This window comes from Cnephaeus nilssonii (assembly GCF_951640355.1).
Source record: "Cnephaeus nilssonii genome assembly, chromosome: 3".
NCBI lineage: Eukaryota > Metazoa > Chordata > Mammalia > Chiroptera > Vespertilionidae > Cnephaeus > Cnephaeus nilssonii.
The window spans coordinates 104,473,932-104,546,020 of NC_137074.1; the positions used below are offsets into that span (position 1 = coordinate 104,473,932).

General features: G+C 40.2%; 1 protein-coding gene across 2 annotated transcripts; it reads left to right on the forward strand.

Annotated features, from left to right (window-relative positions):
- Window positions 1–19,318: 19,318 nt before the first annotated feature.
- On the forward strand, window positions 19,319–55,519 carry TM4SF18 (transmembrane 4 L six family member 18). Of its 2 annotated transcripts, XM_079764217.1 has the most exons (6): window positions 19,319–19,456; window positions 19,545–19,738; window positions 22,864–22,953; window positions 51,174–51,316; window positions 54,188–54,368; window positions 55,329–55,519. In XM_079764217.1, the coding sequence occupies exons 2-6, from the start codon at window positions 19,562–19,564 to the stop codon at window positions 55,341–55,343; spliced, it is 606 nt and encodes a 201-aa protein (XP_079620343.1). In that variant the 5' UTR covers window positions 19,319–19,456; window positions 19,545–19,561; the 3' UTR covers window positions 55,344–55,519. The 2 variants fall into 2 exon arrangements, with proteins under 2 accessions (XP_079620343.1, XP_079620344.1); XM_079764218.1 differs by lacking the exon at window positions 22,864–22,953.
- Window positions 55,520–72,089: the final 16,570 nt, after the last annotated feature.

Below are 72,089 nucleotides of genomic sequence, written 5' to 3' on the forward strand. Positions count from 1 at the left end.
CACTAGGCAAATTATTGTGTAATTTCTGCCTCCTGAATGGGACCCTGGCAGATAGAACAGCTTCTTGTCATAATCTTCTGGAAATATTCTTTGCCTATAGGAGTGTGTGTATACACCTTTTTTGTTACATAAATAGTAATATTCTATACAGTGTTTTTTGAACTCAGCAATCAATTCATAATAGCACATATAGCTTTATTTTATTCCATATTATGTAGATATGTCATAATATATTTAATCAACTTCCTATTAATGGGGAATTAAATTATTTCCAGTCTTCTCTCTCCACAAATACTGTAATAGTATTCTTATTTGGTTGGCTCATATGCTCATGTGCAAGCATATCTTATCTGAAAAATCACATCCTGGAAAAGATCCTACCTTCTTAAATTCTCTCCAAACTATCTGCATGCCTAGTGCTGCCACCTTATTATAGGCATTCTTCATTTTTTTAAATGAAATATTTTTTATTAATTAGAATTAAGAAATCATTTTGCATATATTTTACTTCCTTAAAGAACATGTAAAATCAGTGAAAAACATATCCCAAGGAAGATTATCATCAGTTTATTTGAGACAGGCATGCCCATGCACATATACACACACAAAAACTTCCTCTATATGTCCCCAGAGTAAAATTTCTTTTTGAGAATCCATTATACACATTTAAAAGTTAATAACATGTTCCTCATATAGTGACAAACTGGGCACAAAAATAATACCATAAAAACAGGTGAAAATATCTGAGTGTATTCTGAACATTCAGAATACACTCAAATATCTGAGTTATTCTGGGAGTCCAGATATAACTTGATTCAGCATTTCATTCCCTCAGTTAAATGACTGTATCATGTGCTATCCCTTGCCATCGCCACTTTTTTTGGTATTCCTGTTACCCTTCCTTCCTTCCTTCCTTCCTTCCTTCCTTCCTTCCTTCCTTCCTTCCTTCCTCACTCTCGCTCTCTTGCTCTCTCTCATTCTTTCTTGCTTTCTTTGTCTTTCTTCCTCCTCACCTGAGGATATTTTTCCACTGACTTTTAGGGAGAGTGGAAGAGAGAGGGAAAGACAGAGAGAAACATCGATGTGAGAGAAACACATCGATTGGTAGCCTCCTGCATGAGACCTGACCAGGGTCCAGGCCGGGGAGGAGCCTGCAACCAAGGTACGTGCCCTTGACCAGAATCAAACACAGGGCCATTTGTCTGTAGGCCAAGACTCTATCCACTGAGTCAAACTGGCTAGGGCAGTATGCCTGTTTTCTTAATCATCAAAACATCTTTTACTTTTTCTCTCCCTATTCTCTATCCAGTAAGTTGTAAGTCCTATTATTCTTTTTCTTCCCTCTTTTATTAAAATTTTCAATTGCATTCAATATGATATTAGTTCCAGGTATACAACCTAGTGATCAGTCACTTATATAACTTATTAAGCCCCTGATAAGGCTAGCACCCATCTAATACCATACATAGTTACTGCAATATTATTGATTAAGTTCTCTATACTGTACTTTACTTGATTATTTTGAAGCTACCAGTTAGTACTTCTTAATCTCTTCATCTTCTCATCCAGCTCCCAACCCCCCTCTCACCTCCCCCTCCTTTTTTGAAGTGAGCTGTATTGAGATACATTTTCTGTACAGTGAAATTCACACTTTGAAGGTATAGCTTTGACAAATGTATACTGTTGTGTAATCACCACCACCAATAAAATACTGTATACAATATTTCTGCCACTCCAGAAAGTTCTTTGTGGCCTTTGTAGTCAACTCTCCCCCAACCCCAGCCCCTGGTAACCACTGATCCGATTTCTATACCAATAGCTCTGTCTTTTTCAGCACATCATAGCAATGAAATCATAGTATGCAGTCTGCCTTCTTTCACTAAACATAAGGCTTTCAATATTCACTCATGTTCTAATATCAATATTTCCTTCAGTTTTCATTACATAACATCCCATTTATAAATGTACAATTTATTTATCTATCAGTCGATACTTCCAATTTTTGGTGAATTTGAACATTTCTGTAAAGGTCTTTGTGTGGATTTATGTTTTCATTTTTCTTAAGTAAATAATTAGGAGTGGGATTGCTAGGTTGTATGGTGTCAGAGACAGAGCTAGAGCCCTGCACGAGCACTGCTGCTGAGTCCATGTATTCCTCTAAATTCTTCCTGACTACGTCAGGGCAGGTTCCTTCTCGTACCCTGCCCACTGTACTAACTGTTGGGAACTTAGTCCAAGTTTCTTTTTTATCTTCTGCTCACTAGTAACAGGTGTTGGGCCCGAGCACCCCTCCCTGGGGTTGGACCTTCTTGGACATCAGGTCTTAGATGGAGAAGCCATGAAATTGTGGGTATATAAGAATGAGTCTATATTGCAGAAGCCAATGGCCATATAGCCATCAGACAAAACATTTCTTTACATCAAAGTCCATACAGGCAGGTAGCCAGACACTGGCTGGTTAACGTACTTTTCCCACATAGTAGCATTAACCTCTGTATCTACAGTTATTATCTGAGCAGCCACATGCTGCCCCCTAGACTCACCGCCTCATATTGTAGCAGTACCTAAGCTCTCTGGCTCAGCAGCTTCTCCAGTCTCTCCTGCCCAGCACTCTGGTTAACATGGTGGCTATATCTGAGCTCTCTATAAGCTCTTAGCCTTACATTGTGGCAGTACCAGCTCTCAGCTCCGTCTGAGCTCTCCTCTTTCCTGCACACATAGGAGCTACATTCTCTGTCCTACCACCTCTGCTTCTCACACTAGCTAGTCAGCAATTCCAGAGACAAAGAAGGCTAGTTGCCAGCAGTGACATCAGTCATTTGTCTATAGAAGGACACAGCTTACTGTGAGATTGCTGTGGCATTGCAGCTGTGTATGGTATCGTAGCCTAGGTGCAGAGTGGCCTTGGACAGTCCGGTATATTGACAACAAGGCCTCTGTGCTTTAATTGGCCTTGACAATCAGGCGCCTCTGGCATGGTTCCCACATATGGTATGTGTATATTTAACTTTGTAAAAGGCTGCCAAACTGTTTTCCAAAGTGACTGGGCCATTTTCCATTCCCTCACCAGCAACAAATGAGGATTTCTGTTGTTCTGCATCCTCACCAGCACTCGGCCTTCTTTATATATAGTGGAATTACTACAATTGTCTCTGGAGTGATCTCTTAGTTACAGAACCTTTAAACTCTGATCCATCCTTCAAACTGAAAAAAGAATGAGCCTTAAAATTCTATCCACTCTTTTTTTCCTTTTTATTGAATGTATTGGGGTGACTCTGGTTTACAAAATTATACAGGTTTCAATGGCACAATGCCACAACACATCATTTGTACACAGTATTGTGTGTTCACCACCCCAAGTCAAGTCTTCTTCCATCACCATTTATCCCCCCATACCCTCCTCCACCTCCCCCAGCAATCACCACACTGTTGTCAGTATAAATAATTCTCTCTTTTCCACGTCCAGCACGGCTAGAGAGTGGTCCAGTTCCTGAGTAGGGGCAACGAAGATTGAGAAAATGAAAGAGACAGACACAAATATAGTAGAAAAAGCTGGGACTGGGTGGGACCACTGTCCTCTGATGGACAGTCAGGAATCCAGAGCCAATACAGCACTTTTATTTTATACAGCAAAAACCAGGAAGTTTTACTAAAGGTCAAGACAAAGAAGATTATGTGCATTCTTGGGTGGGCCCAAGTCATATTCATTCCTGGTGCTTGGCTGGATTTAGATAATGAAATCCACCTTCTGGCGCCTGAGCTGAAGGTCAGACTGACAACACTCCTGCCTCTGGCAAAGTATGTTTCCAGGACATGGCTCTGCCAATGCCACTGGATTCAGCTGACAATAATTAAAGAAATGCTCATGTGCCTTCCCAGGTGCTCTCTACATCTCCCCCTTCTTTTGTTTTTAAGCTACTATAATAAAAGTAAAACGTAAACATCAAGAACAAAGCTCTGATATTAAAACAATTGCAAATAATGTCAATGCAAAAACCAAACTACAGACATGTTATCATTTTAAAACTTGGACGTCAACAGCAAAACTCTGGCTAAAATAATAACAAAACAATGCCAATGCAACACAGCAATAAAGAGAGAAATCAAACTACAGACATGTTAACATTTTTAGCTACTAAATGAAAGTTTCTTTTGCTGCTGGTGTATATTTACTCAGAGACCTCAGACTTGGCTGTGCAAGACTTTGCAGAAGACTGGCAGCTAACCAATGCTAGCATAGCCAAAAACATGGTTGAGGGATTAGCTTCCACTTCTTGCTTTTCTACTATCAGCTGGGCTGCAGTTGTTGACTTCTTCAGCTGACCACATGTTGGCACCTCGGTCCCTTGCATAGTGTACGTATTCTTCTTCCACTTTGCTGTCATTGGGGCAACTCTCAATCTTTTAAACAAAGGGACAAGGTGCTTCTCTGGGTCCATTGTGGTGATGCACATAACGCTTTGGCACCCAAATTGGCTGCACTGCTCCTTCTGGAAAGATACAAAACAACCTCTTTCCCACATCATTACTGGATCTGGTAAAACTCTTGCCTGGTTTGTGCATCCTTCCACCAGGCTAACCCAGCAAAGACTATTGTATAGGAGGCCCAATGCCTTTCTGGCTGCTGTACAACCCTCTACATCACAATTCTAAAAATTTAAAGTATAAAGAGCATGACTGAGTTTGTTTTGAGGTAACACATAACATCTGTCTCCCCCTTTTTGTTTTAGTAATTGTATTTTAAGAGTATGGTTGGCTCTTTCCACTATTGCTTGACCTTGAAGATTGTAAGGGATACAAGTTTGTTTGGTGTTTTTTTTTACAGAGAGGAAGAGAGAGGGATAGAGAGTTAGAAACATCGATGAGAGAGAAACATCGATCAGCTGCCTCTTGCACACCCCCTACTGGCGATGTGCCCGCAACCAAGGTACATGCCCTTGACCGGAATCGAACCTGGGACCTTTCAGTCCTCAGGCCGACGCTCTATCCACTGAGCCAAACCGGTTTTAGCAAGGGATACAAGTTTTATGACAAATTTGATATTGCTGACAAAAATGCTGAAAAGCAGAACTAGCGTATATGGATCTATTGTCTGTTTTTAGCGCTAAGGGAGGTCCTATGACTGGAAAAGCCGCTAGGCAGTGGTTAATTTCATGCTTTGCACTTTCCCCTGTTTGGGGAGTGGTGAAAATGAAACATGAGATTGTATCTATGGAGACAAGGACCCACTGAAATCTGCCAAATTCAGGTATATGAGTGAAATCCATTTGCCAGATTTGATTAGGTTTAAGCCCTTGGGGATTTACCCCTAATGCTGTCACAGGGAGGTGTATAACACACTGAGGGCATTGCTTGACACTTGGCTAGCCTGTTCTTGGGAAATATGGAGTTTCTTGCACAAGGCAGAGGTAGGGCATGCGAGGCCTGTGCCATGGAAAATGGAGTGACATCCTCCACTGAGGCAACGAGGAGATCTACTTCCTCATTACCTGCAGCCAAGGGACCCGGAAGGCCAGAATGGGATCTAATATGGCCAATAAAACATGGAAATTGTCATTCTCAAACAACTTTTTGAAGGCTGAAAAATAAATGAAAGAGTTCCTCCGAATTAGTGTGCCCTATAGTAGCTGTTTCAATAATTTTGGCCATACTTACCACATAAGCACTATCACTATAGGTTGATGGGCTCTGTAGCAAAATTTGTCAAGGCATAAATAAGAGCTTGTATTTCTACCCATTGTGCTGAAATATAAGGGGTTTGAAAGACCTTTGCTTCCCTGCTTCAGTAGATCCAGCCTTTCCGGAACTGGATCCATCTGTAAAAATGGTGAATGCCTGAGGTACAACATCTCTTTTAATGCAGCAGCTAATACCATTCTCTGAACGTAGGCTTGTCCAATATCAGCACAAATACGGATAAAATGCTTCCATAATGAGTAATCTCCAGGTGACAGACAAGCCTTTACAATAATATTAAGTCTCTGGTAACCTTCCACTATTAATTCCCCTGAACTTTATTTGACCTAGGGTGTGGACAGTAAATGAAATTAATTGGATTTCTGCTATCAGTTTTTTTTTATTACTTTGGCATAAGCTATTTACCCTCTGTTTGGGAGGCAAAATGTAAATCACTGACTTTTAAGTGTCCTTGGTTTAGGGAAGACAGGGTTTACTAGATTGCCCCAAGCTGCTTGGCATTTATATATTTTTAGGTGGTTGCAAACTGTTGTTACATGTGAGTCACAAAATTAGAAAATTGACTCTGTAGGTCTTTGCATACACTTAATAAAAACTTACTTAGGATTTCTAAGTATATTGAATAAATTTGTCACTTCTCCTGTAGAGATTTTAGATAAGGTCTTAACTAAGTAATGTCCTCTAATAACCTTTAAAAGTCATTTAAGGTCTTGAGGCAATCTTTTCATATTTCTACCTTCTGAGGCCTAATATATTGATTTTTAACCCTTTGCACTCACTTTCTTTTTTCTCGAGCTGCTACTGATGCTAACCGTGTCGAGTCACACTCGACATCCAAGTGCAAAAGGTTAAGTACAGTTTCTAGGTATTTGAAGGGCATTTCCCACTGTATTTTTTCCTAGAGCAATCTCTAAGCCACATTTAGGGAGTTTCTTTTAAAAACTTTTACTTTATTTTAAACAGAACAACCAAGTTGGTTGCTTTTCAGAAAAACTAGTAAGAGAGAAACATGCTGGCCAATACTGCAATGCATACATCTCAAATAAAAGTAACTTTCTTTTTCTTCATGGTGTCTCATTAATGGTGAGTTTTAATGCCCAAATAATAACTTTTTAGTTTACTTTGTAAATAGTAGCAGAAGAGATTTTCAAATTTGTCCTTTTTAAATTTACTTTTAAACAATATTCTTTTTGCAAATTTTACTGTGGACTTTGTTAGAACCAATTGCTTATATGTATTTAAACAGAACACAGTTATTAATTTGTATTTGATAAAGCCTCCCACTTGATATAAAGTATATTAGATTGGCCTAATTTAGTTCAAAAATATTTCTTTTAAGAGGAGAGAATAAAGCCTTGAATCATTCCAGGGCCCTTGAAATGTCCCAAAGCTATCTCTCAGTTAAAGCCTTGAGATTTAACTTGGAAAGACTATCAAATATACATAACCCAAAGATTATATTATACACCTTTTATAATTATTTCTAAAAGACATCAATTAAATTCAAACTAGTCTTAACATTAAAAATTTGGTTCAAACCACAGAGTTAATCTTTATCTTCTAATTAGGCCAACAAAATACTATATTCTAGGTTGAAATTCCACCACACGAAATACACATAAGGCCCACAATACACTCTGAACTAGCAATTTCTCCAGAGAAAACACAAGAACCATTCCTCTCAAAGATGAACCTCCACACTCCATCCACTCTGCCATCACAACCATACAATTTCTCCCAACCTAACCTGAACTCCAAACTTGCAGAAGCCTCAAACTCTAGCCGGCAAGCCAAACACCTAGCATTTCTCAGGTTAGCAACATATTCACATCTCTAAGGATATATTTCAAAAAAAAACAAACAAAACACAAGGCACATTCAATTAATAGATTCAATTCTATCCTCTAGATCTTTCATATGAGGCTAACTCAGATTGATATTTCAGTACCTTGTCATTTTAAAATACCTAGATATTTAATAATTTTTATTATTTAATTTAGCAATGTTCCAAAGTCTTTAAGTTACCAAAGACTTTGGAAAACTATGTTTACTCATATATAATTACCACTGAAAAAGCTCAAAGGAGATTATGTGCATTCTTGGGTGGGCCCAAGTCATATTCATTCCTGGTGCTTGGCTGGATTTAGACAACAAAACCCACCCCCTGGTGCCTGGGCTGAAGGTCAGACTGACAACACTCCTGCCTCTGGCAAGGTGTATTTCCAGGACGTGGTTCTGCCAATGCCACTGGATTCAGCTGACAATAATTAAAGAACTGCTCATGTGCCTTCTCAAGTGCTCTCTACAGTCAGTGTCCATGAGTTTTTTTCTCTTTTTTTCTTTTTCACTCTGGCCCTTCACCCTCTCCACACAGCCCCCCAACACCCTCCCAATAGCTGTCAGCCTGATTTCTATCTGAGTCTGTCTCTATTTTTCTTGTTAGTTCATTTTGTTCATTAGATTTCATATATGAGTGAAATCATATGGTACTTGCCTTTCTCTGACTGGCTTATTTTGCTTAGCATAATATTCTCCAGGTCCATCCATGCTGTCACAAAGGGTAAGATTTCCTTCTTTTTTATGGCCCAGCAATATTCTGTTGTGTAAATGTACCACAGCTTTTTTTTATCCACTCATCTACTGATAGACATTTGGGCTGCTTTCAAGTATCTAAATCTTGGCTATTGTAAACAATGCTGCAATGAACATAGGGGTAGTCTTTCAAATTAGTGTTTTGGGTTTCTTTGGATAAATTCCCAGAAGTGGAATCTCTGAGCCATAAAGCAGTTCCATTTTTAATTTTTGAGGAACCTCCATACTGTATTCCACAGTGGCTGCACCAGTCTACATTCCCACCAAGAGTGTATGAGGGTTCCCTTTTTTCCACATCCTCATTTTTTAAAAAAATTTTTTATTAAGGTATTATATGTGTACATATCTTACCATTGCCCCCCCACCCCACTCCCATATATGCCCTCACCCCCCAGAGTTTTGCGTGCATTGGTTATGCTTATATGCATGCATACAAGTCCTTTGATTGATCTCTTATCTTCCCCACCTCTCCCTAACCTTCCTGCTGTAATTTGACAGACTGTTTGATGCTTTACTGCCTCTGTATCTATCTTTTTGTTCAAGTTTATAATGTTCTTTATTATCCATAAATGAGTGAGATCATGTGGTATTTTTCTTTCATTGACTGGCTTATTTCACTTAACATAATGTTCTCCAATTCCATCCAGGTTGATGCAAATGGTAAGAATTCCTTCTTTTTTATGGCATCATAATATTCCATTGTGTAGATGTACCACAGTTTTCTGATCCACTCATCTGATGATGGGCACCTAGGCTGTTTCCAGATCTTAGCTATTGTAAATTGTGCTGCTATGAACATAGGGGTGCATATATCCTTTCTTATTGGTGTTCCCAGTTTCTTAGGATATATTCCTAGGAGTGGGATTACTGGGTCAAATGGGAGTTCCATTTTCAGTTTTTTGAGGAAACTCCATACTGTTCTCCACAGTGGCTACACCAGTCTGCATTCCCACCAGCAGTGCACGAGAGTTCCTTTTTCTCCGCATCCTCGCCAACACTTGTCATTTGTTGATTTGTTTATGATAGCCATTCTGACAGGTGTGAGGTGATATCAAAATGCTATCCACTCTTAAGTGGCTCTGACTTCCTCAGGATAAAGTCCAAACTCTTTGGCCTGACATACACAGGACCTTTTGAGCTCTGAGCTCCTTCCTCAGCCATCCTCCCAATCACATTCCTTGTATCCCACTTTGAAGGCAGACGCAGCCAGCTCGACTGGTCTCAAGCTGCAAAGTGGGCACTATTTCCCAACTCAGTGCTCTGTGTAGCCTGATGCAGTTGTTTGGGCATTTATTTTCCACTTTGAATTCCCAAAATGAAATCACCCTCTGAATGTTGAGTAGTGTTGGTGAATATGCAACTAAATGTCTACTGAATAATTTTTTTCAACTACTTTAAAAAATAAAAATAAATATATATATCTCTCCCTTCCTCTCTGAAATTAATTTTATATATATATATATATATATATATATATATATATATATATATATATAAAATTAATTTCAGAGAGGAAGGGAGAGATAAAAACATCAATGATGAGAGAAAATAATTAATTGGCTGCCTCCTGTATGCCCCACACTGAGCCTGCAACCTGGGCATATGCCCTGACCAGAAATCGAACCATGACCCCCTGGTTCATAGGCTTATGCTCAACCACTGAGCCATGACAGCCAGGCACCTTTTCAACTATTTTTAAAGAAAAAGTTGGTGGTACAGGAGGAACTAAGATGGAGGCAAAGTTAAACAACTAAACTGCCGCCTCGCACAATTTCAAAAATATAACTAAAAAACAAAATGTCTACCACCCAGAACCATGGGAAAGCTGGCTGAGTGGTAGATTTACAACTAAGAAGAGAAGGGAGCGCAAACGCTGGAGAACTGAGGTATGGAGGCGCGCGCAAAGCGGGCTAGCAGCGGGCGACTGGGCACGCGGCTTTTCTTCAAACCGAAGGGAGACAAACTCCCAATCACTCTGAACTCCAGTTTCTGGGGACGCGCGGGGGACCCAGACACCTACGGGAAGAAGCTGGACTCTCGGCCATCGGTCGGAGAGTGAGAGTGACTTTTCTGCAGAGGTGCGCCGAGCAATCGGGGTTTGCTGCGCTGGAGCGCGGGACACGGAGACTTGGAAACGCAGAAAGCAGAGACGGCTGAAGGCAGCCATGGCCGTTGGCCATGCCCCAGCCTAGTGATGCCCTGAGACCCTGACCCACCCTGAGACCCCGCCCCACACATTCTACAAACCTGCCCAGGCTCCACAAAGTGGCTTTTACATATAAATGGCCTGTTCTGTGGCAGCTCAACCAAATTAACTGCAGCTCCAGTCAGACTGCTCCAAAACCGCCCAAGCAAAGAGGCTGTAGCTCCTGCTGGGAGGCCTCAGACCTGCACCCCATTGGAGATCCAGACACTAGGGTATCTAGTGGTCGGTGTGGATGACACCATATTTCAACCACTTCCATAAGGGACACATTCAAGAGGCAGACTCAGTGAGTACCAAAGCCCTACTGTGTCTCCAGCACAGCAATTCTTCCATTATAGACACAGCAGGTCCTCACAGCCAATTGGCCTGGAGGTCAATTCCTCCCAGTGTACCAACAGCAATCAAGGCTTTTAACTACACCAAGACTTTCCACTCAGCCCACAAAGGGGTGTACCAAGAGCGGCCACCTAGAGTGATTGGGGAAGCTGAGCTACCGGCCCCTATAGGTCACTGACAACACAAAGCCACTCCATCAACACAGGGAGGCAGCCAAAATGCAGAGACACCGAAGTATGTCACGAGTAGGAGAGATGGAGGAAAGCAAACTAATAGACGACACAGTGTTCAGAACCACATTTATAAGGTTACTCAACAATCTTCTAAAAACCGCTGAGAAACTTGAAAAGACCTTCAAGGACCTTAATGAGAATACCAAAAAAATGGAAAAGGACCAGTCGGAAATTATGCATACACTGTCTGAAAGGAAGAATATACAGACACTCAACTGTAGACCACCGTACCCGAAGAGTCAAACCAAAGATCTGGAATATGAGGAAGAAAAAAACATCCAACCAGAGAGGCGGAAAGAAGAATCCAAAAGTGTGAGGATAGCATAAGGAGCCTCTGGGATGGCTTTAAGCGTACCAATATCCGAATTTTTGGGGTGCCAGAAGAAGAGAGAGAGCAAGATACTGAAAACCTATTTGAAGAAATAATGACAGAAAACATCCCCCCACCTGGTGAAAGAAATAGACTTACAAGTTCAGGAAGCGCACAGAACCCCAAACAAGAGGAATCCAAAGAGGACCACACCAAGACACATCATAATTAAAATGCCAAGAGCAAAAGACAAAGAGAGAATCTTACAAGCAGCAAGAGAAAAACAGTTAGTTACCTACAAGGGAGCACCCATATGACTGTCAGCTGATTTCTCAACAGAAACTATGCAGGCCAGACGGGAATGGCAAGAAATATTCAAAGTGATGAATAGCAAGAACCTACAACCAAGACTACTCTACCCAGCAAAGTTATCATTCAGAATGGAAGGGCAAATAAAGAGCTTCACAGATAAGAAAAAGCTAAAGGAGTTCATCACCACCAAACCAGTATTATATGAAATGCTGAAAGGTATTCTTTAAAAAGAGGAAAAAGAAGAAAAAAGTAAAGATAAAAATTATGAACAACAAATACATATCTATCAACAAGTGATCCTAAAAATCAAGTGAATTAAAAATCTGAGGACCAGAATAAACTGGTGAACAAAATAGAATCAGAGGCATAGAATGGGAGTGGATTGATAATTCTCAGGGGGAAAGGGGTGTCTGTGTGGGGGGTATGGGAAGAGACTGGACAAAAATCATACACCTATGGATAAGAACAACGGGGGGTGGGGGGGTGGTAAGGGCAGAGGGGAGTTGGGAACCGGGTGGTGGGGAGATATGGGGGGAAAAAAGGAGAAACAATTGTAATAATCTAAACAATAAAGATTTATTTAAAAAATAATAAAAAATTTTTTAAAAAATAATTAAAAAAAGATTTATTTAAAAAAAAAAAGTTAAAAACTTCAGGAAAGTATAAAAACTAGTGAAATGAACATTAAGGTTGAATTAAGCAATTGTTACCATGTTGTCACATTTGCTTCATTTATCAATCTACATACATCCATACTTCTTCTCCCTCCCCATCTCCTCCTCCTCCTTCTAAATCATTTCAGATTTCATATTTTTGTTAAACCATTTGCTAAATGCATTCCAGGTGTGTATATCCCCTAAATATTAGAACAACCTCCTTCATAACTATACCATTATTACATCCAAAATAAATTAAAAACAACCTTCCAATAATGTCTATTTTCATGTTTTTCTAATTGTCCCCAAAATGTATTTCAATGTATTGTTTTCCAAACAATCAAGTGTCATACATTGCACTTATGTATCAGTAAACATTTAACTTTGCTTGAATCTCAGTTTGCCCAGCTAGTTGCCATGACTAGATCTGTCCCCACCTTTCCAAAGAATCTCCCGTAAAACCCCAGCTCCATTCAAGTTTCTTGTGACTGCTGTACTTTCACGAAGCCTTTGCTTAAATCTATTGAAGATTCAACATTTTGTATTACAAACTTTTGACTGAACTTTTCTATTTCCCCAACTAGACTTTAAGCATAGCATCTTGGGGGCAAGAAATGGCTCATTTGCCTCCCTGCTAGGTAATAATTGTTCAAAACACACTTAAAGAATCAATGATGGAATGCAGCTCCTCGGTCCTTCACTGTGAAGAGCTGGAATAAATAAATAGACTCTGGAGAGCTTGGAGCCAGGGAGAAGGGAATAAAAGGCAGGCAAGACAAATCTATTCCTAATATGGACTATTGCTTGAGGAGCTTTGAATATGAGTTGTATGCTCCTTCCCTTCTCTCAATAGGCAAAATGCTAGATATTTACCTAAGTTGGAGATGGACCTAAAGTCTAGTGGCACTGTAGTCATTTGGGGCCAGATAATTCTAGAGAAAGAATTATAAAAACAAAAATCAAGGATTTGTCACCCCAATGGTCCATTTCTGTTTACACAGCTGTTCTACTGTTGCTTTTCTAATGTGTTTTTAAGAAAATAGGCACTACCAGTGGGTGTCTAGATTGAACCATGACCACCACTTTATGCCCATGATCAGTGGAGTAAATCACAGTTCACCCACTGAACTCCTTGGGTGAAATTTCTCTCCGAAGGTTAGCTTTTGCTGCATTCAAACTTTTGTCTTTGTGGCAAACTTTTTGATAAATTTCTTTCAGATACTTCCTTCTTCTCCACTCCACATCATCTGTGGATTAATTTCAGGATCATATTTTAGCTCTGATTTTAAAGTAACTCAGAGACTGCACACCAAGACTATTTTAAGTGGAGTGTTTCCTCCTGAGTCACCTTGTCTCCTGATAGCAGGCATCCTGCGGATTTCCTCAGCTCTGCTGGAGAGAATGGGAAGTCAAGGCCAGGGACAGCCAATGAGCATAAACCCAGTGACTCTTCCCGGTTCCTGGAGGACAAGCAAGAAAATCCTGATTTAGTAAGAATTCCTTGGCAAGAAAATTGGGAATTTACTGGAGACAAATGACTTCAGAAGTGCTTTTAATGAGTATAGTTTTTGTGGGTTTTTTTAAGCAGGCTTATTAAAAAATAGTTTTCTTAGGAATTAAATTAAGCAAAATTTTTAGTTGCCCAGGAAGAATTCATTAGATATTTTTAATGGGATAACCAAAGACAAGATAATTGCTTAATCCCCCTTTCCACAGTTTTATCAAGGTTTCCAGCTTGTCATCTTCTCTTTATTCTCTTCTGTCACCCTTACTAAACAGTATTCCAAATGACAAGCCTTCATAACTGCCTGTGACATGAAAACATCACCAGAGACATCTTTTAGAATGTGATCAAGACTGGGGAATACTAGCAATGCATGTTGCTCTTCCCCAACCCTATCTTCACAGAAGACATCAGTAATCTATCCAGCTAACAGCCAACTATATATCTCTCCCACCAAAACCAGTGTGTCTTCAAAATAACACTGTAGGAATCAGAATACCCACACTTAATAAATATTTGCAACGAAGAAGAGAGGGTTCATGCATAAAAGTGTATCAGACAGTGGTGAACATAGTGGAAGAGTCCAAAGAATATGAAAGTCTTGGGCTTAACTTCTAGTTCCTGGGCAAGTTTTCAATTTTTTTCTTGGATCCATTTTCTCCCCACATTCAAAATGAGGTTAATAATGCCTTCACCTTCATGTCATGTGAAAATACTTTTTGTTTGTTGTCAATGTATCTTAAAGCTTCCAGCACAAAAGATGTCAATGTATCATAATTAGTTTGAGGGAGGTGTGATTGGCAGTAACAGCTCACCTCACTGATACTGAAAATTCCTGGAAGCTACAATTGAATACATTAATCATTAATACAGGATGGGAAATGCTCATGATTCCCTCCACATGAACTTTAACAAAAGGTATTCTTAGTTACTTCCCTCCAAAGAACAAACTACTAGCAATAAAAACTCCATGAAATCTCAATTACACCCTCCCAGAAGCTTGCAAATATGTTTGGTAAAACACATGGCTTCTGGGTTTCTTGGTAGACAATTATCCTCTTCAGAGATCAACCTCTTCTCCCCCTTTCTCCTCATGTCAGACCTGTTAGAATTACTATGACAAGAAATTTTAAGGTGAGAAAAACTGAAAGCCAAATCAAACATTTTCAGCATTGTGAATAGCTTTGCTTAAAAGTTGATGAGAGAGGAGATGGTTGAGTATTGGCAGAAGAGAATGTAAATTTCACTACTGGATTATATTGCTGTCATCTCCCACCCTCAGTTCATGTTCACTCCATCTCAAGGTTACTTCTTTTTACTCCTTAAAGAGTTCAGCACCTGGCTCTCTAGTGTAGCCATTTTCTCCAAAAACTACCATTGTCATAATTGTTGGTTTTAATACTCATTCCAATACCCAGCTCTGTCAGTTCCTTTCCTCCAATCCTCTTGCATCCACCCTACCTCACTCAGCCAGTCATGCCCATGGTTACACCTTGTATCAGTGTGTTAGGGCAGCCATAACTAATACTACAGATTAGGTCGCTGAAACAACAGAAATTTTTTTCTCACAGTAATGGAAGCTATAAAAACAAAATCAAGATGTCAACAGATTTGGTTTCTCTTGAGATTTCTCTCCTTGGCTTGCAGGTGGCCACCTTTTTGTTGTGTCCTCCTATGGTTTTTCCTCTGTACACAGGCATCCCCAGTAGCTCTCTATTTTCAAATTTCTTCTTATAAGGACACCAGTCAGGTTGGATTAGGTCCCACCCTAACAGCCTCAACTTAACTTAATCACCCCTTTAAAGGCCCTGTCTCCAAATATAGTCACATTCTGAGGTTATGGGGATTAGGGTTTCAACATATGAATTTTGAGGACACAATTCAGCCTATAACTTACCTTTAAACTTTGTATTCACCAATTCATAAAACATCTTAATCTCAAGTTTGAAGATCCCACTTCTTAATCTCTGAATTTTTTCTTTCCAGTTCTTTCTCTCTCTGCTGCCTAAAACCACACTGCAACAGTCTGCAAACCCAACCCTCTTTTTTCACATTCTCTCATGTCCTTATTCAGATTAAGTCCCACAGTCTATCATTATAATCACTCTATTTCTTATATTCTTGATTCCTTCAACCCTCTCTCTTCATGGTACTTGCCTGGCAAAGTCTCAGGTTTATTCCAGCTTTCTCACTACCTCTGCAGCTGAACTTGAACACTCAACAGTGCTTCCCAGTCTCACCAGAATTCATGACCTCAAGGGGGACCTCAGTGCCTACTAGCAATCCTGCCAGATTGCTCTAGATCATTTACCATACAACTTTCTTAGGCAACTGTTTCATACCTTCTCTTCTCTCTCCAAATCTCTAACACCCTCTCCCTATCTTCTCACTCTCTCTGCTGATAAACTTTCTCTTTCATTGAAAAAAGCAGAAGCAATCAGAAGTTTCCACTACCTCCTTTCCCATATGCTCTGTCTTCCATTCTGTTACTAGGACTGAACTGCCCACACTGCTGTCTAAGGCCAGCTCCTCCATTTCTGCACACACTCCCACCCCTTCTCACTTACTCAAGGGCACTCACTGTTTCAGTCATTCTCGATCTGTCTATATATCTATCATCTATCTATCTATCTATCTATCTATCTATCTATCTATCTATCATATCTCTCTCTCTCTCTCTCTCTCTCTCTCTCTCTCTCTCTCTCTCTCTCAGGTTGTCAATCTCCACATCCCTGCCCCACCCACAACAAAAACATTGTTATCAGTATACAAACATGCTATAATTTTTCTCATTAAAAGTTTCCTCTGGACTCCCACTTTCCCTCCAGCTACTGACCCCTTTCTCTGCTCTCCTTTATAGCAAAACTCTCCAAAAAAGTTATTTCCCTCTGTCTCCAATTCCTCTCTTCCCATTCTTTCATGAACCCACTCCAGTTATACCCTCATGTCTATCCTACCACTATAGCTCCTTTTTTCAAGGTCATTGGTGACCTTCACATTGCTAAATCCAGTAGCCAGTGCTCCGGTCTCCCATATTACTTACTCAGTAGGCAGCGTTTCACTCAGTCAATCACTTCCTCCTCAACTAGAAACTGGACTTCCAGGATAAGCTCCTGGTTTTTCTTCCTACTCACTGGTCACTTCTCAGCTCCTTCATTTCCCAAAACTCAATTTATTGTACTGCCTAGGATTTAGTCTTCAGACCCAGACCTCTTTTCTACCCATACTCATTTCCATAATGTTTTATGGCTTTAAGTACCATTTAAATACTCCATCGAAGACCTCTTCCCCAAGCTTCATATTTGTGTATCCAACTGCCTCATTGGCATATCCACTTGGATTTCTAATAGGTTACCTCAATATGTGGGGTGCCTAAAACTGACCACCTCATCTTCCCCCTCCCAAACCTACTTGATTCACTGCTTTGCTCATTTCAGTTAATGACAACTGCATTCTTCCAGTTACTCAGGCCCCAAACTACATAGTTATCTTTGATTCCTCTCTTCTTCTTCATTCAATCTGATCTGTCACCACATACTTGGCTCTGTCTTCAAAATCCATACAGAATCCAGCTGTATCTCACCATCTCTGCTACTGCCATCATGGTCTGATTCGCTATCATTCATGGTAAGGCTGGATTGTTGAAATGGCTTCAAAACTCACCGCTTTTCTTTCACACATACCCTTACAACCTATTCACAACACAGCAACCAGAGTGATCCTTTTAACATATCAAGTCATTGTCCTACTCAAAACTAATTTCAGATATTACTATTCTTCCCCTCCCTCACCTGGCTCCAGCCCCAATGGTCTCCTTGTTGTGTCTCCCTTCTACCTCAGGGCTTTGGCATACTAGCTGTTCTCCCTGCCTGTAATGCTTTTTCTCAAATTCTCTGCATGGCTGACACCCTCCACTTCCTTCAGATCTTTGCTCAAATGTCACCTTCTCAGGAAGGTCTTCCCTGACCACCCTTTTTAAAATGATATCCTCATCCTTATTCTCTAGCACTCTTCGTTGCCCTTTCCTGATTTATTTTAGCCACTACCTGATAAGCTATATGTTTTACTTATCCACTTTTTTATTGTTAGTCTTTCCTATAGTAGAATGTAAACTCCACAAGGACCATGATTTTGGACTGTCTTGTTCAGTGATCTCTCCTCAGCTCTTAGAACTGTACATGGCACAGAGGTGCTCAATAAATATTCAACCAAAAATGTTGTTTCTCTCCTTATCAACGCAAGGGCTCTAGTAAAAATTATTTTAGTTTGCTTCTATGTCCCTGGGGGGAAAATTTAGTGATGAGACTTTGCTGCTCAAAACACTAGAGGAAAAAAGACACATCCATCATGAGGTTCCAAGAAACCTCGCTGGCATTGTCACAGTGCAAGGCAGCTGGTTTCTTTTGTTTGTTTTGTTTGAATCCAAAAGTGGCTCCAAGTATCTCAATTTTTTTAAAAAGTATTAGTATAATACAATTTAGAATTATTTGTATAAAAATAAGTTTTTATTCTCTTATTAGTAATATTTTTTGGAGGACAACAACAAATTAAATATTTCTGTAATCAAGATTTTAAGAGTTCATAATACAGAACTCTGGGTCAGAGAAGAGATGATCTCATTTAATTGCACGCATAATATCATTTAATGTTCATATTATCCTTGTGGGGGAGGTACCATGTGTTATTCCCATTTGACACTGAGACAGTTGAGACTTGAGAAAGTGAAGTCAAGCAGGATTCTGAGATTCTGAGGTTACCAATAATGTTGGCAATGAGGTCAGGCAATCTTTGAATTGCTTACCACTGCTGTCTACATCATTTCTAACATGTTAGCACCAATATTCCTTCCCCCAATCCTCTCCTCATGTCACCATAATCAGAGGGGATCTGTGGCTCTTTAAATTTAGGACAATAATATGGAAGAAGAATTCTTAAATCTTTGTTTCAAACTTATTACTCACAAAATCTTAATCAAATTGCCCAACTTTACTCATTCCAGTTTCCTAAGCAGTAAGAAAAACATGAATTTATCTCTATTACTGTTTTTCAGAGAGGTAGAGGAAATAGACATGAACTCTTGGTGTTGTGACAATGAACTCAGCCACTGTGATGTCTTATTTTTCTCAACCTTTGTTTTCTTTCTGTCCCCTGCCGTTTAAATAATGCTTGCTGAAGAGGGAGCCCACAATTAAGAAGACTGAATTAAAAACAGTATAAAATGACAGGACATTTGAGCAAACATACCACATGCCTACCATGCTCTAGTATAAGCTCCGTTGGTAGTTTTCTCTTTAATCCCTTTCTACTGTTAGATGAAATTTGCTAGACTCAATGCCAACACTAGCTCTGACTTCCTCTTAACATGTACTCAGGGTTAAGTCTGTAGTGCTCTAATCCAAAGGAAAATTACTTATTTTAAAAGCAGTAAAAACACCGCATTCCTCTGGCACAGGATGAAGACCAACTCAGCTCTTCAGTCCTAGATCATTATCTATTGTTCTCCAAACAGTAAACCACTCTTTCGCAGGGAGAGGTTGTGGGCTGCAGTCCTGTCTGAATCCTGGGCTCCTCGTGAATAGGAAGTAAAGGACTCTGACCTAGAAAGTGGAGGTAATGTAAAAAATAAGGGGGGTGGTTGAGGGAGCGATAGGATGAAAACAGGCTTTATGTAATTTTACACTCTTATAATCTCCTGCAGGTTCTGAGCAGGGTAAAATGGGGTCTCGGAAATGTGGAGGCTGCCTAAGTGGTCTGCTGATTCCGCTTGCACTTTGGAGTATAATTGTGAATTTACTATTGTATTTCCCAAATGGGCAAACTTCCTATGCATCCAGCAGTAAACTCACCAACTACGTGTGGTATTTTGAAGGAATCTGTTTCTCAGGTATCATGGTAAGTGTGATCTGGGAGACTGGGGATCACAAAAGGGGAAGATTTTACTAAGGATTGTTTTGTTCCTACTAAAAGTTATCAATAATGGTAAAATTGTTCTACTAATCCTGGGTTTGGGATTTGGAAGATGGGTGGAGGTGGGGAGGGGGATAGTCGCTTGAGACTTGAAGAGCAGCGTTGTGTTTTGGTTAGCTGTTCATTTTTGTACCTTTGGCAGGACAGGAAATTGGTCCTATTAAAGTTTGCGAGACTGGCCTATAGAAATATTTGTGTCCTCATGAACTCTGTGTGTCAACTTAAGCCATTTAATCCCTAGTGGCACTGTTCTTTTCCAGAAAGACTTTCTACCTGCACTCACAATTTATCTAGCTTGATACTAAGACAGCACAGAAAAGCAGAGGCTTGAAGATGCACACAAATTTGCATTCAGATCTAAGCTCTGCATTTGTGCCATGAGACCTTGACCAAGTTACTCAATGTCTTGTCTTCATTTGGAAAATGGGGATAATGACATTTAGTTTTCGGGTAGTTGTGGAGATTGCATAAAATCTCATGTATGAAGTGCTCAGTATAGAGACTGACTTGTAGTAGGTAGCCAGTGACTATTGTGATTATAAATACTTATCGAATGATAGGCGGTTTCATCATTAAATAGTGTGACATTATACCCCTAACAATGTAGAGTATTTTTTAAAAACTAAATCAAATTATGCACCGTAAGAACCCACGAGTGTTTTCCTGATGACTCTTCTTTTAAAAAAAATAAATCATGTTGGCAACTCAGAAGAAAAGACACTTTTCCTGGTCATATCAATACTAAAAACAACACATTTTACACTGTAAGCTTACTATGCCACCAATAACTAAAAGAAAATCCATTATAATCTATCTCTACATCTTTGTGGGGCTTTAATTTTTATAATACTTGAATAGTTATGTTGGAAAATAATTTTCATTTTGTTACTATTTTGCATACTAAATTAGTAAACTTTAAAATATTAATACCCATTGCTATTAAAACTACTATATGATAGGTACATAATAAATGGTGCAGTCATTCTATAAATAAATGCAAACTTTTGGATGCATTTGAAATGATATATTAAGATTCATGAGAATGCTCTGTCTTCCAAGTCAGTAATCTTAAATCTGATAATTCATTATGAGGAAATAATCCAAAATAAGGAAAGAGATGTATCCACAGATGTTTGTGGCAGCAGTATTTGTAATAGGACATAGTTAGAAGCATTGTAACATAGAAGTAGCCAAATAAACTGTGATACATTCATTTTATATGGTGATGTAAAGTGTAATGATATAGATCTAACAACAAGGAAAATGAACATTCTGTAAGTGAATAAAAAAGATATAACAAACTTATGAATAAATTATGATTGCAACTATGTAAAATATACACAGATGGGAAAACACTGGGGACACATACATGAAAATAAGTGAGGGTCGCGGAGCTATGGGTAATTTTCCTCCCTTGCTCTTGAGCCCTCTGTATTACAGTTACATTTTACAACAACAAAAAAAGAAAATTTCTCTTTCAACACAGGCCCTGCCTGTGTTTCTCTTTTGGCACAGGACTCCAGGGCCTAGGTCTAGGTATTTCTACCAATATTAAAATGAAGTTGGTTATCTTCTTTCCCTCTATATGTCATTGTAGTAAATGGAAGAGTTGCAAGGCATGATTGGGTTAAAATCTATTAAAATCTGTGATAACTAATGTGTTGAAAGGAGGGTAACATAGGACTCTTTTGTTTATATTCATGTAAAATTTAAAACAGGGAAAGAACCTATTCTCTATATTTTATTGTCTAAGATTTTTTTTGAAAAATATTATTGTTACTACATCAAATCCTTTTAAGAGAAAGGAGAGAAATATAGATAAATAATTAAGTTGATTGATAAATAAAGACTGAAGGAATTTGGAAACTGGAAATGTTGTCCACAAACAGTAAAATAGCAGTGAACTTAGCTTCAATATCCAGTACAGAGTAGTGGGAGTAAAGGATGTGTGGAGAATTTGCCAGAAGCAATACATGCTCCATACCTGCTCCAACCATGAGTTATAAAAAATCAAGAAACTCATGTCTTTCCAGAACAAAAATACAATGCTTTGCGTAAGATGCCAAAAAGAGGGGAAGTAGAATATATTGAATTCTCACAACTTGTTGGCTTGCTACAGACAAAACACTGGAAAATTTGTACCTGAGATGGCTTGGATGCATGGGGGAATTAATTTACTTTACTGCCTTAGCCAGTTTGGCTCAGTAGATAGAGCATCAGCCTGTAGACTGAAAGGTCCCGGGTTCGATTCTGGTCAAGGGCACATGCCTGTGTTTTAGGATCCATCCCCAGTGGGGGGCATGCAGGAGGCAGCCAATCAATTATTCCCTCTCATCATTGATGTTTCTATCTTTCTCTCTCTCCTTTCCTTCTGAAATCAATAAAAATGTATTTTTTAAAAAAGGACTATCTTTTCAGATTCACCATGCATCTCACCTACAATCCCACAGCAATAAACGGAGAGAGGCTTTGCAAACTGCAAATTTGTGAATGGCTTTTCTTTGTCTTTTACAACTGGGTCAATGAGAAATGCAGGTTTGCTGCCAGGTGGTATTCCCAGGTCCATACCATTTACTTCTCTTTAGTTGTTAGCTTTTGGTGACTGATCAACCATAATAATAGCTAACATTTATCAATTACTTACTATGAATTAAGTGCTATTTTCAAAATTGTACATACATTATCTCATAATCTATATATATAAAAGCTCAATGCAGGAGCTGCCCCCTGGTGGTCAGTGAGCTCCCACAGCCAACCTCCTGTGGTCCCTCCCCCTGGTCGGCCTGCCCCAATTGGCCTCTATTGGCTGCGATCACCGGCCAGGCTGAGGGACCCCAACAATGCACGAATTCGTGCACTGGGCCTCTAGTACTCTAATAAAACCATTTATAGGAAGGACTTATGAGTTTACAGTTAGACAGTGGCAGATCTGGGATTTGAACCCAGATCTTCCTGACCTAGACCCTATGCTCTGAATCACTGTGCTCAGATTATGAGCATGAATGTTCACTAGTACCTATTTCTGATCTTTTTTCTCTTCCCTATGGCAGATGCTCATGGTTGCAGTAGCTCTTCTTTTCCTAGAGAGTGACAACAACTGTCAATGCTGCCAGAGTGAAAACTGCAGCAAAAAATACATGGTAAGAGCAACAGTTTTAAGAAGAAGGTTGAGTGGGCTTTAGATTTCTTTCCTCTTACTCAGAAACACAAAACTATTAACATTATGGTACCCTCACCATGATCTTTTTAGTACAGAGCCCAAGAGTTTACTCCAAAAATAATTTTCCTTTTTTTTTACAGTTTTTCTTCACCTTTGTTCTGATGATGTTCTTTCACAAATTCAGAATTTAAAGATACATGAGATCAGAAATAATACTATCTTTTCCTGTCTGGGTTTTTGTATAGTCTTATTTTTTCTTCTTAACAACTTTATTGAGGACTAATTTACATATAATAAGTGGCATCCATTAAAAGAGTACAAATCAAAAAAAATAAAAGAGTACAAATCCATGACTTTTGACAATGAATACACCCATGAAAGTGTAACGAAATTTTTGGACTGGAACCTGTATTCTTTATCCACTGGAGTAGAAGAATGAATCCAAGGACAGAAGATGGTATAGCAAAGGTGGAGATTTATTGAAGAACAAGTACAGACTCCCACCTGGGGGCGCGGGGGGGGGGGGGGGGGGGGGGAGGCGGGGCGGGGGGAAGGTCCCACAGACTTCCTATTTCCATGGTTTATAAAGGCTGCAGTTTCTATGTCCTGATATCCCCTCTGATTGGTCAATATTCCCTTTCGAACTGGTTACTATAGTAACTCCTGAGGCCCTCCTCTCTCATTGTCCTCCTATTCCTTCTGGGCTTTCTTCCTCCTTTATTTTGTAAATACAGATATCTTGGCTACTCCCAGATCCCCTATCTTATATAGATATATCTGTTGTCTCTCCCTTGTGTTATGGAGATGTAACCATGCCTGGCTTCCTTGTGTTATGGAGATGTACCTGTTGCTGCTTCCTTGTCTTATGGAAATGTAACTGCACTTGGCTTCCTTGTGTTATGGAAATGTATCTTCTCCCAGTTTCCTTGTCTTATGGAAATGTAACTGGGCCTGGCTTCTTTGTGTTATGGAAATGTACCTTCTCCCAATCTGTAGCCCTGTGTTTTTTCCATGGACCCCAATTCTAAATATTCCCTAAACCTGCCTATATTCCTCTAAAATTCCTGTTTCTAAAGCACCATCACAATCAAGATATAGAACATTTTCATCACCCTAAAAGAATAATATTTTTATCTGTTTTTTGTCATTATAGATTGATTTATACTTCGTATCAATAGAATCATATAGTATTTGTCTTTTGTATCTGGCTTCTTTCATTCAGCATGATACATCCGTGTTGTTAGGTATAGGCAATGTACATTTCTAAATTGGAACTTTAAAAAAATTAAAATAGAATCAAGAGAGAATAATATGCCCCAATTTTCTAAGCCTGTGCCACATAAACATGAGTTGGGCTGCTATATTTCCACCATTATTCTTATCATCATCATCATTGTCACTGCTCATTCACATTTTCATAGCACTTTATAGTTCTTTTATACTTAGCCAGTGAAATAGATCATTCTTACTCCTATTTTATAGATGAGTCACCTGCGGCTCAAAGAGAGCATGTTGTTTATCAACTAGGAGGAGTTTTCCCAGAGATTTGGTATGCATTCTTTGCAGCAAAGGCTCCACACCATAGCTGCACATTGCAATCATCTAGGCTAGGGGTGGGGAACATCCAGCCCACAGGCCATATAAGGCCCACAAAATCATTTGGTCTGACATTTCCAAGGCATTAGGGGTGAATTAATTAAATGTTTGACCAAATATAACAGGCTAATTTTTAAGTTGAAAATTTTGTATGGCCCTCAAATGATGTTATCAATATCCATATGCCCTTAGCAGAAAAAAGGTTCCCCACGCCTGATCTAGGAGTTTGGAGTTGGAATCTCACCCTCAGAGTCCCTGACTTGGCTGGTCTGAGGTGCAACCAGATTTTAATGTGCAGCCAAGATGCTTCTTTAACTAAAGCCTTTGGAAGATTAAATTAGTTGCTTAATTTAGCACTGTACCCATGGTGAAGAATTGAAAAATTTTAATATTCTTGTGTGTGTGTGTGTGTGTGTGTGTGTGTGTGTGTGTGTGTGTTTTCTTAACTAAGTGACCCATATATCCCTGAGTACCTGCTGGTAGTATATTTGTGGAAAGCTTTCAAAATTGCCTAGGGCCATGGTCAGCAAACTGCGGCTCGCGAGCCACATGCGGTTCTTTGGCCCCTTGAGTGTGGCTCTTCCACAAAAAACTCGGCCTGGGTGAGTCTATTTTGAAGAAGTGGCGTTAGAAGAAGTTTAAGTTTAAAAAATTTGGCTCTCAAAAGAAATTTCAATCATTGTACTGTTGATATTGGCTCTGTTGACTAATGAGTTTGCCAACCACTGGCCTAGGGGAAGCAATGGATTGAGGTAAATTTAAGCTATGAAACTCAAGAAATTTCTAGAAAACAAATTTATATGCCAATAAAAATCAATATGTTAAATTTGCCTAAACTCAGTATTAGCATCTCCAGCACAAATGTATGCTAGAAATAGGCTAGAGTCTAAAAAGGGTCTTAATACCAACACTGATGAGATGACTGCCATCTCAATGGGAAGAACAGGAGGAAGGGAAAGAGGATTCCCTGGATCCCTGCTTGACCCTTTCGAGGTAAGCTCTAGAACAGAAGTACCAACTCACATGTCTCCAGGAGCTGAATATCTTATGGAAGCTAAAGAAGTGAGCCTGGTAGGCATCAGAGCAAACTTGCCATTTAAGGAAGGAAGGGAGCTGCTACTCTAGTCCAGCCAAGTATTATCATGACAAAATTGGGCAATAATTCTGTTTTAAATAAAAAGTAGAAATATGAATTTTTATCTAAAACCTCTCAACTGTAAATGTTGACAATTCATTCTCATTTAAACTAAATGAACACACCTTGCAGGCCAAATTTGAGTCCGTACCAGTTTGTAAATTCTGCAGCTCCAGAATGGAAATTGAAATCATACAAGATTCACTTTTTAGGGGGAAAAGTTGTCATTGACCTTCTTAGGGGTCCCTGGCAGGGTCTGAAAAATTAAATTGATGGAAGACAGATTAACAAGAGAAAAGCATACACAATTTATTACATTTTTTACATATACATGGTAGTTTTCACAGGAGAATAAAGTCCTGAAGAAGTAGCCAGAGCATCAGGCTTTGATACCTTTTAGATAAAGAAACAAATAAACAAAAAATTAGCAAGACAAAAGGGCTTGGGCTAATAAATGGATAAGAAGTAACTGGAAAGACAAGGGTTCCTTTAGTAAGGTTTGATTATATAGATTTCTCAGCCCAAATTCCCTGTCTCTGGTAATACGAATGTCTTCCTTCCTCCAGGCACAGGGAGGACACCTTTCACATGGGAGTTCCATGACCAGTTTCAGGGAAGAAAGGCAGGAGTGAGGGTTTGGTCAGAGTACCTTCCTGCTTTTGCCACTTCCTCATACATCTTTAGCTTAAAATATTCCAGTTTCAAAGATGCCATATTTAAGGGGTAGCATTTCCTGAACCCCATATGAAACTTCCCCCAAGAATTCTCACAGTCCACAAACTGAGTTAGTAGATTGTCCCATAACCCATGGAAGCAAGTATCTCAGTCTGGAGCATTTCTATGGAAAAGCAATGGTTAATGATTAGAACGAATTTAAGTCTAGAGGTCATTTAAAAATATTTCTAGATGTTGGGCTTCAAGCATCTTCAGACGGAATAGGGCAGGCAATGGTAATCTGACAGATTTTCCTGGTTTGTAGTTGAATGTCCCTGGGGATGTTATCAGGTATTTTGGTAAACTTACTGAGTTGCCCATACAACAAGAATGAAGATTGTCTAAACATGAGTCATTATGTTACTGTTGTATTGTCAATCATTGAGCTAGATACAAGACACCTTAACAAGCCAATTAATTAGGAGTCATTTATTGTGTGCAGGTTGAGAGCAAAATACCTCTGTCAAATTCTGAACAAACCCAGGAAGGAGTATTCCCTTTTTATATTCTTCTAGTTCTTTTTGTAAGTTATTTCTGTAGACAGCTTTTAACCTTGAGTATATATCATATCTAACTAACACCTGTCATATATATACAGACAACTTGTAACCTTGAGTACATATCATATCTATACAGACACCTGTAACCTTGGATACACAATGAACAGACACTTGTCATGAGAATATGGGAATTATTATCAGTATCAGCATATCAGCCCCTTTAGATGGCTAGCTTGCAAGGTCAGACAGTTAAGTTTATCTTTTCTATTATTCAAGCTAAAAAACAAAGTTGTTTTGTTTTTTTTTACAGAATAAAAGACCGTCTAAAAATAACATAATTGACTTACAGAACAAGGGACTATCTAAAAATAGCAGAGAATTTCAAACAGCAGTTTCAAACAGTTTTTCCAAAGGAGGGAGCACCATGCTTCAGTACTTTCTCTGAAGTTTATATCAACCTGTCCAACTCTAGCTTGTAGGGCTTTGGAAAAGGCAGTTTTAGTTCTCAATGATTCCAAGTCAGCGGGTGGGAGAAAATTGGGAACATTAATTTGAGGAGTTGTAGCCAGATATTGGAGACTCCAGTCCAGTTTACAGGTAGATAACCAAACCTCCAAAAAAGTGAGCAGAACCAGTATCGGATCTCCTCAAGGGTGTGTTATAGTTTCCTGCTGAAATATTCTTTATAATCACCCCCATTTCTATCAAGATAATAAAAGTAAGTCTAATTTCTTTGCAAAATAAGTCTAGTCTTACTAAACGTGGCCCAGTTATTCATATAGGAGCAGCAAGAATAGTGATGATCATATAAGCTCTTTTGAAGTTTGCTTTGTTGGAATTTTTCATTACTGAGTTAGACTTTAAAAGCCTCTCAAGGCTAAGAAACCAAGCCAAGGACTTGCCACTAGACTTTGCCTGCAATACCTATAGATTTAGGTTAATTTCTTTCTTCTTGGAGTCTCCAAAATATCCTGAGTTTCCTGGGCCCATCAGAAGTGACCTTCCTTACTCACCTGCTAAGGCTGCTGGGAACCCTGTAATGTAAGCAAGGTACCAGATTAGTTTTGCCAAGGGCTTCATTTGGCTCCATAAAATCAACCTTAGTTTCTTAAAGCTGTCTTGTAATATTTTATTCTATACACATTCTTAAATATGACATTCTAGTCAAAGCGTTGTTAATATATGCAATGTTTCCAATTGTCTCCCTTATAAGGAAAACAGACTCTTTATTTAAAAAGTGTGTTTTTATTGATTTCAGAGAGAGGAACAGAAACGGAGAGATAGAGAGAAACATCAATGATGAGAATCATCAATCAGCTGCCTCTTGCATGTGCCCTGACCAGGAATCAGACCATGACTGCCTGTTTCATGGGTCGACACTCAGCCACTGAGCCACACCAGCTGGGCAGAACAGACTTATTGAACTTCTGCAAATAGCTATATTGCCATGAAAATAAGAAAAATAACTAAGAATTTTCTAATTCTGGAGGAATAGAGTAGGGAGAAAAGTAATTGTTTTATCTTTGTTCACAAAGGTATACTTTACCAAATTGCTGTCTTAGATAGCTTAAGAGAAAAAAGAAAAAAGTTTCCTTAAACCTGGAAAACAAAATATTTAGAATCCAGCAATTTTTTAAAGTCATGAAAATGAATTATCCTCATCATTTTATTCAGTACTATATAATTAATTTTTGTACTACTTGATCTTGTGTTACCACTTTTATGAATGCTCAGTTTCTCCATTAGAGTTTTAGCAATTTTTAGCCAGTTCAGAGGTATATACTTCTTAGAGTTGTTTCAATGAATCTCTTTGAAGACAAGCACTTTTGCAAAAGCATCAGAACAAATGAATAGCTGTCTATAAATGGCAAAAGACTTAAAAGTGGCCAAATTAAAGATTTGATTAGTTTATTATAATGTAATTGACACAGAATTCTGATTATTTTTGTGACATAGAATATTTTAAGTTAATAATTGGAATTAGCACATATATTGTGATTATCAGAGATACTAGAGGCCCGGTGCACAAAATTCATGCACTGGGGGAGGGGTGTCCCTCAGCCCAGCCTGCACTCTCTCCAAACTGGGACCCCTTGGGTGGGGATTGGGCCTAAACCAGCAGTCGGACATCCCTTTCACAATCTGGGACTGCTGGCTCCTAACCACTCACCTGCCTGCCTGCCTGATTGCCCCTAACCGCTTCTGCCTGCCAACCAGATCACCCCCTAACAACTCTGCTGGCCTGATTGACGGCTAGCTGCTCCCATGCCGGCCTGATCGCCCCCAACTGCCCTCTCCTGCTGGCCCAATCGCCCACAACTGCCTAACCCTGCCAGAATGGACCTTCCAACTGCCCTCCCCTGCAGTCCTGGTCCCCCCAACTGCCCTCCACTGCCAGCCTGATTGCCCACAACTGTCCTTCCCTGCCTGCCATCTTGTGACAATGTGGTGGTGGCCATCTTGTGACGATGTCGGGGAAGCCATCTTGTGACAACATGGGGGCATCCATCTTGAAATGACATGAGAGCGCAAGGGTGCAAGAGCCACCTAGGCTTTTATTAGTATAGATTGCCCTAGCTGCTTTAGTGGGTAGAGAATCAGCCTGTGGACTGAAAGGTCCTAGGTTCAATTCTAGTCAAGGGCATATGCCCAGGTTGCAGGCTCAATCCCCAGGAGGGGGTGTACAGGAGGCAGTCATTCAATGATTCACTCTCATCATTGATGTTTCTCTCTCTCCCTCTCACTTCCTCTCTGAAATCAATAAAGATATATTTTAAAAAAAGAATTATCACAGATATTATCAGTCCTATTTTACTTCAAGACAAAATTACTCTCCTTTTCACCTAAAAAAACACATTTCCAGCCCAGTTGCTGTGGCTCAGTGGTTGAGCATTGACCCATGAACCAGAAGGTCATGGTTCAATTCCCAGTCAAGGCACAAGCAAGAGGCAGCTGATGGATGATTCTCTCTCTTCCTGTCTCTGAAATCAATAAAAAACACTTTTAAAAAAATTTCCAGAAAACCAAGATGGCTGCATAGGTAAACACCTACACTGCTGCCTCACACAACAATATCAAAACTACAACTAAAAGACAAAACGGACACCATCCAGAACCACAGGAAAGCTGGCTGAGTGGAAATTCTACAACTAGAAGGAAAGAGGAAAGCACATTGAGACTCAGAGGAGCTGCAAAAGGCTGAGGTACAGAGACGCACGCATGGAGTGGACGGGCGGCTGAGTGCACGGGTGGCTGAGTGCGCAGATGGCTTTCTAAAGTGGGAGGGAGACAGAAGCTCCCGACTGCACTGAACTCCAGTCCCGGGAGAGACTCTGGGAACCCAAACTCATTCAGGGGGAATCTGGACTGTTAGGAAAAGAGAAAGCACACTGAGACTCAGGGGAGCTGCAGAAGGCAGAGGTCCAGAGGCGCGCACGCAGGGAGGATTGACTGCTGAGTGCATGGGCAGCTGAGTGTGTGGCTGGCTTTCTCAAGCGGGAGGGAGATGGAAGCTCCCAACTGCACTGAACTCCAGTTCTGGGTGAGTTTCTGGGAACCCAAACTCATTCAGGGAGAAACTGGACTGTTTGGCAGTGGGCAAAACTCGAAGGCGGCTTTCTCTCAGGGGTGCTTGCAGTGATTACCGAGGGACACTGAGACCCAGGGCCCTCATAGGGCAGGGCTGATGGGAAGCCAAGGCTGTCTGCTCTGCCCTGAGACTCCGCCCCATCCAAGCTGAGCACAGAGGCTTTTTGCAAGTCTTCTCCCATAAGGGTGTCTCCAACTCCGAAGTTCTCCCAGCATAGACACAGCTGATCCTCACAGCCAATTGGCCTGGAGGTCAATTCCTCCCAGTGATACCAACAACAATCAAGACTTAAATACAACAAGGCTGTGCACACAGTCCACAAAGGGGTGCACCAAAAGTGTCCACCTCAGGTAACTGGGGGAGGTTGAGCCACTGGGCCATATAGGAAACCTAGCACACAAAGCCACTCTACCAACTCAGGGAAGCAGCAAAAATGCAGACACAAAGAAACAGATCACAAATGAAAGAAATGGAGGAAAGCAAACGACTGGATATAGAGTTCAAAACCACGGTTATAAGGTTTTTCAAGAATTTCCTAGAAAAGGCCAATAAATTTAGCCAGGCCCTCGAGGATATGAAAAAGGAACAACGAGAAATTAAACATACACTGACTGAAATAAAAAATATTATACAGAGACCTAACAGTAGACTACAAGACCGCAAGAATCAACTCAAAGATTTGAAATACAAAGAAGCAAAAAACACTCAACCAGAAAAGCAAAAAGTAAAAAGAATAAAAAAATTTGAAGATAGTGTAAGGAGCCTCTGGGACAACTTCAAGTGTACCAACATCAGAATTATGGGGATGCCAGAAGAAGAGAGAGAGCAAGATATTGAAAACCTATTTGAAGAAATAATGACAGAAAACTTCCCTCACCTGATGAAAGAAATAGACTTACAAGTCCAGGAAGTGCAGAAAACCCCAAACAAAAGGAATCCAAAGAGGACCACACCAAGACACATAATAATTAAAATGCCAAGAGCAAAAGACAAAAAGAGAATATTAAAAGCAGCAAGAGAAAAACAGTTAATTACCTACAAGGGAGCACCCATACGATTGTCAGCTGATTTCTCAACAGAAACTATGCAGGCCAGACGGGAGTGGCAAGAAATATTCAAAGTGATGAATAGCAAGAACCTACAACCAAGATTACTCTACCCAGCAAAGCTATCATTCAGAATTGAAGGTCAGATAAAAAGCTTCACAGATAAGAAAAAGCTAAAGGAGTTCATCACCACCAAACCAGTATTGTATGAAATGCTGAAAGGTATGCTTTAAGAAGAGGAAGAAGAAGAAAAAGGTAAAGATAAGAATTATGAACAACAAATACATATCTATCAACAAGTGAATCTAAAAATCAAGTGATAAAAAATCTGATGAACAGAATAAACTGGTGGATAGAAAGAGAGTGGACTGACAATTCTCAGGGGAAAAGGGGTGTGGGGGGTGTGGGAAGAGACTGGACAAAAATCGTACACCTATGGATGAGGACAGTGTGGGGGAGGTAAGGGCAGAGGGTGGGGTGGAACCAGGTGGAGGGAAGCTATGAGGGGAAAAAAGAGGAACAATTGTAATAATCTGAACAATAAAGATTTATTATTTTTTTTAAAAATTCCATACCTCATATCCTTTTGTACCAAAAACAGATCCTAATTGTTTTGCCTACAAAGTTGTTCCCGTATTATTCTACTAGAGGCCCAATGCATAAAGATTTGTGCAAGAATGGGCTTTCCTTCCCCTGGCTGCCAGCACCACCTTTCCTCTGGCCAGAGTCACCTTTCCGCCTTCCCACGCTGCCCACAGGCCCAGAACGGCCAGAGAGCTGCAGAATGCCCCGGCCGCTTGGTGATTGCATATGCAAATTAACCTGTCATCTTTGTTGGGTTAATTTGCATACTCATTTCTGATTGGCTAGTGGGCGTCATGATGGTACAGCCAATTTGCATCTTACTCTTTTATTCGTGTAGATTAGCTTTAATTATATATGTTAATTAGAATTTTAAGCCTCAGAATCCTTAATTTCTAGTGAAAACTAGAGAATAAGCAGTTATCAACTGTTTTTATAAATATACATTTTACCATTTCTAGAAGTATACGCTTTCTCAGAGGATAGTTTTCAAAATGGCACAGGACATGTTATTAATAATTCTTCTGTAATAGGAAGACAAAAGTGAATAAACTTATGTTCAGTAATTAATGTTTCACTATTTTATCTAATTTTGAAATGATCTAGATACTCAATGAATTATCATCATTTAATTGAATTGTAAAACATTAAGGTTTCTAGTTACCAAATATTTTGGAACCTATTTAAATAGACATATTTTATAAAACATATTTTGTTGAAAAGCTCATTTATTATATACTTTTATCTTACATTTATTAATTCACTCACTCATAACAATTGTGTTTAAATTACTAATGAAAATTTAATGAGACATTAAACAAGATTAGCCTCATCATTCGTCATTTCTCTTTTTGACAAATTTTTAACATATAGTCAATCAAATATATATATGTAAATAGGCATATACCTATATATTAAGAAGCCTCAAACATCATAGAGACAATGCAACTAAAAACTTTAATGTATAATTTTTCTCTTTTTCATACTACCATATTCAACATGCATAAGCAGTTTATGTTTATGTATTTTTTGGTTTTAGATTGAATTTATAGTTTTATACTCTTAAATATCTAATAGAGATAACAAAACTTTGACTAGTAAACTAAGTAGAAAAAATTATATGTTGTATCACAGATCAGCCAGCTGGACAAGACACCTAATGAGCCAATTAGTTAGGAGTCATTTTTATTGCGCGCAGGCTCAGAGCAGTTTACCTCTGTCAATTTCTGAACAAACACAGGAGGGAGTATTTCCTTTTTATATCCTTCTAGTTCTTTGTGTAAGACAGCTTGTAACCTTGAATACATATCATATCTAATCAAACACTTGTCATATCTATACAGACAACTTGTAACTTTGAGTACCATATAATATCTATACAGACACCTGTAACCTTGAGTATATCATATCTATACAGACACCTGTAACCTTGAGTATATCATATCTATACAGACACCTGGCATCAATATCAGGGTATCAGTTAGATGACTAGCTTGCAAGGTCAGACAATTAAGTTTATCTTTTCTATTCAAGCAAAAAAAAAACCACACAAAGTTATTTTACAGTCTAAAAATAACAGAGTTGACCTACAGAATAAGAGACTGTCTAAGAATAACAGAGTAGTTCAAACAGCAGTTTTTCCAAAGGAGGGACCACTATACTTCAATGTCTGCATTATATTAATGCTGACGACTCTGAAGTTATGCCTATGTTTTTTCTTAAAACCAGCTGTTTACCAAAGAATATTCCAAACTACATGAACTTAAAAAACAAATCTTTGGGTACATTCTATATTTCTGAGAATTTTAGGATTACTTAATTTATCTGTAAGTTCATTTATATCCAAACCAATTTGAATAAAATTCCTTTGAAAGATTTTATAAGTTAATTTGATAGTACTACACAAAGGTAGAAAAATATCACATATCCATAACATACTGTTAAAAGATACACTTAGGTCTTTAAAACTTTTAAAGAGTTTGAATAAAAATCTATTTGAATTAGGCATTGCCAAACAGGTAGTTACACTCAACAGACAGGAGTTCAGGGAAAGACTTTTAAAAAAAAGGGGGCAGAAGCAAATAAGGACATTAATGGTTGGCTATAGCTTAAAACCTAGTTGGCTGTTTGTGATTGGTTGCTCTATAATTTCACAATCCTGAGGCATTTACAGGCTTAAATTTGGTTTGCTTGCATAGGATCTATGCCATTAAAGCCCCCTAGCCTTATGGCCTTCCATTTAATTAATTTAATAACACATATACACATATATCAATATAAATAAGCATATAGACAGACACACAGAATTTATAGCTTTTTAAAAAATTTTAGTCAAGTACATTAATACAAACCTCCCTAGTATAAAAGAACAGATGGAGCAAGTTAAGGTTATCTGCTCAGATGGCTAAAGCATTTTACTAATATTTATGAAGAAGACTTAAAATTTGCATCTGCTCTTGAAAGCAATCTTATGGAGGCTGTGGACTAGATTTTGGGTAAGGGAACTTTCATAACAGTTTGGGGTTTTGTAAGCCTCTTTTCCCTTCTTTTTCCCTTCAATCTCAGGTGGTGTGGGTAGTATCTGAGTGATCTCTTGGGATGTTTACATTTCAAAGACATGGTAAGATTTACCTCTCCTAGAGACACAAGAAGAATGTAGGTCTCTTCCTAGAAGGAGATTTGGGGCATATTTATCTATTATGGTGATTATTATTTCAATTTTTCTCTTTTTCTTAAGTGCAGAACAGTTCTGTTTCCAATGTCCTGATCTGTTATATCTGCAAGAATTTGGAGATAAGTAGGGGATATTTGGGTATTGATAAATGAAGGAGGACTTTGAATTGCTATTCAAAGAGCCTTTATAATTCAAGGATGGTTTTATTTTTTTTAAATTCCTCACCCTGAATGATATAAAGGACTGACACCCCTTCCCTGCCCCCCCCCCCCCACCCAACTACATTAGCTTCAATTTGCTTCTTATATCTTTCAACTAAGATAGAAGTAAAAAATTTCTATAATCTAGATTTAGAGCTGTGTGTCTCTGGAATGCTTTAATGTCACACCACAAAGCCTTCAGCATATTTGCTTTTCCTTTGAGTACATAGCTTCATTTCAGTTTAGGACAGAGCCCTTAAAAGAAGTTCTATCAGGCTCTGAATTTGGCCAACTTCTGGTCATAGAGCTCTTTTTAAAAAAAAATTGTTGCAAATATTTATATCAAAGTTTTACTTTGATATAAATATTTGTGACTTTAAACTAAAACCAGTACTTAGCTGTGAATTCAAGAGTCATCCCCAAAGAAGGTAAAAAGATGGAGCCCTCCTAAGATGCAGAACTGGTCTCAAAGATAACCAAAAAAAAGACTTTCCTAAGAGCTGGCAATAGTCAATAGGACACTAGTCACAAATGGGGTGCAACCCACATTTATGTACACCATTATTTGAGGGCCCTCAGTCTAACAATTGGTTGTCTGAGTCACTTGCATGCCCCAATAGACAGAAAGGCAAGCCAGATTCTCAGGACACAAAACAAGAGAGAAACAGGAAAGCAATAGTTATCCCTGGAAGGGAAAGTATCAATAACTATTGGGCACCACAAAATCAAATTTTTTTTCAATTGCCAATGATTTTTTCCCCATTTTAAAATATAGTTTTTACTGTTGACTAGAGGCCTAGTGCATGAATTTATGCATCAGTCGGGTCCCTCGGCCTGGTCTGAGGGGATCAGGCTGAAACCAGCTCTCTGATATCCCCTGAGGGGTCCCAGATTGTGAGAGGGTACAGGCCAGGCTGAGAGAACCCACCAGTGCACGATCAGGGCCAGGAAGGAACTGAGGAGGGCTCCAGGGCATATCCGGCCTGTCTCGCCCAGTCCCTATCAGCCGAATCCCAGCAGCAAGCTAACCTACCAGTCGGAGCGTCTGCCCCCTGGTGGTCAGTGCACATCATAGTGACTGGTCGAACGGTCAAATAGTCAGACACTTAGCATATTAAGCCTTTATTATATAGGATAGTATTACAGATGTCTCCCATTTTACCCCACTTCCCCCCCCCCCACCTCCTGCCAGCTCCTACTCCCCTCCAGGTCTTCACAACCCTATTGCCCATGGCCATGGGCTATGCATATACTAGTAAGTATATAAGTTCTTTGGTTTATCTATTCTGTCCCCCCAACCCGACATCAAGGTATATCACTCTGTTCCATGCCTCTCTGCTTCAGGTCTTATTTTGTTGGTCAATTCATTTTGTTAATTAGATTCCACAAATAAGTGAGATCATGTGATATTTGTCTTTATTGGTTTGGCTTATTTCACTTAGCATAATATTTTCCAGGTCCATCCATGCTCTCCCAAAGGGTGAGAGATCCTTCTTTTTTATACCTGTGTAATATTCCATAGTGTAAATGTCCCACACCTTCTTTATCCATTAATCTACTCCTTGGCACTTGGGTTATTTCCAAATCTTAGCTATCTATATATATAAAAAGCCAGCAACTGGAAGAGAGAAGAAGGAAGAGAGCAGTTGGCCCACAGACAACTACACAGACTGGAATGACCAGCAGCCACTCCCTCCCTCAGTAGCCCTGCAGGTTCAATCTCCAGAGAATGGCCAAGGCACCAATGGACCAGTGCTGCTGGCAGGATTCCTACAGCACTGCCAGCCTCCTGGAACTCCGCCTCGGGCACCTCAGCCACTTTCCCTCCTTAGAAGCTCTGTAAGGAGCTGGGACTGCTCTCCCCTGCTTCCTCCAGGTCACGCACGCTGGCCCCCCTGCCTGCCCCGCTCCAGATGAAGTGTGATCACTGCACACATGGAAGGAATGTAGTAAAAAAAACAAACACCAATGACCAAGAGAATGCCACAGTTAACGTCCAAAGTCCAGCTCAGGAAAATGGAGAGAAGGGAGAATTCCATAAGTTGGCCAATGCCAAGATATATCTGAGTGACTGCCTGGTGACAGTTGTGTGACCGCAAAGGAGGCAGTCCAAGTTTCTCATCAGAATGCCAAGGACTTCTTCCGTGTTCTGAACCTTAATAAGAAATATGATACCTCACAGCACAAGGTGCTGGCAGTGTCCGTGTCTCTGCCTTGTTTTGCTGCTAAATTCAGCCTCAGTGTCACTGTTGCATCCAGAAGACTCTGCAGCTTCCTCAAAAGCCTTGGGGCGCACTGTCTTTGACGTGAAGATAGCCATGGACTTCAGCATCCTGGAGAGTCAGAAGGAATTTGTGCGTTGGTACTGCCAGCACCGTGAAAAAGAGCCCCGGCTACCCATGCTGACCTCCACCTGCCCCAGCTGGGTCCATATGCGGAGCACGTGCTGGGTCACCCCATCTCGCCTCACCTCTGCACGGCCAAGTCTCCCCAGCAGATCATGGGCAATCTGGTGCAGGATTACTTTGTCAGACGGCAGAACCTGTCCTCAGACAAGCTTTTCTACATCATTGTGGCCCCATGTTATGACAAGAAACTGGAGGCCCTTTGAGAAAGGGCCCACAGCTTTACATAGTTCCCACAGCTTTGCATAGTTCCCAGGGTGTTGACTGCATGTTAACCTCAGGTGAAATTGTCCAGATAATGGAGCAAAGTGGCCTTGCCATGAATGACACTGCCATGGACACTCTGGAGACATGAAGGAGGAGGAGGTGAGGCTCCACGAGGGTGCCAACTCCGACGGGGACCTGGCACACATCCTCAGGCACATGGCCAAGGAGCTGTTCAACAAGGACGTGGGGGGTGCTCACCTACCGCACCCTGAGGAACAAAGACTTCCAGGAGGTCACCCTTGAAAGAGATGAAGAGGTTCTGCTACACTTTGCAGCTGCTTATGGCTTTCGGAACATCCAGAATGTGGTCCTGAAGCTGAAGAGGGGCAAGTTCCCCTGCCACTTTGTGGAGGGGGATGCCTAAGCGGCAGGGGCCAGGCCCAGGCAGAGGACGGGCGTGTGGACAGGGACAGGGTGCTGCTAGATGGAAGGCATCTGAGCCGCCATCCTGGTGTGGCCCCGGAGACCAGGGCCTATGTGCAGGAGCTTTACCAGGAGTGACTGGAGAGGGGCGGGGGGTGTAACTCCCCCTGGGCCCAGGTGGCCCTGCACACTGCCTAGCAGCCTGGACATCAAGTGGTAAAGGTCCAACAGACGCCCGGCCTGCAGGCTGCCTGAGGAGGGGTGTCAGATGCATGAAGGAAAGATTTAGTGTCTCTGTCAGCCCTTTGGTTTTCAAAATTTCTTGCTCCCAATCTGTTGGCTACCTCCCTCTGAGGGGCACTGTCTTCATCACATGGGTACAACTGGAATTTTGTATCTTAAAAGGATTGCCCAATGTACATATGCTTTTATCCTATGATGAAAAAAAACCCAAAGAACAAAAATGGAGACAGACTACAGTCCTTTAGACTTAAAAAAACAAACAAACCCAGAAGTGTCCTGCGAAGAGCTGGGACTTGGTTCTGTCCACGCACTTCAGAGAGATTGGATGAGGAAATGGCCCAGTTTGGCCTTGACTTTACCCACTTATGTTACTCTTGAAGGTGTCTTTGCCACAATGTGAATAAACTGCCACCTTTTGGAATCGGGGCTCATAGGAAAGTCTGCATTCCCAACTTTTCTTGAAACAAATCTATGTTCTGCAGCTGTGGCCACTGTCCTGAGACTAGGTCTTGTCGCTGGGAGTCAGGGGGCACTGGAGTGGAGGCTCCCTCCCCCCGTGCCCTTTCACATTCAGGGATTGAGCTGAACTCACTTTGGGGGAGGCCTGGCAAGGGTGACAGGTGTCACAGATGGAAGGATGGAGAATGGAGAGGCAGATACGCTGCTCGGTCCCTCCCTGGGTGGGGTCAGGCAGATGAAGGCTGGCCAGCCCGCCCCACAATTGGGTGAGATAGCGTCCTCCGTGTCCACCTCTCACCCTGTGGGCCCGGCCACGCCCCTCAGCTCTGGGCAGCCTTCTGTGTTTCATGACAGCGTGCTCTGCCCTCACATGCTGCTCACCCTAAGTGAGAAGGAAGAGAGCAGTTGGCCCACAGACAACTACACAGAAAGATACGCAGCCACCACAGAGCCCAGCACCCCATGCCGTCCTATGAAGTGAGGCCTGTGACCGGCCTGGTGCTGGTCTCTAGAGCACTTGGATTTTGTTACCATGTGGGTGACATTCTTCTTGAACCCCTCAGCCTGTTAGATTTCCCTCATTCATGTGTTATTGCACCTGTGCACCCATCTGGGTTGATAACTGGGACATTGTGTGAAATTACCTTTTTCTGCTTTCAATCTATAAACAGTGGGGATTCATCCTCTGTGGTAACATAGATCCATTTCTGATTATGGAATAAACAGTTGAAGTGTCAAAAACAAACAAACAAACAAAAAACGCAGCCGCCAGGTGGCTCTCAACAACTGGCGGGAACGATGGGGACAGATCCGGACGGCTGGCAAGGGCGAACCACTGCCCACCGGGAGGGCCGATAGTGTCCTGCCTCCCCACCCCCCCTGGGGACCCCACCCATTCACGAATTCATGCACTGGGCCACTAGTTGTAAATAATGCTGCTATGAACATAGGTGTCCATATATCCTTTTTTATTGGTGTTTTGGGATTTTTTAGGATATATTCTCAGATATGGGATCATTGGGTCAAAAGTAAGTTCCATTTTTTATTTTTTGAAGGAACTCCATACTGTTTTCCATAGTGGCTGCACCAATCTGCATTTCCACCAGCAGAGAACTACTGTTCCCTTTTCTCCACATCCTTAATAGCACTTGTTGTTTGTTGATTTTAAAAATATTTTTTATTGTTTAAAGTATTACAAATAGTAGTACGTATGTCTCTCTCTCTTTTTTTTTTTTTTCCAATTGACCTTCCCCCAGCCTCCCCTACCCCCTGGCACATGCCCTCACCCCCCTCCCAGTGTCTTGTATTCATTGGTTATGCTTATATGCATGCATACAAGTCCTTCAGTTGATCTCTTACCTCCTCCCGTCCCAACCCTCCCCAGCCTTTCTGCTGTAGTTTGACAGCTTGTTTGATGCTTCTCTGCCTCTGTATCTATTTTTGTTCATCAGGTTATAATGTTTTTTATTATCCATAAATGAGTGAGATCATGTGGTATTTTTCTTTCACTGACTGGCTTATTTCACTTAGCATAATGCTCTCCAGTTCCATCCATGCTGTTGCAAATGGTAAGAGTTCCTTCTTTTTTACAGCGGCGTAGTATTCCATTGTGTAGATCCACCACAGTTGTCTAATCCATTCATCTGCTGATGGGCACTTAGGCTGTTTCCAAATCTTAGCTATTGTAAATTGTGCTGCTATAAACATAGGGGTGCATATATCCTTTTTGATTGGTGTTTCTGTTTTCTTGGGCTATATTCCTAGAAGTGGTATTATTGGGTCAAATGGGAGTTCCATTTTTAGTTTTTTGAGGAAATGCCATACTGTTCTCCACAGTGGCTGCACCAGTCTGCATTCCCACCAGCAGTGCAGGAGGGTTCCTTTTTTTTCGCATCCTCGCCAGCACTTGTCGTTTGTTGATTTGTTGATGATAGCCATTCTGACAGGTGTGAGGTGGTACCTCATTGTTGTTTTAATTTGCATCTCTTGGATGATTAGTGACTTTGAACATGTTTTCATATGTCTCTTGGCTTTCTGAATGTTTGTTGATTTTTTTTTATGATAGCCATTCTGACAGGTGTGAGGGGATATCTCATTGTGGTTTTACTTTGTATTTCTCTGATGATTAATGATTTTTAACATTTTTTCATATGTCTCTTGGCCATTTGTATGTCATCTTTGGAGAAATTTCTATTCAGGTCTTCTGCCCATAGTTTAGTTGGATTTGTTTGTGTTCTTTTTGTTGAGTTGTATGAGTACTTTATATGTTTTATATATTAACCCCTTATCAGATGTATCATTGGCAAATATGTTCTCCCATTCAGTGGGTTCCCTTTCAATTTGTCAGTGGTTTCTTTTGCTGTGCAGAAGCTTTTTATTTTGATGTAGTTCCATTTATTTGTTTTCTTCTTAGTTTCCTTTACCCTAGGAGATGTGTCCATAAACAGATTGCTATGTTAGATGTCTGAAACTTTATTACCCATGTTCTCCTCTAAGAGTTTTATGGTTTCATGCCTTATATTTAAGTCTTTTATCCATTCCAGTCTTTTCTAGAATATGGTGTAAGTTGGTGGTCTAGTTTCATTTTTTGCATGTATCTGTCCAATTTTCCCAACACCATTTATTGAAGAGACTATCTTGACTCCATTGTATACTCTTGCCTCCTTTGTCAAATGTTAATTGACATAATGGTGTGGGTCAATTACTGGGGTCTCTGTTCTGATCCATTAGTCTATATGCCTGTTCTTGTGCCAGTACTAGGCTGTTCTGGTTATAATGGTTTTGTAGTATATTTTGATATCCTGTATTGTGATCCCTCCTACTTCGTTCTTCTTTCCCAATATTGCTGTCACTATTTGGGGTTTTTCTATGGTTTCATATACATTTTTGGAGTATTTGTTCTATTTCTGTGAAGTATGCCATTGGTATCTTAATAGGGATTGCATTGAACCTATAGATTGCTTTGGGTAGTATAAATATTTTAATGTTGTTAATTCTTCCAATCCATGAACAGGATATATGCTTCCATTTGTTTGTATCTTCCTCTATTTTTTCAATGTTGTATAGTTTTCCAAGTACAGGTCTTTTACCTCCTTGGTTAAGTTTATTCCTAGGTATCTTTTTTTGTTGTTGCCTGGTAAATGGGATTGCTTTATAAGTTTCTCTTTCTGAGAGTTCATTATAGGTATATAAACATGCCATCTAATTCTGGATGTTCATTTTGTATGCTGCTACCCTGCCAAATTCATTTATTAAGTCTAATAGTTTCCTGGTAGAGTCCTTAGGGTTTTCTTTTCTTTCTTCTTCTTTTTTTAATCCTTAGCCGATGATATTTTTCCATTGATTTTTAGAGAGAGAGGAAGAGAGAGGGAAAGACAAAGAGAAATATCGATGTGAAAGAAACATCGATTAGTTGCCTCCTGCACCAGCCCTGACCAAGGCCCAGGCTGGGGAGGAGCCTGTATGCAAGGTATGTGACCTTGATTGGAATCGAACCCAGGACCCATTGGTCCACAGGCCAACACTCTATCCACTGAGCCAAACCAGCTAGAGCTTTAGGTTTTCTATGTACAATATCATGTCATCTGCAAATAATGAGAGTTTTACTTCTTCCTTTCTAATTTGAATGCCTTTTATCACTTCTTGTGTGATTGCTGTGGCTAGGACTTCCAATATTATGTTGAATAAGAGTGGTGAAAGCTGGCATCCTGTCTTGTTCCTGTTCTTAAGGTAACGCTTTTAGTTTTTGCCCATTTAGTATTATGTTGGCTGTAGGTTTGTCATATATCCCTCTATTCCCACTTTACTGCGAGCTTTTATCAAAAAACGGTGCTGGACTTTGTCCAATGTTTTCTCTGCATTTATTGATATGGTCATGTGGTTTCAATTTGTTTTCAAAGATTTCAAATCTTTCAATTTCTTTATGTGATGTATCACATTTATTGATTTTTGAATATTGTACCAGCCTTAAATCCCCTCAATAAATCCCACTGGATCATGGTGTATGATCTTTTAATATATTGCTGGATCCAATTTGCTAATATTTTGTTGAAGTTTTTAGCATCTGTGTTCATCAGGTGTAATTTTCTGTTTGTAGTGTCTTTATCTGGTTTTGGATTTAGGATAATGCTCGCTTCATAAAAGGAGCTTGAAGTGAGTGTTCCTTCCTCTTGAATTTTTAAGAATTATTTGAGGAGGATAGGTGTTAGTTCTTCTTTGAATGTTTGGTAAAATTCTCCTATAAACCCATCCAGTCCAGGACTTTTATTTGCTAGAAGTTTTTTTAGTTTCTGTTTCAATTTTATTAGTTGTTATTGGCCTACTCAGGTTTCCTGATTCTTCCTGATTGAGTTTTGGAAGATTGTATGTTTCTAGGAATTTGTCCATGTCACCCAGGTTGTCCAATATGTTAGCATATAGTTGTTCATAGTATTTGCTTACAATCCTTTGTATTTCTCTGGTGTCCATTATTACATTACCTCTTTTACTTTTGATTTTATTTATTTGGTTTATTTCTCTTTGTTTCTTGATGGTCTGGATAATGGTTCATCAATCATGTTTATGAAGAACCAGCTCTTAGATTTATTGATCTTTTGTACTGTTTTCTTTTTCTTTTTTTTTTCGCTATGTCATTTATTTCTTCTATGATCTTTATTATTTCCTTCCTCCTACTTCGTGTGGGCTCTTCTTGCTGTTCTCTTTCTAATTCATTTAGTTGTAGGGTTAGTTTATTAGTCCTTTTCATTGTTTCTTGAGGTAGGCCTGTAGTGCTATGAACTTTCCTCTCAAAACTGCGTCCACCGTGTCCCATTGGTTTTGGGTGGTTGTGTGTTTATTTTCATTTGTTTCCAGGATGTTTTTAATTTCTTACTTGATCTCATTGGTAACCTATTCATTGTTTAATAACATGCTACTAGCCTCCATGTATTTGAGTGTTTTTGAGGTTTTTTTTAATTGTAGTTGATCTATAACTTCATGCCATTGTGATCTGAGAAGATGCTTGGTATTATAACAATATTCTTGAATTTGTATATGATTGTTTTGTGTCCTAACATGTGGTCTATCTTTGAGAACGTTCCATGTGCACTTGAGAAGAATATATATTCTGTTGCTTTGGGGTGAAATATTCTGTAAATATCAAATCCATCTTATCCAGTATGTCATTTAAGGCCTCTGTTTCCTTGTTAATTTTTTGTCTGGAAGATCTATCCAATGATGTCAGTGGAGTGTTGAAGTCCCCTATTATGACTGTATTGCTGTCAATCTCTCTCTTAAAGTCCATCAAGAGTATTTTATGTACTTGGGTGCTCCTATATTGGGTGCATATATATTTAAAAGGGTTATATTTTCTTGTTGAATCATTACTATTAGTATTATGAAGTTGCCTTCTTTGTCTCTTGTTATGGCCTTTATTTTGAAGTCTATTTTGCCTGAAATGAGTATTGCTACTCCAGCTTTATTTCCCTTTCCATCTCCATGGAATATATTTTCTATCCCTTCACTCTCAGTCTGTCTGTATCTTTTGTTCTGAGATGGGTCTCTTGAAGACAGTATATGTACTGGTCATATTTTCTTATCCATTCAATCACCCTATGTCCTTTGACTGGAGCATTTAATCCATTTACATTTAAGGTTACTATTGATGCGTATTTATTTATTAACATTTTAATTTTCTTTATCCCCTCTGTCTCCTTTTCTTCTCTTTCTTAAAACAGTCCCTTTAACATTTTCTGCATTGCTGGTTTAGCAGTAATGTACTCCTTTAACCTTTTTTGTCTGGAAAGCTTTACATTTCACCTTTAATTTTAAGGGATAGCCTCACTGGATACAGTAGTCTTAGATTTAGGCCTTTGCTTTTTATAATTTTCTTCATGCCACTCCCTTCTGGCCTGAAGTGTTCCTAGTGAGAAGTCAGTTGACATTCTATTGGGAACTCCTTTGTATGTAAATTTCTCTCTCTCTTTTGCTGCCTTTAAGATTCTTTCTTTGCCTTTAACATTTGCCATTTTAATTATGATGTTCCTAGGTGTGGGTCTCTTTGGTTCATCTTTATTGGGACTCTCTGTGCCTCCTGAACTTGTGTTACATTTTTCTTCACCAGGTTGGGGAAGTTTTCTTTATTTTTTCCTTTGACATGCTCTCTGTTTGTTGCTGACCCTCTTCCCCTTCTGGTATTACTATAATGCAGATGTTGTTATGTTTCATGTTGTCCTGGAGTTCTCTTAAGCTCTCTTCCTGCCTTTAATTCTTTTTTTCTATTTGCTGCTCTAATTGGGTATTTATTTCTACCTTTTCTTCCAAATCGCTGATTTTGTCCTCTGCTTTATCCAATCTACATTTATTCCCTTCCAGTGTGTTCTTCATGTCAAATAAATCATTCTTCATTACTATCTGGTTCTTGTTCATGGCATCTGTTTCCCTTTTTATGCTTTTGTTGTTTGTATTAAGTTCCTTGAGCATCTTCATAACCAATGTTTTGAACTCTATGTCTGATAGGTTGCCCCCATTTCATTTAGTTCTTTTTCTGGAGATTCATTCTTTTCTCTCATTTGGGGGTTGTGTTTTTGTCTCCCCATTTTATCTGTCTCTTTATATTTGCTTCTATGTATTAGATATAACTGTTATTCCTCCCAATCTTTATGAGATGGTCTTATGTAGAAGGTGTCTTGAGGGGTCCAGTAGTGTAGTGTCTTTGTTCTCCTTAGCCCAGCCAGCCCTTTCATGCCTCCACTCTTCCTACCAGTCTCTATGTGGTCTCCGCTTTCCTTCCTGGGTTATCAGGGTTCTTTCCAGCTAGTCCTTAGTTGATTTTTCAGGGTGGTTCTTCTGTATTTTAGTTTTAATTGCAGTTTGGTCCTAAGAGCATGTCTGTGAGCTTCCACTTACTCTGCCACCATTTTTAATCTTCCAATATTTAACCAGAGTCACAATCCAAAGAACTAATTCTTACAAATGTTTTATTCCTGCCAATCTAAATCTAGAAATGAAACAAATTTATTACCATCTTTGCCCAACTGGTTGCAGCAGGCAGATCTAAAAGACTGATGTGGTGAGAATTTTTACCGTCTGCCAGAATTTTTACCATCTGCCAGATTTAGTCAGAGGTTCAGAATCTATAAGTGCAGCTTTCAGATCAAGCAAGGTGTCTCCAGCTAATGGTGCAGTGTTTTGGGGTGCAAGAAATTGTAGTAGAGAAAAAAGTTCTACTTGACCCTCTTAGGATCCTTAGCTGGGTCTGAAAATTAAACAGACAAGGGCAGATTAACAAAAGAAATGCATACAGGTTTTGCTGAATTTTTACATGTATCTGAGATCCTTCACAAGAGAATAAAGACCTGAAGAGGTGGGCCAGGACAGAAATCTTCTTTTACACAAAGAAACAATAACATTTTTGAACATTGGCAAAATAGAGGGGTTTGAATTAGGGATAGTAATGGTTAAGAAGTAACTAGAAGATAAAGTTTAGTTTAACAAGTCTGTTTATACAAACTTCTTGGTCCCAAATTCCCTGTCTCTGGTGACAATTTCTTCCTTCTTCCTGGTACAGGGAAGGTACCTGTCATGGGAGTTTCATGATTTGTTTCAGAGAAGAAAGGCAGATGGGGGCAGAGTGACTTACTACAACTTGCAATTTTCTGCGCATGGAGTCCTGCTTCTTCAATTTTCTTAAGCTCCTTCAGCTTAAGATATTCAACATGCCAAGGTGCTATGTTTTAGTGTAGCATATCCTGAACTTCATAAACTTCTTGGCTTATATTCATTCCTCCAGAGAGTCTCATCTTCTGCCAAAATTCTGTGGGCTGTTATTCCTGGAAAACAATTACCAGCCAAATAGGGGCATTTGAAATAATAGGTATCAATAATTTTGATTTTACTTTACACTTTTCAAATAATTTTATAGGCTTTAATTTTTGAAACAGCCTTGTTATATAAATGCTAAAATCATCTACATAATCTACATTTTACAGAAAATGAAACTGATTTAGAGATAATCTTTAATTTTTTAAAATTTTATGGATTTAAGAGAGGGAGGAGGAGAGACAGAGGTGAGAGAGAGAGAGAGAGAGAGAGAGAGAGAGAGAGAGAGAGAGAGAAGTTGCTTCTCACACACACTCCAATCAGGGATTTAACCCACAACCTAGGTACATGTCCTGACCAGAAATCAAACCCAAGACTTTCTGGTGCATGGGATGACACTCCAACCAACTGGATCACACCAACCAGGGCCAAGAGATTCTTATTCTCACTTTATTTTGATGCTTACCTCAATTGTGCAATGGTATATAGTATTAATTACATTGTAGTGTGTGTATATACATACATATATATTATGCTATGGTTGCCAAATGAAGAAATTCTTCACTGATCTTCCCAGTGAACTGCTTAAGAGTACATTTGATAAACAAGGAGCTCAATCTTTGCAAAACATCCTTCTTCCTTTTTCAAAGATGGCATTGGTGAATAGGCAAATTTTCTTTACAAAGTGTAACTAACAACAATCTACTGTAAAACAAAAAGTAGCTCTGTTTATCTCATTTCATCATGGAGCAAAATTCTATAAAAATCAATATGAGAAATATAACTTGAAAGAGCTTTTAATCATATGAGAGAATATTGATGAAATAATATCAGAGAGGAGAAAAGCAAAATTATTCTTTTGTTTTTGAAATATATTTTCTAGTTTTCCATAATAAACATGTATTAATGTTATAATTAGTAAAATGATTTTAAACAAAGAAATATAGATAACCTTGCTCCTAAAATCACAGTTTTGTTGTTCTCTCTTTTTCTGGTCTCAGCTTTTGAATTTATCTTCAAGTTGCTACTGCATGTTTCTGTTTAGCTATCCTACTCTTATTTTTTTTAAAAAGCACTTCTAAAACTAAATTAATTTTTCCCCAAACCAAACTATTTTTCTTAACATTTCTATTTCTGTCTCCTTTTCATCTAACTTTATGTATTTATTTTTTTAAATATATTTTATTTATTTTTTACAGAGAGGAAGGGAGAGGGATAGAAAGCTAGAAACATCAATGAGAGGGAAACATTGATCAGCTGCATCCTGCACACCCCCTACTGGGGATGTGCCGGCAACCAAGGTACATGTCCTTGACCGGAATCGAACCTGGGACCCTTCAGTCCGCAGGCCGACACTCTATCCACTGAGCCAAACCGGTTAGGGCTCATCTAACTTTAAAACTCTAGAATTTTTCTTCAGTCATCTTCAGCTACTCGTTTCCTTCTGAATGTCTTTTTTCTCTAGTGCATGTGTTTGTCACTTGACTTGAAGTTGTCTCCATATAGAATCCTTGTTCCTGGGTTTTCTCACTTCCAGTTGGCATGACATCACTGCTAGAGAAATTTCCAAAATCATATTTTGTTTTATGCTACATTCTTGCTCAAAAACTAATTACATAGCTTGTCAGAAAAGGAAATTATGCCATGTCTAGGGCAACATAAATTCAAGATGAGCTTGAAACATCTGTGCCAGAAAGCACAAAAATGTTCGAAGAATGACAAGGACATGTCAAGGGGCACAGGAATTGACTTTGAATGGATGTTCCCACTAGCCATATTTGGATCATCTCAACATCTAAAAGAATAATAAGTTATTAATTTGTATGAATCAGAATATATACAAAAAGAGAGAAGCAGTGGAAAAGAAATGGAAGTTCTTCTGTACAGAAAAAAAAAGATAATATAAATGCAAAAGAAATGATAGAAAAGCAGCACATTGCAACCAATTATTGTGATAATTGGCAACCAATGGATATAAGGATCATTAGTGGATGCTAAATCCATCCGTTCATTCAAATGTCTTTAGGGAACAGGATATGACACAATATCAAAGTACTATCTCACAAATTATTTACTAATTGCAAAGTGAAAAATGTAAATTTATAGATCTGAAGGAAACCACCTTACCCAAGAGCTCAAATTTATTATTACCAATAGCAGTGAGAGGCCCACAATGTACCCACACCAATCATGTGTTCTTGCCAACAGGTTCAACCCAAGTCCAATGTGAAGGAAACAATCTGAAAAGCCCAGAATGTAGAACATTCTACAAGAAAACTGGCTGGGATTCTTCAAAAATAACTTACTATACATAAAGACAAAAAGGCAGTAAAGTTAATGTAGATTAAAGAAAACTAAAGAGATGTGATTTTGTACAAAAACCTTTATTGGCTCCTGTGTGGAATGGTAAAAAACAGTTACAGAATAAAAGAATGTCTTTATTCTTGGAAGATATAAGCTGATGTATGCAGGAGTAAGAAATTACAATGTCTTTCAAAATTTTCAGCAAGAAAAAATTGTAAATAAATATATGTATGTACATATACATACAGAGAGAGAGGGAGACTGTGCAGGCAAAAGTGGTAAATATTCACAAAAGGTGAGTCTAGGTAAGGGATACCTAGGGGTCATTGTACTATACTTTCAAATTTTGTAGATTTTAAAATCCTATAATAACAGGCTAATATGCAAATGGACCCTAACAGTGGAATGACCAGGAACAACTGGTCACTATGACATGCACTGACCACCAGGGGGCAGAAGCTCAATGCAGGAGCTGCCCCCTGGTAGTCAGTGTGCTCCCACAGGGGGAGCTCCACTCAGCAACAAGCTGGGCTAACAGAGTGAGCACAGCAGCGGTGGCAGGAGCCTCTCCCGCCTCCTCGGCAGCACTAAGGATGTCTCACTGCAAGCTTAGGCCCCTTTCCCCAGGGAGTGGCCTAAGCCACCAGGTGGACATACCCCAAGGGATCCGGACTGCAAAAGGGTGCAGGCCGGGCTGAGGGACGCCCCCTCCCCCAAGTGCACGAATTTTCATGCACCGGGACTCTAGTCCTACCTAATAAAAGAGTAATATGCAAATTGACCATCACTCCAACACACAAGATGGCCACCCCCATGAGGTCAAAGATGGCTGCCACAAGATGGCCGCCACAAGATGGCCAGGAGGGGAGGGCAGTTAGAGGGAACCAGGCCTACAGGGGAGGGAAGTTGGGGGGTACCAGGCCTGCACGGGAGGGCAGTTGTGGGCTATCAGGCCAGCAGGGGAGGGCAGTTGTGAGCAATCAGACCAGCAGGGGAGGGCAGTTGGGAGGGACCAGGACTACAAGGGAGGACAGTTGCGGGGGGGGCCAGGCCTGCAGGGGAGGGTTGTAGGGGGGAACCAGGCCTGCAGGGGAGGGCAGTTGTGGGGGACCAGGCCTGCAGGGGAGGGCAGTTGGGGAGGACCAGATCAGCAAAGGAGGACAGTTAGGGGCAACCAGGCTGGCAGGGGAGGGCAGTTAGGGGTGACCAGGCTGTCAGGGGAGGGCAGTTAGGGGCAAGGGAGCAGTTAGGCGTTGATCAGATGGCAGGGGAGTTGTTAGGGGGTGATCAGGCTGGCAGACAGAAGCGGTTAGAGGCAATCAGGCAGGCAGGCAGGCGAGCAGTTGGGAGACAGCAGTCCTGGATTGTGAGAGGGATGTCTGACTGCCTGTTTAGGCCCGATCCCACTGGGACATCCCTCAAGGGGTCCCAGATTGGAGATGGTGCAGGCTGAGCTGAGGAACAAGCCCCCCCCATGCACGAATTTCATGCACCAGGCCTCTAGTTTTTAAATGAAAGGTTATGGAGAGAAAGCCCTTTGCCTGGAAGGAGAAAGTCCAGAGTCCTTGATCCATCACTCAAGGCCATGTTCCACTCAGATCTATCAAGCTGCAGTCAGTCTGTAAGAGACACAAGGGTTAGAGTGTGTCCTATCAACCCTGTCTCCCCAGCATTAGCACCATTGTCTTCATAATTCTCTCTTCTACTCCTCTGCAGGACCCCCTCTTAAGTCAAACTAATCTCCTCACTCTCACAACTCTACCTGTGCTGCTGTCTGTGAACATTGCTCATTTTCTCCATCCAAATTAAAACACTCTCCTTCCTATCAACCCAGCCTGACTTAAATATAAACATGACCATCTAGGTTAACACCTGATATTTCCCCTCATATTTCTATTTGTGAAGATATTAAAATATCATCTACATAATAGAAAAGCAGGGTTCATAACTTATGATTCTTAGATACCCCCCACTTAGAAAATAACATCTTCAATAAATAAGTATAGATTGATTGATTACATACCTTCACTGCATTATATATGAGGTAATCATTATTTTGATGTCAAAATTCCAGAAAAAAAGAAAGAAATTTAGTAAATTACTTAGTCACTTCTATGGAATGCCAAACGAAAATTCATTTAAAAACTTATTTTTAGAATCAGGTGAGTTTGAATTTAATGTTCCCATTTTTTGTCAAGACATTTTTTATTACAGAGAATTGAGTAGGCTTGGATGAGTAGAGGAAAGTACCTATCTGATCATTTACCCACACTATCCCCTTGTCTCACTCTATGGCACTAACTTCCTTCTTCTGTGTTTAATTTAGACACTGCTATCAATTATATTCTCTGGCCTTGGAATTTCTTTCTCTGGATACTGCCTGGCTATATCGGCTTTGGGCCTTGTCCAAGGCCCATACTGCCGCACCCTCAATGGCTGGGAATACACCTTTGAAGGCACTGCAGGACGGTAAGGAATAATTCCTCAAGCCAAGGAGGTCAGAAATACCTGACGTAATGCTCATGCTTATTTTCCATGATCACTTTGGTGTTCCATGCAGTGATTTTAGTGCAGAATTTTCTTATTCATTTACTAATATCCAGACTAATATGTTCCTGCTCTGATCTTTGTTCAGATGTCTTTTTCTCCAGTCTTTTAATGCCACATGCACTCACTGTTTTGAGGCTATCGTGGATATATACAAATGAAATAAATGTTTCTCCCATACTTCAGAATAGGACTTCATGGTTACTGTGGTCTGGCAACTGCTGGAGCAGTTGAGTGGTTCTGGGAAGTCAGTCTTGTTTTGTGGCCAGGTTGAGCATGTGGTATGTTACAGATATAAAAGGACTCAGCTGAGAGAGAATTACAGTGCACATGGATGTGTGCCACCCAGAGCTATGCCAGCAGGGGCAGAGTGCGTAACAAAGTGCAGACTGAGATGCAGAGACACGCCTAGGTGCAGGGGCTTGTAGATGGAGCCAGGAGCATCTCTAGCATGTACTGAAGAAGACTAGAAGTCTGCTGAAGAGGCTGATATGGTAGTTCAGGTGTTGAAGGACTGATGCTGAATCACAGAATGCCTCCCATTGGCACTGTGCTGAGCTTACTGGCCTACCAGCATCTGCAGAAGCATCTCAAAAGGTAGCAGGGCCCAGGCAGAGACTCAGAAGAGAATAACTGAATCTTGTCCTGTCTCATCCTGTGCTCAGAATTCTAGCGGAATAAAATGAGGGAGTGCCCATACTACTCCCTGAGGAAGTCACATTTTCTTCTTAACCCCCCAATGACTGCCTTTATTGTTCAAGACCCACATCTATTTGAGGTCTCACATGCTCACCTAGAGCTCCTTGGCAGAACTGCTTCTGTGTTGCCTTTATTCTGAAGGTTCCACAAGGTGCTCTGGCCAAAGCTCTTTCTAATGTCAGGAGAATCTGAAACACAACCCCAGGCCTTTCTGAGAATTTAGAGACAATCCTGTGGGATTGAAGGACTTCAGGAAAGGGACCTTATGTATCAAGTCCTGCTGGCTGCAAAAAATCCCTTTTTTATGCCATTAGCCCCTGAACTTTACCCCACCCCAAAACCAAAGAAGCCTCCCCTTTTGATTGCAAGAATCTCAGGCTGCCCACATGCCTCTCCATTACTCCTTTCGAGTTGCCCTTGATATTTGCATTCACCTGGTCCAAATTCTCTATTCCTTGCAAACCCTGTTGGTGCTTATAGTTTACAAAGAATTTTTACATAATTCTCAACAAACAGTTACAGTAACCTTAGGGTTAGATATTTTAAGCTCACTTTCCAGATAAGACTCTAGAGGTCAGAGATGTAATATCCCTTACCCAAGATCCTACAAGTCTGGATGTTGTGACTTCATATTCAATGGTCTTTACCTCTTGACCTAAGGGTCATGGGCAATATCAAGAAATTCTCAGTGCCTCTCAGTGTACTGGAGCATACAGAATAGGAAAGAGAGTTAACGGAGGGGAATAAGAATGAAATGGAGTGAGGAGAGAGAAAAACAAAGAGAAAATAAAGGTCATGGTGGTGAGGACACCATTCCTTTCTGCCACAGGCATTAATACCCATAGCCACTTTGGCTGGTACCCAGATTGCCCGGATTGCTGTTTTAAGAAAAATCATCTTACTATTGACAAGATATTTATAGAAAATTCCAGTAAATAGGTTTGATTGTTTTTGTTTGGGTGATTCTTTTTAAAGACCAGTTTTCCATTTTGATTTAGTTCAGTGGTCGGCAAACTCATTAGTCAACAGAGCCAAATATCAACAGTACAACAATTGAAATTTCTTTTGAGAGCCAAATTTTTTAAACTTAAACTTCTTCTAATGCCACTTCTTCAAAATAGACTCGCCCAGGCCGTGGTATTTTTTGGAAGAGCCACACTCAAGGGGCCAAAGAGCCACATGTGGCTCGCAAGCCGCAGTTTGCCGACCACAGATTTAGTTGAACAGAGAGTGTGTCCTCCTTATAAGAAGAGGTTATGGTCATGGTAGACTTGAAAGTGGGCAAAAGTCGTCAGGTTGATTCAGTGTGGCTTTAAAATTATCTTGGAAGTTAATTTTCATAATTCTATGCTAAACTAGACTGATCAAACCTTTTCAGCTTTTGCATTCCCACCTCACAGTCTAAATCTTCTTAAGAGCTGCAGGACAGCAACATTCTGAAGAAGAGGTCCTCACACTGTGGGTCCCAGACCAGCAACATCACCATCACCTGGGAATTTAGGAATGTAGTCACGAGCCCCACCCAGAACTGCTGAATCAAAAACTCTGTGGTGAGGCCCACAATCTGCATTTTCACAAGCCCTCCACGATCCTGATACATGCTCAAGTTTGAGAACCACTGTTCTAGAAGGTGTTGGGACAGTGTCTAGAAATATCTAGCAGAATTTCTCTTTTTCATTTTGCCACCTGTGTGACTTTATATCCTGTGCAAGCTCAGCTCTGTGCCCAACAGCTCAGGCTAACTTCTGGACTCCCAGAGACAAGAAGTCTCTACCTCTCTTGGTATTGACATATGCTGCTTTTCATTGCTATTGAACTCTTCAGTATGTGTCTTGCTTCCTAATTGAATTAGAATTGTCTCTGAGGCAGGTACCATGTTTACAATAAGTATAGTCTGGTGCTATATATGCTATATGTTCAATATATGTACTGAATGATTTTTTAAAATATATGAATTCATATTTAATAATATATATTTTAATCATATATATTAGTGTCCCAAACATATAAATAACTGTAGCCTTCTTCCTTGGACCAAGTATGTAGGCTTTGGCCTTGTTGGGTCTTGTTGACCATTTCCTTCCTCGCTCTCAGTTTTCTTACAGATTCCAGCATATGGACTCAGTGCCTTGAACCTGCACATGTAGTGGAGTGGAACATCATTTTGTTTTCCATTCTCATAGCACTCAGTGGGCTTCAGGTGATCATCTGCCTCATTAGAATAGTCATTCAGTTATCCAAGATACTATGTGGAACCTATTCAGTCATCATCCAGGTAACAGACCCCCACTGGCACCTGTACCTCACCCATTTTACCCTCACTGCCCAGGATTCAATGAGTTTTTTAAAAACTCCTTTAGAATTCCATTATTTCCATTCCTACTGCCCTCATCTTTCTTTATTCAACACATAATACATCTAATTTTTCCAATATTTTCAATGTGTCTGTTGGTTTGTCTATATGGATTAAATCAATGTAATAGTAAAATCTGTATTCCATGGTGCATAATGAAAATAACCCAGTGTTTTCAATGAGCAACATTTTAGTGTTCCATGTAGTTATAACCCAAAGATCAAATAAATATATGCATTCATGTGCATTGAGAATTTTTTTGTTCAAACCTTTGAATACTGGTATATTCAGTTAAAAATCCTTTTTTATACTGAGTCATTAGTGAGTTGTTTTTAAGATGTGAAATATGTCTTTATCTCTGAATTATTTCTGCATCATCTGCTAAAATATTAATGTTAATTTAGTTATAATTGAAACTACTAAACCTATCAAGCAAGTCTGAAGAGAAATTGTGACTAAGATCTTGTGTCTTGTTTAACAACATATCTATATATATAAAAGACCAGTGACCAAATGGCAGAACAACTGGTTGACCAGTCGCTATGATGCGCACTGACCACCAAGGGGCAGATGCTCAACACAGGAGCTGCCCCCTGATGGTCAGTGTGTTCCCACAGTGGGAGTGCTGCTCTACTGACTGGGATGAGCAGTGCTCCCACAGCAGGCCTATCTCCACAGGCCATGACCCCCACCAGTGCACGAATCAGTGCACCGGGCCTCTGTAGTATTAGATAATTCCTTTCCTAGCAGTTTCAAATAGATATTCTTCTAGTCCACTATGTCTTGAATATAAACTGTAAATTTCAGTTGCTACCTGGATTATGAATCATTAATCAAGTCAAATTTACTACTTTACTTACTTTGGTTTTCCTTTTTTTGTAGCCTGGAATCATTTGAATAAGGACAAGAATGCTTTCCATTATCAAGTTATGGTCATCTATCTAAGTCTTTTATTTAGATTTGACAATATTCAAATGATATTTCCTCCATTTTGTGTTTTTTGTACTCATTTGTGAAATTTACAATCCTCACTGAAAGTGCAAATTATGCCACACTTTTATTTAGATTTTTTTCCAAGCAATGTGTGTCAAGATCTTTAGAAATGTTTATACATTTTGATCAAACAAATCTATTTTTAATAATCTATACTTTGGAAATAAATAAGAATAAAAGATGAAATTTTCAATGTTATTTAATATTCTGGAAAATTAGAATACCAAAACATTCAAAGTTTAGGGGAAAGATTAAATAAAGAGTGGTACATTAGTTGTAACAATTCATAGTCATTACAAATGATGTTTTAAAGACTATGAATAGTGCTATGTGAAAAAGCAGATTATAATCTTACATTTACAGTAAGAAGCATAACTATCTAAAATAAATAAAAATGATTTTTTTCAGATTAAGGCACAGACAGAGCATCTCAGAAAGTTTCATTCTTGCTGTTGTTCTTGTTGGCCCTTTAGTTTATTAGGAAACATGTGTAAGGGTCAAGCAGAAGAATTGGACTTAGACCTAGGTTTGAAACTTGGCTGTGTCCATAGGCAAACTATTTATCCTCTCTGAGCCTGTCTCTTAATCTTTAAAAAGAGGATAACAAGGATTAAAAATGGCAGGAGAGTAGGTGGATGCTGCACAGAGATTCTCCCAGGAATAAGCTGGAATTACAACTGAAATACGGAAAGGCTCCCTGAATAATCAATGGAAAACTCACAGGAGAGAACCCAGATACCTGAAGACTAAAGGTTGAGACTGAATAGAGGCTGGTAGGAGGGGTGGGGGCATGAAAGGGCTGGCTGGGAACCCACAGCTAGGAACTGAAGTTGTGGAGAAATATCTCAGCTGTTGAGAGGGGCCATTGAGAAATCTGGGATCTAACCCCGAAGCTGGGCTCTCTAGCAGAGAGCATCAAATCTGAGGAGGGTACCCACATAACATTTAGCTATGAAAAACAGTGAAGTGCTCTCTGCCAGAAAGTGGCAGCTAAATGTTTAGGCACCCTCTTAAAGGGCCACCACACAAAAATTCCCTGTGGAGCCACCCACCTTGTGCTCCAGCAGAGGGAGGGTGAAGTGGACTGGAGCTGTGAGAGCAGAACCCAGGACTGGGAACTTGGGGGATAGAACTCAAAAGGCAGATACTCCAAGTTTCCTGGGCTGAGTCATTCCCTCATACAGCAGAGAACATCTTTCCCACATAGACATTTGCCTTGCCTGGGGGGAGACAGTTGACACACCCTATTGAAAAACACCTTGCCCTGAGGTCACTTAAGATATTAAAAGTAACAATTAGCCTCCAGGCATAAGCAACTGCCCTACCCTGTTGAAAAACTATTGCTACACAATTGCCTGGGGGAAATTCAAGTTGGAATCCTATTAGTCTATAGACAGAGGCATTCTCTGGAGGCTTTGAGTCTTTGCCTAATCCAATTAGTCAGAAATTGCCTTTAACACTGTCCTGCACTAGAGGTTGCAAGGTATAGAGCACCTACCTAAAACATAGTCACAAACACAGACAACCAAAATGAGGAGACAAAGAAACAACCCCCAGATGAAAGATTTAGAGAATTCTCCAGAAGAAGAGGTAAATAAAGCAGAGATAACAAACTTATCTGAAACTGAGTTCAGAGTAATGATGGTAAAAATACTTAAGAGTATGAAAAAACATATCATAACTATGAAAAAAGAACAGTCTGAGATAAAGAATGACATAACACAAATAAAGAACACATAAGAAGGAATACACAGCAGATTGGGGGAAGATGAGGATCTAACCAGTGAATTAGAAGACAGAATTGAAAATATCACTCATTCAGAGCACCAAAAAGAAAAAAAACAATTAAAAAACATGAGGACAGCTAGAGGGAGCTGTGGGATAATGTGAAATGTAATGATATTAGAATAGCAGGTGTGCCAGAAGAGGCAGAAAGGGAAAAAGGAATAGAGAAGGTGTTTGAAGAAGAAATGGTAGAAAAATTTCCTAACCTGGTAAAGGAAAAAATTTCCTAACCTGGTAAAAGTCATACAAGTTCAGGAGGCAAGGAGAACTCCAAACAAGAAGAACCCAAACAGACCCACACCCAAACACATCATAATTAAAATGCCAAAATTTAAAGATAATAAGGGAATCTTAAAGGCAGCAAGAGAAAAGAAAATTGTTACCTACAAAGGAGTTCCCAAAATGTTGACACCTAATTGCTCAGCCGAAACTCTACAGGCCAAAAGGGAATGGAATGAAGTACTCAAGGTAATGGAAAGCAAGGATCTGAGACCAGGATTACTATATCCAGCAAGGCTAATATTCAAAATAGATGGTCAAATGAAGAGCTTCCCAGACATAAAAAAGGCTAAAGGAGTTTATCATCATCAAGTCAGCATTACAAGAAATCTTAAAGGGATTGCTAAGAAGAAGAAACAGAGAGAAAAACCTAACCATACAGAATTAAAATGGCTATAAGTAAATTCCTCTCAATAATAACCCTAAATATAAACCGATTAAATGCTTCAATCAAAAGCATAGGGTAACTGAATAGATACAAAAACATGACCCAACTATATGCTGTCTATAAGAGACCCACCTCAAAACAAAAGACACACACAGGATGAAAGTGAGGGGCTAAAAAAAATTTTCCATGCAATGGAAAAGAAAAAAAGCTGGAGTAGCAACACTCTTATCTGACAAAACAGACTTTCAAACGAAGGCCATCACAAGAGACAACAAAGGTCACTATGTAATCTTAAAGGGATAGATCCAACAAAGGGATATAACCCTGGTAAACACATATGAACCTTATATAGGTGCATCTAAATATCTTTTTAAAAATTCTAGAGGACTAATGGAGAGATTGACAACAATACAGTCATAGTAGTGGACTTTAACACCCTTCTGACTTCAATGGACAGATCTTCCAGACAAAAACTTAACAACAAAACAGAGACTATAAAGGACATCTATCAGATGGATCTAATAGACATTTATATAACATTTCACCCCAATGCAGCAGAATATACATTTTTCTCAAATGCACATGGATCATTCACAAAGATAGACCACATGTTAGGACACAAAACAAGTCTCTACAAGTTCAAGAAGATTGAAATCACATCAAGCATCTTCTCATATCACAGTGGAATGAAATTAGAAATCAACTACAGTAAAAACACTTCCAAACATTCAAACACATGGAGGCTAAATAGCATGTTATTAAACAACTAGAGGCCCAGTGCACAAAATTCGTGCACTGGGGAGGGTGTCCCTTAGCCCATCTTGCACCCTCTCTAATATGGGACCCCTCAGGGGATGTCCAACTGCAGGTTTAGGCCCGATCCCTGTGGAATTGGGCATAAACCTGCAGTTGGACATCCCTCTCACAATCCGGGACTGCTGGCTCCTAACCGCTCACCTACCTGCCTGATTGCCCCCTAACTGCTCCCTTGCTGGCCTGATTGCCCCCTAACTGCTCCTCTGCGGGCCTGATTGCCCCCAAATACCCTCCCCTGCTGGCCTGATCAGCCCCAAGGCTTTTATTAGTATAGATATGACCCTGCATAGAAAACTTTACTAACCCTGCTTTACAATAAGGGCTTGACGATTGAATCATTAGGACCAGACACCAAGATTTCCTTTCTTTGAATAGTGGAGGGAATAATTATCTTGTCTTTAAGTTGCCCGGAAATTAAAATGAGATAATGACTTAGAAAAGAATAAAAGCACCATATAAAGACAACTGTCTTTTTAATGAAGTGGTAAAATGAAAAACACTATTTTTATTCTCCCCTTCCTTCCTTTATAGCTTTTATTTAAACTTTGAAATTTATAAAAATTTCACTCCAATTTTCATTTCTTTACATTCAACATTATTTTGTATTGGTTTCAGGTTTTATATTAGTTACAGAATAGTGGTTAGACAATCATATACTTTACAAAGTGTTCCCTGATATTTCTAGTACCCACCTGGCATCATACCATCATTACAACACTATTGACTATATTCCCTATTTAAGTGACAATGGGTTTACAGGTTCCTTTCAGTTTTTCTTTTGTGTTGCTCGTCCTTCCTTTTCTTTCTCACTTCTTCCCTCATTTTCTTTATATAGTATCTCAATTGGCCATCAAAGCTCAGTGAAGGCACTGGGACACGCTTCATCCATTTTATAGACCAGGAAACTGAGGCCAATTCCAGTTGACTGTGGAGCTTGACTCAGCACACAGGAAACCCTCAGAGCCCTGCTCTTTGCGCTTTCTAAGGGGCAGTCGCCCAGCAAACAGAACAAACATTCCAGTCAGGCTTCCGAGCCTCTTTCTCGAGCACCTCTTCATTGCAGATGCTCCACATTCTTTCCTCTCCCCGTCCCTGGCCCCCATTCTTTACTGCCCCCGCTTCTCTGGAGCAGGTGGAAGGCTTCACACTCACTGCCTAGGCATGCTCTGCCATGGGGCAGGGCACCCCGGGCTTGCTTTTGGGTCAAGGCAGGAGCAGGAGTCACTGCCTCTGAAGTGTGAAGGCCGCCTGAGCGAGGCCTGTTAGCACTGGGAGCTTCTCTGAATCACATCAGTCAGTCCAGTACCCTGCAGTGCAGCACCCCTCCACTGAGGTGACACCACCCTTCAACCCCCGTCTCAGGGGTGAGGGTCCTTGCCCCTCTGCCAGGAGTCCTTCCATGCCCCATGATCCCTGGCTGGGCCCACCCACGTCTTGGGGGCACTGCAGAACCTCTGTCTCTCTGCAGATGAGGCAGATCCCTGCCCTAGGTCTCCAGGAAGCTATGAATCTGTGGCCAGAGGCCTGGTCTGGGTCTCAGGAACCCCATGCCTGCAATGTTCCTTGGTACCCTGGGAGCGGCTGGGCGGGCCCAGCCACGCCCCCTGGTGTTGCCGATCTCCCCAGGGACCCCCGGGAGCCGCTGGGTGGGCCTGGCCACGCCCCCCCAGGTTGCCGATCTCCCCAGGGACCCCCGGGAGCGGCTGGGCAGCCTGGCCTTGCCTCCCCGGGGTGGCGATCTTCCCAGGGACCCCCGGGAGCCGCTGGGCGGGCCCGGCCTCGCCTCCCTGGGGTGGCGATCTTCCCAGGGACCCCCGGAACTAAGAGGACTGGGCGCCGCCATCTTGATCTTCTCAATGGCCGGATAGGCCACCCCGAGTCCCGCCCCCCAGCCTCCCGCTGGCCCAATTGTGGGTGTAGCGGAGTGATGGTTATTTGCATATTACCATTTTATTAGGTAGGATGAATGGGTTATCAACAAGATCAAGAAAGAAATTTAAAAAAAAAAAAACTTCCTGGAAACAAATAAAAACTAACACACAACAACCCCAAATCTCTGGGACACAGCAAAAACAGTCATGAGAGGGAAGTTCATAGCACTACAGGCATACCTCAAAAAAACAAGAAAAATCAGCAATAAACTACTTAATGCTACAACTTAAAGAACTAGAAAGAGAAAAAAATGTAAAGGCCAGAGTAAGTAGAAGGAAATAAATAATAAAGATCAGAGCAGAAATAAATAACATAGAGACTAAAAAACATTACAAAAAAATCAATGAAACCAAGAGCTGGTTCTTAGAAAGGATAAACAAAATTGATAAACCATTAGCCAGATTCATCAAGAAATAAAGGGAGAGGACCCAAATAAATAAAATCAGAAATGAAAGTGGAGAACCACAGACACAACAGAAATACAAAAGATTGTAAGAAAATACTAAGAACAACTATGTGACAACCAGCTAGACAAATTCCTAGAAAAAATGCAATCTCCCAAAACTGAATCTGGAAGAATAAAAAAACCTGAGTAGGCCAATAACAGCAGATGAAATAGAAGCAGTAATTAAAAAAACACACAAAACTCTCATCAAACAAAAGCCCAGGTCCAGACGGCTTTACAGGGGAGTTGTTCCAAACATTCAAAGAACTATCACCTATACTGTTCTAACTATTTCAGAAAATCCAAGAGGAAGGAACACTTCCAAACTCTTTTTATGAGGCCAGTATTATCCTAATTCCAAAACTAGATAAAGACACTACAAAGAAAATGAATTACAGGCAAATATCCCTGATGAATATAGATGCTAAATCCTCAAAAAAATATTAGCAAATCACACCCAGCAATATATTAAAACTAAAGTCAGTGCACAAAATTCGTGCACAGGAGCGGGGTCCCCTCAGCCCAGCCTGCACCCTCTCCAATCCGGGACATCTCTTCACAATCCGGGATAGCTGGCTCCTAACTGCTCATTTGCCTGCCTGCCTGGTTGCCCCCATTTGCCCTCCCTTTGCCAGCCTAGTCACCCCCAAGTACCCCCCCCCCGCTGACCTGGTCGCACTCAACTGCCCCCCCAGCCAGCTTGGTTGCCTCTAACTGCATCCCACCCCCCACAGACCTGGTTGCCCCTTACTGCTCCCCCCACTGGCCTGGTAGCTCCCAACTTCCCCCCCCCCAGCCGGCCTGGTTGCCTCTAACTGCCCCCCCCACCAGCCTAGTTGCCACCAACTGCCCCCCCTACCAGCCTGTTCACCCCTCACTGCCCCTCCCCCCACCCCCCACCCCCCGCCGCCGACCTGGTCACCCCACGCAGCCTGCTGTTAAGTCATTTGGTCATCCCTCACTAACCCCCCTGCTGGCCTGGTTGCCCCATGCAGCCTGATGTTTGGTTGTTACTATGAGGACTTCCAAATATACCAATTTGCATATTACCCTTTTATTAGTATAGAAGATCATACACCATGATCAAGTGGGATTTATTCCAGGGATGCAAATCAATAATTGTGATACATCACATAAACAAAATGAAAAACAAAAGTCATATGATCATATCAATAGATGCAGAAAAAGCATTCAACAAAATCCAACACCCATTTTTGATAAAAATTCTCAGCAAAGTTGGAATAGAGGGAGCATATCTCAACATGATAAAGGCCATACATGACAAACCTATACCAACATCATACTCAATGGGCAAAAACTAAAACTATTTCACCTAAGAACAGGAAGAAGACAGGGATACTCACTTTGACCACTCCTGTTCGACATTATACTGGAAGTTCTAGCCATAGTGATCAGATAAGAAGAAGAAATAAAAGGCAACCAAATTGGAAAAGAAGAAGTAAAACTGTCCTTATTTCCAGATGACATGATATTGTACATAGAAAACCCCAAGGACTCAATCAAAAAACTACTAGACTTAATAAATGAATTCGCCAATGTAGCAGGACACAAAATTAACACCCAGAAGTCTATACACCAATAATGAACTCACAGAAAGAGAAACTAAAAAAAGCAATCGCATTTTACCATTGCAACAAAAAAACTAAGATACCTAGGAATAAAATTAACCAAGAAGATAAAGAACCTGTACTCAGGAAACTACAGGACGTTGAACAAACAGATAGAGAAAGACATTGTCAAATGGAAGAACATATCGTGTTCATGGATTGGTAGAATCAATATCATTAAAATGTCCATGCTTCCCAAAGCAATCTATAGATTCAATGCAATCCTCATTAAGATACCAATGGAATAGTTTACAGACCTAGAACAAACTCTCCAAAAATTCATATGGAATTTAAAAAAGACCCCGAATAGCTGCAGCATTCCTGAGAAAGAAGAACAAAGTTGGAGGGATCACAATATCAGATATCAAGCTATACTACAAAGCCACTGTTCTCAAATCTGCCTGGTATTGGCACAAGAACAGACATATAGACCAATGGAATAAAGCAGAGAAACCAGAAATAGACCCAAGCCATTATACTCAATTAATATTTAACAAAGGCAGCAAAAGCATACAATGGAGTCAAGATAGTCTCTTCAATTAATGGTGTTGGGAAAATTGGACAGATACACGCAAAAACATGAAACTAGAGCAGCAACTTACACTATACACAAAAATAAACTCAAAATAGATAAAGGACTTAAACATAATACAGAGAGCCATAAAAATCTTAGAAGAAGCCATAGGCAGCAAAATAGCAGACATATGTTGTAGCAATATCTTTACTGATATAGTTCCTACGACAATGGAAACTAAGGAGAAAATAAACAAATGGGACTACATCAAAATAAAAAACTTCTGCACAGCAAAAGAAACCATCAATAAAACAACAAGAAAGCCCACTGCATGGGAGAACATATTTGGCAATGTTATCTTCGATAAGGGTTTAATCTCTAAAATTTACAGGGAACTCATACAGCTTAACAAAAGGAAAATAAGTAATCCAATCAAAAATGGGCAAAGGACCTAAGTAGACACTTTGTGAAAGAAGACATAAAGAAGGCCAAGAGATGTATGAAAACATGTTCAAAGTCACTAATCATCCAACAGATGCAAATCAAAACAACAATGAGGTACCACCTCACACCGGTTAAAATGGCTATCATTAACAAATCGACAAATGACAAGTACTGGTGAGGATGTGGAGAAAAAGAAACCCTCCTTCAATGCTGGTGGGAGTGCAGACTGGTGCAGCCACTGTGGAAAACAGTATGAAGTTTCCTAAAAAAATTAAAATGAAACTGCCATTTGACCCAGTAACACCACTATTAGGAATATATCCAAAAAAAACAGAAACACCAATCTGAAAGGATATATGTAACCCTATGTTCATAGCAGCACAATTTAAAATAGCTAAGATTTGGAAACAGCCTAAACGCCCATCAGCAGATGAGTGGATTAGAAAAGTATGGTACATCTACACAATGGAATACTAAGCTGCTATAAAAAGAAAGGAATTCTTACCATTTGCAGCAGCATGGATGGACCTGGAGAGCATTATGTTAAGTGAAATAAGCCAGGCAATTATGGTGTAACTTGGTGGTCTAGTTTCATTTTTTGCATGTATCTGTCCAATTTTCCCAACACCATTTATTGAAGAGACTGTCTTGACTTCATTGTATGTTCATGCCTCCTTTGTCAAATATTAATTGGGCATAGTAGTTTGGGCTGATTTCTGGGTTCTCTATTCTATTCCATTGTTCTATATGTCTGTTCTTCTGCCATTACCAGGCAGTTTTGAGAACAGTGGCTTTGTAATACAGCTTGAAATCTGGTATTGAGATCCCTCCTACGTTGCCCTTCTTTCTCAGGATTGCTGCAGCTATTCGGGGTCTTTTTTTATTCCAGATGAATTTTTGGAAAGTTCATTCTAGGTCTGTGAAATATGCCATTGGTATTTTAATGGGGATTGCGTTGAATCTATAGATTGCTTTGGGTAGTATGGACATTTTAATGATGTTGATTCTACCAATCCATGAGCACGTTACGCTCTTCCATCTATTTATGTCTTCCTTTATCTCTTTTTTCTATATCCTGTAGTTTTCCACATATAGGTCTTTTACCTCCTTAGTTAAGTTTATTCCTAGGTATCTTAATTTTTTGTGTGTAATGGTAAATGGGATTGCTTTTTCAGTCTCTCTTTCTGTAAGTTCACTATTGATGTATAGAAATGCCAAAGATTTCTTGGCATTAATTTTGTATCCTGCTACATTGCCGAATTCATTTATTAAGACTAATAGTTTCTTTTTTTTATGGAGTCTTTCAGGTTTTTTATGTACAATATCATGTCATCTGAGAATAAGGACTTTTTCTTATTCTCAGATGACATGAGAATAAGAAAAATACTTCTTGAGAATAAGAAGAATACTTCTTCTTTTCCAATTTGGATGCCTTTTATTTCTTCTTCATGTCTAATCACAATGGCTAATACTTCCAGTACTATGTTGAACAGGAGTGGTGAGAGTGGGCATCCCTGTCTTTTTCATGTTCTTAGGGGAAATGGTTTTAGTTTTTACCCATTGAGTATGATTTTGGCTCTGGGTTTGTCAGGTTTAATTGCCAACATTTACAGGGAACTTATACAACTTAACAAAAGGAAGATAAATGATCCAATAAAAAAATGGGCAATGGACCTAAAAAGATACTTTTAGAAAGAAGACAGAAGGAAGTCCAAGAGACATATGAAAACATGCTCAAAATCACTAATTATCCAAGAGATGCAATCAAAATGACAATAGGGTACTATCTCACACCTGTCGGAATGGCTATCATCAACAAAGCAACAAATGACAAGTGCTGGCAAGGATGCAGAGAAAAAGCAACCCTTGTGCACTGCTGGTGGGAATGCAGACTGGTGCAGCCACTGTGGAGAACAGTATGGAGTTCCTTCAAAAATCTAAAAGTGGAACTTCCATTTGACCCAGTGATCCCACTCCTAGGAATATATCCCCAGAAACTAGAAACACCAATCACAAAGGATATGTGCACCCGTATGTACATAGCAGCACAATTTACAATATCTAAGATTTGAAAACAGCCTAAATACCCATCAGCAGATGAGTGGATTAAAAACTGTGGTACATCTACACAGTGGAATACTATGCAGCTGTAAAATAAAGGAACTCTTACAATTTGCAACAGCATTGATGGACCTGGAGAGCATCATGCTAAGTGAAAAAAGCCAATCGGACAAAGATAAATACCACATGATCTCAGTCATTTGTGGAATATAATGAACAGTATAAACTGATAAACCAAAATAGAGCAATAGAGAAAATATATTTTGATATATAATAATAGTAATCCTGTTATTTGCAGATTTTTAATATTTCCTACAACTTTTGTGATATACTATGTTACGACAGTTTTGATAATATTATTATACTTAAAACCTTTTTCTTGAAATATTAATTTTTATTGCATGTAATATTATATTCAAGATCATTTTTTCTTGAATAATTTGTGTTTATTGCATGTAACATTTAAAATCATTTTTCTTGAGATATTAATGTTTATTGCATGCAACATTTTTATATTTAAAATCGTGTTTTTTTTTAAAGAAAATAAATTTGCACTTCTAAAAAAATAAATAAATAAAACAAAGAAAACACCAAGTAATCAAAATATAGGATAAAAACTAAATCTAGAAGGGTTTCACAAAAATGTCAACTGTGGTTCCATATTTTCAAATGTGTCTTTATTATATTTTACTATCAAAATATTTTTAACACTTATGATTTTGCTATTAATTTTTTTCCTATTTTTCCAACCTTTAAAGAAGCATATGCTTTTTTCCAACCTTGAGCACCTATAAATTTCATAGAACCACACACTTCAATCAATGTTCAATGAGGAAAGTAGATAGATAGATAAGCCAAAAAGAGTTTTATATAAATTTGTATAACCTAACTGAATTCTTGCCATTATTTCCTCACTCCTGGTGGTGAGGGTTGTGGGCTCCAAGGGATATCCTTGAAATAAGTGAGCAGTTGAGGACACATCCAATGGGTTAGAGAAAGTGACCACTGACCAATTGATAATTATCATGGGTAGTTACCACTACCTATATTTATTCTTTAAAAGTGTATTAAGAAAAGAATTGATAATTTGTCCACCTATACTTATGATGACCTTCTTGAGACTAGCAGCCAGGTCTTATATGTTCCCATTACCCATAGAGCCTAGCACAAAGTAGGCACAGTAGACACTCAATGTTGATTGAATATTCAAACCAGGCCCTTCTGTTCTTTGTGGTTGCCATTCTGTTGAGTACCATCATAAGCCCACTGGGCCTTAATATTTCTGCCACTTCCTCATCACTCTCCTCTATGGACACTGCCAACAATGATCTGACAATACTTGCCAGTGATTGGCAGTAGTAGCCAGTAGTCTGAAGAATGCCTATCTCCTAGGTGCCTGCCCAGCCTACTGCTTTCTTTAAAAGAAGATTCCCAGCCCACAGCTTCTGTTGAAGTGAATCTTGAAAGCAAACCATGTTGTGTACCACCCCCCCCCCCAGGTCCTGAGACCCAGCTGAGAGACCGGGGAATGGGCACTCAAGAGATGGGCAGCTTATTGTCACCCTATTGGCCTCTTACTTGGCCTAGAGGAAAACATTGACCAAGTAAATTTTTGTCTGAGAATTTGAATAGGAAGCCAAGAATGAAGCAACCCAGGCATTGCTGTCAGAAAAAAATAATTGAAGGACAAGGAAAGAAGCCAACATGCAGAGTATTTGTTTACTCTATCAAGCCCATAAACTTATCATGTCCAGTACCCTCGTTTTTTAGTTATTTCAGTCCTCTTGGAAATAGACTTCTGACAGGTTAACTCCACAAGTTAACCTACCGGTCAGAGTGTCCCACTGGTGGTCAGTGCACATCATAGCAAGTGGTTGAGCAGTCGACTGAACAGTCAACCAATGGGTTGGACACTTAGCATATTACACTTTTATTATATAGGATTTCTCTCGTATTTTCTATCTCATTGTACTTTTCCTGCCATCTTAAATTGAATGTACAGCTTATCAATTTTTTTCTTTTAATAAGGATTTAATATTATGCATTTGCTATTTAAGTACTTTAGCTACATCACATAAGTTTTGAAATGTTGTACTTTCCGTATTATTTAGTTACTAGAGCCCCGGTGCACAAAATTCGTGCACGGGATGGGGGGAGTGTCACTCAGCACAGCCTGCACCCTCTCCAATCTGGGATCCCTCTCACAATCCAGGACTGCTGGCTCCCAACTGCTCACCTGCCTGCCAGCCTGATCCCCCCCTAACCACTCCCCTGCCAACCTGATTGATGTCTAACTGCTCCCCTGCCAGCCTGTTTGCCCCCAACTTCCCTCCTCTGCCGGCCTGGTCACCCCTAACTGCCCTCCCCTGCAGGGTTGATCGCCTCCAACTGCCCTCCCCTGCTGGCCATCTTGTGGTGGCCATCTTGTGTCCACATGGGGGCAGGATCTTTGACCAAATGGGGGCAACTATGTTGTGTGTTGGAGTGATGGTCAATCTGCATATTACTCTTTTATTAGATAGGATAGAGGCCTGGTGCATGGGTGGGGGCCAGCTGGTTTGCCCTGAAGCGTGTCCTGGATCAAGGTGGGGGTTCCCTTGGGGTGTGGGGCAGCCTGGGTGAAGGGCCTGTGGTGTTTGCAGGTTGGCCATGCCCCCCGGTGACCCAAACGGAGGCCCTGGTATCTGGAATTTATTTTCCTTCTACAATTGAAACTTTGTATCCTGAAGCGGAGCCAAGCCTCCTGCTCACTCAGTGGCTGGCAGCCACTTCTGTTTGGATTTGTTTACCTTCTATAATTGAAACTTTGTAGCCTTGAGTGGAGGCTTAGGCCAGCCAGGGCAGGGGAAAGCTTGGCTTATTCTATCACCTTGAAAACCCAAGCTTCCCTCCTACTTTCTTAGTGGCTGTAGCCATCTTGGTTGGGTTAATTTGCATACTCACTCTGATTGGCTGGTGGGCGTGGCTTGTGGGTGTAGCGGAGTTAGGGTCAATTTGCATATTACTCTTTTATTAGGTAGGATAAATACTTTCAAGTTTTCTTTAGGACTTAAGAGTTTTTAATATGCTTTAAAATTCTCAAATATATGAATTAGTGTAATTTTTAAAATTGATTTCTAACTAAATTGTATTGTGATTGTAGATTGTGGCCTATATGATTCTGATACTTTTAACATTTTATTTTACTTATTTTAAATTTTATCTTAATGTTTAAAGCATTACAAATAGTAGTACATATGTCTCCCTTTTTTCCACATTGACCTCCTTCAGGCCTCCCCTGCCCGCCCCCCCGCACATGCCCTCACCTCCCCCCACCACTGTCTTTCGTCCATTGGTTATGCTTATATGCATGCATATAAGTTCTTCGGTTGATCTTTTACCCCCTGCCCAACCATCCCCTGCCTTCCAGCTATAGTTTGACAGTCTGATGCTTCATTGCCTCTGTATCTATTTTTGTTCATAAGTTTATAATGTTCTTTATATTCCACAAATGACTGAGATCATGTGGTTTTTATCTTTTACTGATTGGCTTATTTCACTTAGCATAATGCTCTCCAGTTCCATCCATGCTGTTGCAAATGGTAAGAATTCCTTCTTTTTTTCTGCAGCGTAGTATTCCATTGTGTACTAGAACATGTACCACAGTTTTCTAATCCACTCATCTGCTGATGGGCATTTAAGGTTGTTTCCAAATCTGGGCTATTGTAAATTATGCTGCTATGAACATAGGGGTGCATATATCCTTTCAGATTGGTTTCTGTTTTTGGGGGGATATATTCCTAGAAGTGGAATTACTGGGTCAAATGGCAGTTCCACTTTAATGTTTTGAGGGAACTCCATACTGTTTTCCACAGTGGCTGCACCGGTCTGCACTCCCACTAGCAGTGAAAGAAGGTCCCTTTTTCTCCACGTTCTCACCATCACTTCATTTGTTGATTTGTTAATGATAGCCATTCTGACAGGTGTGAAATGGTACCTCATTGTCATTTTAATTTACATCTCTTGGATGATTAGTGACTTTGTGCATTCTATCTAATAAAAGAGTAATATGCAAATTAACCATCACTCCGCCACACCCATAAGCCACGCCCACAAGCCAATCAGGAGTGATTATGCAAATAAATCAACCAAGATAGTTATGGCCACAGAGAGCAGGAGGGAGGCTTGGGTTTCCCAGGCAATGGAGGAAGCCACGCTTTCCGCCTGCCCTTGCCAGCCTAGACCTCCACTCAAGGCTACAAAGTTTCAATGATAGAAGATACATAAATCCAAACAGAAATGGTGGCAGCCACTGAGCTGGAAAGAGCAGGAGGCTAGGGTTGCCCCCGGCGATGGAGGAAGCCAAGCTTTCGGCACACCCTGGTCTGCCCAGGCCTCCGCTTAAGGCTACAAAGTTTCAATTATAGAAGATACATAAGTCCCAACAGAAATGGCTGCCGCCACGGAGCAAGCAGAAGGCTTGGCTCCACTCCAGGTTACAAAGTTTCAATTGTAGAAGATAAACAAATCCCAGATACCAGGGCCTCCACTTGGGTTGCCGGGGGGTGTGGCCGGCCTGCAAACCACCACAGGACCCTCGCCCAGGCTGTCCCATGCCCCAAGGCAACCCCCACCCTGATCCGGGACAACATTCAGGGCAAACCAGCTGGCCCCCACCCATGCACCAGGCCTCTATCCTATCTAATAAAAGAGTAATATGCAGATTGACCATCACTCCAACACACAAGATGGCTTCCCACATGTGGACACAAGATGTCCACCACAAAATGGCCATCTGGGGAGGGCAGTTGGGAGGGACCAGGCCTGCAAGGGAGGGCAGTTATGGGCAATCAGGTCAGCAGGGGAGGGCAGTTGGGGTGACCAGGCCTGCAAGGGAGGGCAGTTGGGGGTGATCAAGCCTGCAGGGGAGGCAGTTAGGGGTGACCAAGTTGGCAGAGGAGGGAAGTTAGGGAGGACCCAGGCATGCAGAGAAGGGCAGTTTGGAGGGACCCAGGCCTGCAGGGGAGAGCAGTTGTGGGGGAACAGGCCTGCAGGGGAGGGCAGTTAGGGGCTAACAGGCTGGCAGGGGAGCAGTTAGGCATCAATCAAGCTGGCAGGGGAGTAGTTAGGGGGTGATCTGGCTGGCAGGCAGAAGCGATTAGGGGCAATCAGACAGACAGGCAGATGAGCAGTTGGGAGCCAGCAGTCCTGGATTGGAGAGGGTACAGGCTGGGCTGAGGGACACCCTCCCCCCCGCCCCGTGCACGAATTTCATACACCGGGCCTCTAGTGTTTTCATATGTCTCTTGGCTTTATGTATGCCCTCTTTTGAAAAGTGTCTATTTAAGTCTTTTGCCCATTTTTTTATTGGATTGCTTATCTTACTTTTGTTAAGTTGTGTGAGTTCCCTGTAAATTTTAGAGATTAAACCCTTATCCAAGATAACATTGCCAAATATATTCTCCCATGCATTGAGCTTTCTTGTTGTTTGGTTGATGGTTTCTTTTCCTGTGCAACTTTTTATTTTGATGTAGTCCCATTTGTTTATTTTCTTCTTAGTTTCCATTGTCCTGGGAGCTGTATCAGTAAAGATATTGCTATGACATATATCTACTATTTTGCTGCCTATGGCTTCTTCTAAGATTTTTATGGTTTCCTGTCTTATGTTTAAGTCCTTTATCCAATTTGAGTTTATTTTTATGTATGGCGTAAGTTGGTGTTCTAGCTTCATTTTTTTGCATGTGTCTGTCCAATTTTTCTAACACCATTTATTTAAGAGACTTTCTTACACCATTGTATGCTCTTGCTGCCTTTGTGAAATATTAATTGAACATAATGTGTTGTGTCAATTTCTGGGTTCTCTGTTCTGTTCCACTGGTCTATATGTCTGTTCTTATGCCAGTACCAGGCAGATTTGGAACAGTGGCTTTGTAGTATAGCTTGATATCTGGTATTGTGACCCCTCCAACTTTGTTCTTTCTCAAGATTGCTGCAGCTATTTGGGGTCTTTTTTTATTCCATATAAATTTTTGGAGAGTTTGTTCTAGGTCTTTTAATTATGCCATTTGTATTTTAATGGGGATTGCATTGAATTTATAGGTTGCTTTGGTAGTATGCACATTTTAATGATGTTGATTCTACCAATCCATGAACATGGTATATTCTTCCATTTGCTCATGCCTTCCTCTGTCTCTTTTTTCAGTGTCCTGAAATTTTCTGAGTACAGGTCCTTGATCTCCTCGATTAAACTTATTCCTAGGTATTTTAATTTTTTTTTTGCAATTGAAATTGGGATTGTTTCTTTTAGGTTCTTCTTCTGTGAGTTAATTATTGATGTGTAGAAAAGCCATAGACTTCTGGGTGCTAATTTTGTATCATG

What these genes read in the sequence shown, in the direction of transcription:
- TM4SF18 (XM_079764217.1), top strand. Translation starts at nt 19,562, where the DNA reads ATGGGGTCTCGGAAATGTGGAGGCTGCCTAAGTGGTCTGCTGATTCCG. An exon ending in TCTGTTTCTCAGGTATCATG is followed by an intron (nt 19,739 to 22,863) that starts GTAAGTGTGATC and finishes TCCCTATGGCAG; the next exon opens with ATGCTCATGGTTGCAGTAGC. An exon ending in TTTGAAGGCACTGCAGGACG is followed by an intron (nt 51,317 to 54,187) that starts GTAAGGAATAAT and finishes CCTCGCTCTCAG; the next exon opens with TTTTCTTACAGATTCCAGCA.